The 72089-nt window shown below is 36.9% G+C and overlaps 2 protein-coding genes across 2 annotated transcripts in view; one reads left to right on the top strand and one right to left on the bottom strand.

Moving 5' to 3' along the window:
• Positions 1-7486: 7486 nt before the first annotated feature.
• Positions 7487-49284, top strand: LOC145672873 (regucalcin-like). The gene is made up of 6 exons (XM_081742051.1): positions 7487-7728; positions 12435-12610; positions 25504-25716; positions 29270-29482; positions 36277-36389; positions 48948-49284. The coding sequence occupies exons 1-6, from the start codon at positions 7634-7636 to the stop codon at positions 49182-49184; spliced, it is 1047 nt and encodes a 348-aa protein (XP_081598177.1). The 5' UTR covers positions 7487-7633; the 3' UTR covers positions 49185-49284.
• Positions 49285-62783: 13499 nt separating this feature from the next.
• LOC145672876 (regucalcin-like) overlaps positions 62784-72089 on the bottom strand; it is an 18353-nt gene continuing 9047 nt past the window's right edge. The window contains exons 3-6 of the mRNA XM_081742055.1: positions 71790-71996; positions 69860-70051; positions 67668-67783; positions 62784-63382 (exon numbers count right to left, since the gene is read on the bottom strand). Coding sequence (XP_081598181.1) covers positions 63164-63382; positions 67668-67783; positions 69860-70051; positions 71790-71996 — 734 coding nt within the window. The 3' untranslated portion in view covers positions 62784-63163. The remainder of the gene's footprint in view (positions 63383-67667; positions 67784-69859; positions 70052-71789; positions 71997-72089) is intronic.

A 72089-nucleotide genomic window follows, 5' to 3' on the forward strand; every position in this document is an offset into this window, starting at 1 on the left:
GAGTGAACATTTATCGAATTGTCATCGGTTACTCGAAAGCGTTCGAGTATTTGAAATTATCGAAGTTTCGGGTATTATCGAAATTTCAACTACTATCGAAGTTTCGGATACTATCGAAAGCTCGAGTATTATCAAAGTTTCGGCTATCGAGTTTGTGGGAAGAAGCTTTTTTTTTTTTTTTCACTTCATCTCAAGAGAGGCAAGTTTTAAAATGAACACCCTGCATATATGTACACCTATGATAACCACGTTTGCATTGTTTCTTCTAAACACTTCGATAATACTGAACCTTTCAAAATATTCAAACGACTCCATAAATTGCGATCATACTGAGATCTTTCAGTATTTGCTTATTTCAAACAATACGAGACTCACGAACAATTTAAGTGTCTCAAGCTCGTCGAATGTTTCTAACATTTCGAATGTCTCGAATACTTTGAGTGCCTTGAAAACTTCGAGTGTCTCGAACATTTCGAGAGTCTCGATCAGTTTGAGTGTCTACAACATTTCGAGAGTCTCGATCAGTTCGAATGTCTCGAACACCTCGAGAGTCTCGATCACTTCGAGTGTCTCGAACACCTCGAGAGTCTCAAACATTTCGAGAGTTGGAAAGTTCGATAATTCGATAAAATTAAAATTCTTTATCGACGAAACGGTTTTGAAATTTTATCGAATTATTATCGATTACTCGATTATCGGAACAGCCCTATTGTAGTCTCCTTCACCCCTCCCTCTCTTTCTTCATGCTACTAAAGCAAACCAAAAATATAGGCGGGTTGCGCGCGCACCTTACAGCTCACTGTTGTCAACTCTCCCTTGTCATGTGCCACCTCCTTCCCCTCCTGTAGCACGAGTAAGCAGACGACAGCCGTTTACCTAGCCACAGCTCAAAGCCTGCGTTCTGCCGTAACCAATCTTCAACACGCGCGCGAAACATGAAACCTTGACAGTGACTGTGCATGACAAATGTAAATGTGGCAAATGCGTAGGTTGCTAATTGGCTGTTGCTCTTTCCACCCACTTTTTGTTGCGCGCGCAACCCGCCTATATTTTTGGCGTTTGCTTTAATTATTCATAATTATAATTGAAATATTAATTTGTATTATTTACTGAGAAACATTGTTTTATCACCATAAGTGTTGTTTCTGACTATTCAACAAGTGCCTTTACGTCGACACAGAAAATATTAACAGACATTTTTTTTTTTCTGTTTTCAACAATTTAAGAAAGACTACAAGGTCCGTCCTTATGATTTTAAAAATAATTCATTCCATGTCCTTCTTTCTATCAAAATCGGTTACGAAAATCTTACTTCAACAAGTCTTTACATTTTCATTTTCATTAAGAAAATTAATTATTTTTTCAGCCATAGTTCGTGATTTTATTACAGTTTACATTTCACGTGGAACGCCCCACAGCGTGTTCAGGAACATGATTTGAAGGCTACGCATGTGTGAAGCCATAAACAGTGTCTTTTGTAGAACCTACAGAAATTCCGCGACTTTCCAATCACCCTGTATCCTGTAATGGTCAAATTTCGGAAATCTGCATTTGTGTAGCAAATTTATTTCACAAATTACAGTGATAAAAAATTGACTTTACACACAATTTAATGCTCTGCCTCAAATACTTAACCATCAAGAGTTGAAATTGCTTTAAAGCAGTTCGTTAATTCTTTTCCCGTTTTATGGCGTGTCAATAACAGGGTTGCCAACTTTCCAAAGGAAAAAAATTGGGACGCATTTGTTACCTAAGAAGCGAAGAAAAGAAACTAACTTTAGATTTTCTTAAAAACGGTTCACGAGATTTTGTGCATACTTCATAAATAGCGTAAGTCACTTCTTTTATTTATTAGGGTAGTCCCTACTTTTCTACTTTCGAGTTTTTTTTTTTTTTTTTTTCGTTTCACCCGCTAAAATGATTCCATATCAGACCAAAGTAAGTTATGAGAAAAATGAACTCAATTGAAAATATTAATTGGTGTTACAAGCAACCTCAGTACTCAATAGAGATGGGCACGAGCGAGTTTTCTTTGAGCTCGACTCGACTCGAAACAGACATCTTTGAGCTCGACTCGAGAATTCGGCTCGAAAAATTTCATCGAGTCGAGTCCCTACAAAATGAGCCAAATCGAGCTAAATCCTGTGTGTAGTTTCAAGTACTCTCTTTAAGTATCCTATAATACTGAGACAATATAATTATCAATGATACTACTATTACTACTACAAATTATTATTATAACACCATATATAACTATGAAAGATAGGGATTTGTATCGAAATATAAAAAGTGGTTGACTACCGATCTCATAGTCGAGAAGTCGTCAACAAGCTAAGACACCGTTCACGAGGTTCTGGGTTTGAGTTCTACAGGAGCAAGTATTTGGGCTCAAGCCAAAAATTCTTAGAAGTTATATGGCTCCGGCCAAACATGTTCAAAACTGCTCGGCACGTGTTTAAGGTTGTCAGTCAACGGCTCGAGAGACTCGGCTCACAGTTCATTCACTATCGAGCCGAACCGAACCGAGAAGTAAGCCGAGCCAACAGTTCACCCAACCGAGCTGGGCTCGAGTCGATAGCTCACCTGAACCAAGTCGGTGGCTCGTCCCATCCGAACCGGCTTGAGCCATCGGCTCAATTTTGAGCCGAGCCGGTTGACATTACTACTCGGCTTGGGCTAAAAAATTCGACCCTGTAGGTCTCAGCCTTGATGGTAAGAACTACACCATATACCATGATGGTAAGAACTACACCATATACCTTGATGGTAAGAACTATACCATATACCTTGATGGTAAGAACTATACCATATACCATGATGGTAAGAACTACACCATATACCTTGATGGTAAGAACTACACCATATACCTTGATGGTAAGAACTACACCATATACCTTGATGGTAAGAACTACACAGTTGGTGCTCAACACACTACACATTTGAGGCTGTCTCGTTATGAAAATCTATTATCGTCTCATTATCGAGACGAGACGAGATGCGAGGAGTGTTATCTCTCGTGAGCAAAAATAAAAGTATTCCACATTACTGCTTACATTTCTCATGGTTTTTGCTTTCCAGTCTAATCACTCATGATTTCAAAACGAGCTAAACGAGCGACCCATTTATCAAACGCGACTCAACTCAAAACAGTAGCTCGGCTCGGCACTCGACTCAAGAAAATTACCTTTGACTTGACTAAAAACTCGATTCGAATTATACTCGTGTTTCTAGTCGACTTTTTTTTTTTTTTTTTTTTTTTAAAGATTTTCTTAGGAACATTTTTTTCGTATTTCGTAACTAAATGTTTCAATAATACTAGCCATATAACATGATTAATTTAAGAACTGGGAGTGAAAAAGTTTAGTGCGATGGTCCCTATTTTTTCCACTTACAAATGTGTGATTTTTATTTATATAAAAAGAAGTAGACAGTTAATAATATTTATGAGAAGTTCCAGGGGCCAAAAAAGGATGTGAACTAAACACGGGCTAAAATCGACCAATGCGAGACACGGAACATTCGAAGACATAATCGGGAACGTCTGCAGAAAATCGATACAGTTGGCAACCCTACTCACCAAACATTTTACATTCACAATAGCTATTATTTAGGCCGTGAACGTACTTGTGAGGTGATTCAGATATAAAATGTACTTTTATGAGGATCAACTATTAACACAGAATGAAAATGATTCAGTGGCAGGCATTTCTTTCTGTAGAAGAATATATAGAGCATAATTCTAGGTCAGCAAGTGGGTTCGTTTCACATTCCGAAGCTATGGTAGGCTTCTAAACTAAGCAAATTCAATGCAGAAACCGGAAGTAGTACATATTTACCTTCCGGTTGGAATAAAGGGATATAGTCAGAGATAGAACTTATTCTACGAACGCTGAATCTAACAACGCCACATACGGGTAATTTAAATATTTATGGACCTTCATTCTGTATATCCGGAATTCAATCAAACTCTATTATAACACTTGGACACATAATTGCTTTTGATTTCTTTAGATATATCAGACACGAATATGGTCATATGCAAAACAAATTGGATCAAGTATTGTTTCTCTGACACATGTTACCCACCCACCATATTGGATTCAAATTTCGATTTTTCAAATGGAAATAAGTGCAAGTTATACATCAAATTCATGTACAATTTTCTAGGAAATCCATTGATGTAATCAGTTTTACCGTAGCTGGTACCGTTTGCAAGGTATTGCGTGTTAAATGCAGGCCCGACGAGAGGGTGGGGGAGCCGGGGCTTTTCCCGGGGGCCCGGACTGCTGAGGGGTCCGAAGAATACAGAAAGTTTTATAATCCTTATACTAAAGAGAATATTGCTACACATTATTTCCGTATTTTTCAAAACATGTTTACCTAGATATCGTTTAATGTTTATTTATTTATTATGTCTGATTGTTAGTTTATTTATTCTTTCTTTATCCTTTTGCCATATGTGTGCACAAAATCATAAGATGTGCTACACCAGCGAATTTCCGAGAAAATTCTACTTGAGTTTGATGTATCACTTCCACTTATTTCCATTTGATAAACCGAAAGTTGAATCTAATATGGCTGGTCCAAGATGATGGATAGGATGGGTAACATGTGTCAGAGAAACAGTATTTGATCCAATTTGTTTTGCGTATGCCTACATTCATGTTCAGTTACATCTAAATAAACTAAAAGCAATTTTGTGTCCGAGCGCTGTAGTAGTGTATGAGCCGGATATATGAAGGTCCATAAATATGCAAATTACCAGTATGGGCCACTAAAATTAGTACAATACACATTAGGCCGCGGAGAACTTTCCATTTGAATCAATTTTACTCGAATCTCGAGGGGACACTTCCCGAATGTACTTTGTAATACAGAAACAGTTTTTGAGTATCTCTTAGAATTAATTGTTTCTATATATGAGTCAACATTGACACCGCAAGTTACACTATTTTTAGTACTTCCGGTTGCAGTAAATATAAAGGAGATACGATGAAATCTACTTTCGGGATCCTGGATCCATATCAAATATTAATTTCTGGCAAGATCAGTTTCATGGAATTACCGTACAGCATTAATTTTTAGGTTTACATAAAAAGATAGTTTTCTCAGGTTTTTCGAAAAGTGCACATGGGAATTTACATTCAGTTACATCATATTCTTCAGTTGAATGAGATATATCAACTGTCATGTGTCATCTTTGAACGGTTTATGGTTATCCGCGAACATTGTAAAATTATGTTCCGTCTTATGCAGAGTCGTTTTGACGTACGATTAGCGTCATATTAAACGCTTGACTACTGCAGGAAATATACGTTAGTCGAACTCTTTAGTATGGTATGTCCACAAGGTTTTTCAAAGAAAGAAATAGAAGGTCCCTATTTCGTGGCTAAGCGGTTAGCGTACGTGCCCTTGGCCTGAAAGACCCGGATTCGATTCCTGGCGGGAGCTCATGGTTTGGATCCAAGGTTAAGTAGTAGGTCCATGTCTCATACAGCCTCGCTACGAAAGGGACGCAAAACTCACAATCAAATCAAGAAACAAATGGCTGATGGGTGTGTCTTCAATAAAAGGGTGTGTCTTCTGCAGGGCCGGCCCTAGGCAATTTGCCGCCCCGTGCAATGCCATCATTTACCGCCCCCTATTTCTCCAGAAACAACAAATGTTAAAAGCCACGATTTTAAGCATGCTACTCCATCATGAACAACGAAGGGGAGAGAAACGGCAATCGCACTCGGAAAGGCCATCTCGTTGTGTCTGTTTTCTTTTTTTTAGATAATAATCTATTATGGTAGGGAAAGATAAAACAAACACATCTGCAGAGAAAAGATGGTAATCCTGTTTATAAAATTCAATATCGAGTTTCAATCTCAATATATCAGTTTGCAATTCCAGAGTAACTAGTTATTTTATATTTATTTCTTGATTTTCCTTCTACATCTGTTAAAAGACTCTTTAAAAAACTTGTTTCGACTTTCAATAATAAGGAATTTGTTTGTGACAAAGACAAGACTAGTTTTCGTATTAAAACTGATAACAACCTAAAGGGAATAGGTGTTGTCTACTGTTCGAGAAATGAGTTCTTGTATTTGACAACAATCAAGCACTTTATGCTGGGATTTGTTTGTCCATTTGCTTTAGCACTGTCCATGTAACCTTATAATGTGTCCTAAACATGATTTATGAATGCAGTATTCAAATAAAAGGTCAGCTTAGTAAATGTGACTACCATCATCATCATCATGAGGTCTGTTTCCAGCAAGAAATATTTATTTTAAATAATATAGCTATGGGAGATTTTGCCCTCTGGAAACTTGCTGCCCATGGAAATGCACGTGTTGCACATATGGTAGAGCCGGCCCTGGTATTCTGTAATAGAACTTGCATCTAGAATATGATGAAGGATTTTTATATTTCTAGGCTTTCGGCATCTATGGCCATTTAGCCCGTCACGTTTTGAGGGCGACGTCCCTTGGCGAGCACACTATCCGGGGAAAGGGAAGGAAGAAAGGATTGGGGAAGGAAGGAAGCTGCCTGGGACCTATAAGTTAGGTACCACCCCGGCATTTGCCTCGTATGAATGAGGAAAACCTCATTCAAGGTGGCTGGACTGAGAAAGCATTTACACTTTTTCGACCGTGTCCCCATCGGGAATCGAACCCGGGATCGCTCGCTCGGAAGGCGAGGGCGTTAGCGACCATCTAGAACAGCGTTTCCCAACCGGTGTGCCGTGAATGGGCCGCTGGTGTGCCGCGAGAAGTCGAAACAAAATTATTAGTTTTATAGCAATCAAATTGTAAAACGTAGGGGAAAATGTATATTTGTATATGGACCTCTACTATGAATCTACAATTTTAAGTTTCATACCGGGTTACTTACTGTTCTGTACATTTATAATGTTGAAAAAGTATTTATTGTCATTGTTATGACTATTATTGCTTCTTTATTGTTGCAGACTATTTCGTAACTTGAAAATTTAAAATATCATTCGATCCTTTCGACAAATTTCCTACATTTGTGTTTTAAAAGTAATTAAATGAGATTTGTTTGTTCGTTCGTTATTTAGTGATTACCTTCTTAGTAAAAGGTTGGATACAGTTTTTTAAAAAGAAAACGCATTTTTTTTTAAAAACTTGAGTTTAATATTTCATTACAATTGTATTCTATTTTTAAATTAGAACGAAAAATAAGCATAATGATTTATTACAGGGAAAAACCAGTGTTCGAGCTGTCTTCTCTGTGAGAAGATTAATAATCACAGAAAAAATACCACTGTGTTTTATATTGACAAATAATATCTATAAGTGTGCCGCGCGCATCCAAGTAACACCCGTAGTGTGCCGCAAGTTGAAAAAGGTTGGGAAGCGCTGATCTAGAATATGGAAGTATCTTACCGCGCAATATGAGAGTTCTTTCCCAAACAACACAAAGTCTTCAGGTGGAAGGAAAAATACACAGTTGGAGAGAGAACATGCTATGGATAGGATTAACCTTATTTTAGTACCAGGAAACAGATCCGTAATACGACTGCTGCTACAGCGTTATTTTGCAAAAGCAACTACAGTATTCCAAGAGGCGAAGTCACGTGCGCTACTCGTTATCTGCGTAGCAAGTCTCGAACTGCAATCGGCGGATGGCTGCGCAGTTGTGTCTCCGAAGGACGGCCAGTTGCAGTGGGTTGATTTCACGGTCGAGCGGTGACCCTTGGGAAACACTTTGCGAAATACGGTAAGTTCTTTTATTAATAGAATATAAATGTTATACATGAAATAAGATGTTTTCGCGAATAAAATTATTTTAATTTTAATCAGAGGAAACTTGTAAAAAGACAGAATTTAAGAGTTTCGCGCGGATAGAATGTTATGTATATGCGCATGCCCCATGGCTAGCACGATCGCTGTCGGATCGTGTGTTCGTTGGGAAAGTGAAAACTCGCGACGGACACACATCGTACAAAAAGAGGGTGGGGGAGGAGCCAAAATTGATCAACGCCAAGCGAACAGCCGCTGTCATGTGGTTTGGCCTTGCCCATTGGCTAACGCGTCCGCTTTTGGTGCACGGGGTCCTGGATTCAGCTTCCGGTGAGAGAGACTTACAATTTAAAGCCACATTGTCACGTTACAAGAACTTATAGCTGTCATTAAAAAAAAAAAAAATCTTGAAACCCTACTATATTTCACCATGTACACATAGTCTTGAAAGGGTCATAAAACATTTTTTTCCATCTTGCAAAGAGTCGAACAGTGTCCAACTTTCTGGGACGTCTTGCTTGCTACCTACTATCGCCCTCCCGCTGACATAAAGGAAAAACCAGTTTCGCCGCTTCCTAAACAACGGATTCTTTTGGACAGGGAGGAGGAGTGCGCCAAAATACACGCTTTTAATGAGGAGGTTAATTGTTTGTCCACTAAAGTGCGGTGCTGCAATGGTGGTGATACCTTTCTTGTTTACAAGAAGTTGTAAAATCTAAACAGTAGAATGAATAAATCGGGCAGTGAGGTCTTTTTTATGACAGCTACAAGATTCATGTAAAATGGAAACGTGGTCTAAGCGCATTGTAAAGTGTAGGTCCTCGACTCATCTAGTTGAGGTGGGAAAAAGGATGCTAAGCTTTTAACAAATTAGAACAATTTTAAGCTGATGATTATGGGACGAAACCCATCATGGATTCGACTCTCACTGCACTAATAATTTCAAAACACATTTCCCCCGGGGGAGAGGAACCTCAGTATACGGGGGTGAAAAATAAGGCAAAAATACTGGTGATCCACGTTGAAAACAATCTAATATAACGATTGCACGGTAACTTCGTAGTTCCGTGGGATAAATCCTCTGGTTACACCCTTAAATCATCACAGGTTAAGAGCATCAACATTTCAACTGAGATCAAACCAGGGAGCCCACGTACCAGAAGTGAACGCTCTACCACTGAGCCCCAGATTCTACTGTAGTTTGATAGTAGGTGGAAGATGGCAAAAAGCAATGGAGAACACAGAACATTTTAATATCAGGGCACAAAATTTCCGGTCGCCATTGCCAACTAGAAATTTATAGCTGACGACCCGTGTTCAGTAGGGACTGTTTCTGCCTACACTCACAGGGCTGCGCAGTTTCTGTTTTCGATGAAAATAATTATCACTGAGTGGAAGAAAACACGGAATGTGAAGTCTTCACAACGGACATGAAGATAAAGTTTTAACACCGTTGTAATTGATACAACTCAACACGTATATGAATTATCCAATTCAAAATTGATTGTCCTGAATCAAAGTCTGGATTTGAAATTTTATGCCCTGATCTCTTTCTTTGTCAAACCAAAAGCCGGGGAGGGGGTTACCTCTCATCATTTGTACATGAGAGGTACTGGCGACCAACATTTTTGGGTTGGCGAGTGCGTCTGACTTTGAAATTTTGTCCCCTGTTAATATTGAAAAGTAATTCCCTTTGTTATATGTTGGTGGGGACATACTACAAAGTCAGAGTTAGTGTTGTTCAAGAGACAAGAAATTTCTGGTGTCGAAAACGAGAAAAGAAGTGAATTTTTAAATTTGAGGCGAGATGGGAATAGAGATGCAAGGGCTCAGAAGAAAATGACTATTGATTTTTTTAAAACGTTTTTGCTTGAGAAATTTGGGGATCTTTTTTTGAAGATTTCAATTTTAATGCAGAAACAACAGTACGTTTCACCTTTCTTTTCCTATTATAACACGTAAATCATGTAATTACTGCATTCTGAAAATAAAAATGAGAAGTTCAGCCTATCATTGATAGGAAAGAAAAGTACAAATTGGTGGTCGCAATGCGTTTTTTTCTTTTTTTTTAGTTCGAATGAATTGAATGTATGAACGATAAGAAATTTTTAATGAAAATTTAAGTGTTTCCAACACGTGTTTGAAAACGTAGTAGTTAGAGGTACAAAATTAGTTACATTTTTTTGGAGGTAAAGACGCGTTTTAGTAAGAAGTTACGCGCGGTACAAATGTATTTGTCTGTTTAGCTATTTACATAACACTTACTTACGACGTTAAATTCGAGCGGCAGAAGGTTCAAACACTATTTCCAAATTTCCTATTGCAAAAATATTAACGCGACATAATACTGAGAAAAAATCTGGAAGTAATGAACTAGGTTAGGTTAGGATTTAGACTTCTGGGCTTTCAGCATATAAGGCCATTTAGCCCTTCACGTTTGAGGGATGACGTCCCTCGGCGAGCACACAATCCGGGGAAAGGGAAGGAAGAAAGCGGCCTGGAACCTATAAGTTAGGTACCACCCCGGCATTTGCCTGGTGTGAATGAGAAAAACCCAAGGAAATCTCATTCAGGGTGGCTGTCCTGAAAAAGCGTTTTACACCTTTTCGACCAAGTGTTCCCACCGGGAATCGAACCCGGGACCGGCAAATAATGAACTAATGTCTACCCAAGATGGTCATTTATTGGTTTAATTTTCTAAAAGTGAACTTAGATTTTAATAGAAGCTCCCAATCTCAAAATACTGTAAAACGCTTTCCAAACGGACAACGAATTGTAAGTAAAATTCTGTACCACAAAGCCAAAATGGATTTGTATTTGTTTATTGGTTTACGATACCTTTTTCTTGTCTACCAGTTTAAATTCAGACAACCCGTACAACATGTATCACAAAAACAATATATATCTTTGAGGAACTTAATGTAGTGGTTAGGCAACCAACATAACCCTTTTGATATATTGGATTGCATAACTTACACTTTGCTGGCTACCAGTGAAATGCCAGTTCGAAAACAAATAAAGATACCTCGCTCTGGACTAAACATAAGATTAAGAACTAATGAATGCTTAAATGCACTTTTTAAAAAATGTGGAATCCAGTACAGGAGAACAAAGATGGTATTTTAATAAGAAAAGCATCAGAAATTAAAAAAAAAAAAAAATCTTCATGTTTTCTTTAAAGAAACTAAGTTTTTATTGAAAAGAACATCCTCAAAACGCCAACATTTTTGTATCTTTACCACAAACATTACGATTCTCATCTCGTTTTCGATACGACCATGGAGACGAGACTACAAGTTTGATGCGCGACTAGTTCACCCAAATTTTAGATCTCAAACAGTATTTTCGTGTTACATGATTCATAGCATAAATGTTATAAATTAATAAAGTGGATGCATATATAAACACAATGAAGAGCATTTATCAACATTTAACGATATGCAAATACAGAATATACCTCAATTACATAAATATGATTTACATATCTCACACTTCGTGGAACCTCTCATGACACTGAAGGATTCTGATAACTTTTACAGAAAATTAAAAAAATATATATCAAAACAAAAAGAGAAAGAAATCTTCAAGATTGAAGACGAGAGGAGAAAACCTTATTTCTCGTCTCGCCTCGTCTCGTCGACAAAACTAGAGAGCATTGAAAATTTGAACAGATTACTGTGGTTCCAATTTCATCTTAAATTTTAGGCTAACGTCTCATATAACCTCAAAGCAGTGGCGGCCGGTGGATTGTGGTTTCGGGTGTTGCTGAACGAACGATCGGAGACAGAAGATATAAAGTGCACTCATTGACTGATCAGCATAACTTTAGATGCAAATGCTATGTGACATAAATTAACTAAAACAAAATTCTGTTTTTAAAAAATACAAAATGCAGAACATTTTATCCGATTAATCACCTTATTTAATTAGTAAGTTCATTCTTCTCTCTTTGATTGGAGCAAATCTGCCTAATACATGCTGGTTGAACTCTAGTATTCTTATTGTCAGGTCCTTTTAAATGGAAAGCATAACCAATGGTGATAACCTTTCTTGGGACACTTTCAATTTTGTAATTGTGCAATCACTTTTTTAATTGTCATTATATTGATTTGCTTCAGTATAGTCCCGTAATTTAAAAAAATATGAATGCATAAAAACAAATTCCATTTGTTACTTCCTAGTGAAATAAAATTCAGAAATCTTATTTAGCGCGAGAAACCTTCTCATTCACTGGAAACCGTGCTATGTTGCAGAAGCACTGCAACGATAAGAGCCTTTAACTTCTGAGATAGGAGAAAGGAGACTTTACATTCGCTCCAATTGCCGCGCTGAAGGAATTTGGTCGTTGTATGCTCGCTGCAACGCAATATAAATTATAGACTCTGTGACGGATTATTTTTCGCTTTTTAAAACGGATTAACGAAACGGACAGTTACAGAAGTAAAAAAAAGTTCTTTAAAGTATATATGGGAGTATTAGAAAGTATTTTTTCTGTTCTTTACTACTATTGCTAATAATATTTTTTTCTTGAAATATTTTGGTCATTGCGCACCAGTGCAACACTAACATTGGCCGCCACTGCCTGAAAGGAACATAAATTCCAATCTAACCAATCTAGAGATCGCCACTGGCCTGCATGTTACAGTTTAATCTTCAAAATCATGTGGTTCTGTTTCTTTGCAGAGATACATCCGAGATGACCTCTCCACAAGTTGAACCTGTCACTAGCAAACCAGCGATTCTTGGCGAGGGACCACACTGGGACGAGGCTACTCAATCACTGTATTTCGTGGATATCACAGGACAAACAGTAAATCGATACGACCCTGCGACGAAGAGGCACACGAGCTCAAAAATCGGTAAGGGACTGTGAAGTCAAGTTGTTTGCCATGTATTCTAGATGTCAAACGTTGTTTTCTATGAATGAAACTTAAATTAATGTTAAACGAAAAATTGTAAGGAAGTGTTAGAATTAGGTTTAATGCTAACAATATTGTCATGTAAAGCAGGTCTGGGCAAGTTGGAACAGAGGATGGGGCAATCACAGAGTGATTACTAGCACCGATTGCTTTAACAAACATTTTCAGAATAATTGAATAGCCATATGCAATGGACAGACTCGTTTATTGTATACTAACCTCACAATAATATAAAAAAATGTGACGATATTATTGTTAACAGAGCCTAGTAAGGTGATATCACATACGGTGATAAAAATTACCCGGAAAATTTTCCGATTCATAAAAACATACTACACTTATTCCTACATCGTTGTTTAGCCGTGATGTAAGGTGGGAAATTATCTTCTATATTTTACCGGGAAAATTTTCCGTTCTAAGTAAACACCAGTGATCAAGCAACAAGTCCTCAGTAATCATAAAATTGATTGAATTCATGCATAGAAATGTTAAAAAGTGAAAGATCGTTTAAAGAATCTGTAAATGTTCATGACTCATACAATTTTCAGTACTATGTAGGAACAAGTGAAACAATTTTTCATAAATGGAAAAATTCTCTGTCCTGTATGGAAAAATTGAAAAACTTTTCATGAGTCGGAAAACTTTCATCATTTTGAAGCAAAAAGTAAAACAAGTTTTTGTGAACAGAAAGTTTTATTGCTCTTAGAAACAAGTGAAAGAAATTTTCATAGATCGGAAAATTTCCATTGCGATGTAGAAACAGGTGGAAAAACTTTTCATAAGCCGGACAATTTTGGATATTGTGTATAGTGATGTTAGGTAGAAAATTTTCCACTATATTTAAGTGCACATTGAGCTATAAAATTCAATTCCTGTAGAGGAAAGTTAGACAGCAACAAATTATAATTTTCCAATTAGCTTACGGAAACCATGAAAATATTTCGATTCATGAAAAATTGTTTCACTTGTTCCTACATAGTACTGAAAATTGTCTGAGCCATGAAAATTTTCAGATTCTTTAAACGATCTTTCACTTTTTAACATTTCTATGCATGAATTCAATCAATTATTTGATTACTGAGGAATTGTTACTTGATTACTGATATTTTTTTTTAGAACGGAAATTTTTCCGGAAAAATATAGCGGAAAATTTTCCACCTCACATCATTAATCACACAGTACACTATACGATATCACACAAAGAAGCAACGCAAACAAACAGATATACTTATTTACATACGCGAGAAAACAAAATGAACGGCAAACAAAAGGTTATCTTGATCTTCGAACTGAACACGTTGGGCCTTATGCAGAGACGTACTGACGCGTGATTAGTGCCATACTAAAGAGTTCGGCTAACACATGTTTCCTGCAGTAGTCAGGTCTTTAGTATGACGCTAATCATGCTTCAAAAGGACTCTGCATAAGGTCCGTTAGCTTTACTTACGGCGAGGATTGAAGCACGAAACCGAGTGGAACGAGTGGTGGTGAAGAAAAATATTAGTTTCTGTGTTATTTCTTAAGCGTTGCCAAATCGAGAGAGTGTTGGAAAATTTTTAAATTCAGTTTAAAGATGGGCTGCCACGTTAGAAGAACTTGTAGCTGTCATATATATATATATATATATATATATATATATATATATATATATATATATATATATATATATAAAAACTTGACACCCTACCATGTTTCACCGTGTACACATAGTATTGAAAGGGTCATAAAACATTTTTTTCCATCTTGCAAGAAGTTGAACAGTGTGCAACATTCTGGAATGTCTTGCTTGCTACCTGCTATCGCCCTCCCGCTGACATAAAGGAAAAACCAGTTTCGCCGCTTCCGAAACAACGGATTCTTTTGGACAGGGAGGGGGAGTGCGCCAAAATACACGTTTTTAATGAGGAGATTCACTGTTTGTCCACTAGAGTGCAGTGCTGCATGCGTGGTGATACCTTTCTTGCTTACAAGAAGTTGTAAAATCTAAACAGTAGATAGAAAGATCGGGTAGCGAGGTCTTTTTTATGACAGCTACAAGATTCATGTAAAGTGGAAACGTACCATAAGAGATATCAATAACAGGTCAAAGGAGCTACGTGAAAGGGCTTTATGGTCCAGGGAGTGGCTGTCGGACATGGTTGATTGTAAAGAAACAAATAGAAGAAATTGAATATCTTACCTAGTTTTAAATGGGCTTTTATTTCCACAGGTCAAGTGTGGAAATGACTTATTTTATTGAAATAAAATAAAATAAAATCTTTTAGTTTAACGCCCCATGATTATGCCTGTTAGGCTAAGGGAGACGAATCATTTAGACACCTGAATGATGATGGAAGCATTAGTGGAATGAAATCTCTTTAAGTTTTACGTCCCACGTTTATGTTGGCTAGGCTGAAGGAGACGGTGATGATGACAAATGAGTGAAAGTGGGAGAAAACTGGAGAATCCCGAGAAAACTCACGCACATGGTGTTTGTCCACGCAGAGCTCACTTTGTGCGAACTGGGGTGGAAGCAAGGACCACCAAGTACTCAATGCACTAGAGGTCAACGTTCTATCACTGAACCACCGCGGCCCCCAAAATTGGTGGAATGAGAATTGGGAGGAACCTACCCGGGAAAACCCATGGACACGATGTTGTCCACCACAAACTTGCTTGGCCGGAGATCGAACCCGGAACACCACATGCCAGAGGTAAGCACTCTACCACTGAGCCACCGTGCCACCCATACTTATTTTATTAACGAACTTAAAAAGTTCGTTACTGAATTCTCTATGTCTGTTTGTCTGTCCGTCTGTCTGTTATTTGCGATTTTTTTTAATTTTGAGCCCTCCATTTGATACAGCATCAAAAACTATCTGAGAAAGTGATTAAATTTTTCGCTTCACTCTTACCGTTCCAAAGTGGCCAAACAATGGCCGATTCCCGGAGATTTAAGGAGTCATATCTCGGGAACCGTGAGTTATGGAGAGATGATATTGACGTTGATCAATACCTATTCAATTTTGAGACCTCCATTCGATAGAGCATCAAAAACTATCTGAGAAAGTGATAAACTTTTTCGCGTCACTCTTACCGTTCCAAAGTGGCAAACAATGGCCGATTCCCGGAGATTTAAGGAGTCATATCTTGGGAACCGTGAGTTATGGAGACATGATATTGGCGTTGATCAATACCTATTCAATTTTGAGCCCTCCATTCGACAGAGCATCAAAAACTATCTGAGAAAGTGATGGAATTTTTCGCTTCACTCTTACCGTTCCAAAGTGGCCAAACAATGGCCGATTCCCGGAGATTTAAGGAGTCATATCTCGGGAACCGTGAGTTATGGAGAGATGATATTGGCGTTGATCAATATCTATTCAATTTTGAGACCTCCATTCGATAGAGCATCAAAAACTATCTGAGAAAGTGATAAACTTTTTCGCGTCACTCTTACCTTTCCAAAGTGGCCAAACAATGGCCGATTCCCGGAGATTTAAGGAGTCATATCTCGGGAATTGTAAGTCATAGAGAGATCATACTGGTGTTGTTCATTACCCAAGAGGATGGTGAACATTTTGGTACCAAATAGTAACCGATGGCCAGTGGCCAATTGGTCACTGGTTTGGTCAATTGCCAGTTTCCCAGTGGCCACCAATTAATATCAGTACGAAAATGTTTACCTCCCTCTTAGGTATTGACTAACACCAATATAATCTCTCTATGACTTACTGTTCTCGTGATATTGGTCCAAAAATGGCCAATTTCTAGATATTTAACTAGCCATAGCTTGGGAACCATAAGTTATAGAGAGATGATATTATTGATGTTGACCAATACCTAAGAGGACGGTAAATATTTTGGTACCAAATAGTAACCGGTGGCCACTGGCTAACTGACCACCGTTCCCCAGATGTTGGCCAAAAAGTTCAAATTTCTAAATATTTAAGCAGCCATATCTCGAGAACTGTAAGTCATAGAGAGATGATATTTTGCGAGAAAGAGAAGATGATGTGGATGAAAAAGATTTACTTTTACATGTAGGAACAATCACAGTTCCTTCCCGCTCCATCTCTCCATTATTTTAAGTTTGTTCTGGCAATGCTCTTGAAGCATTCTCAACTAGTTTATTCTTATTTTAAACAAGTATTTTTTTCTGTTGATTGGTTTGACGCATCTTTTCATTTTTCCCTATTCTGATACAAAGTGTTCATCTCGTTGTAGTGTTTATTATTATTATTATTATTATTATTATTATTATTATTATTATTATTATTATTATTATTATTATTATTATTATTATTATTATTTGGTCCCTATACTTGAATTGCGACCTCCTTCTGAATATTTCCCCCATCTTACATTCCTCTATAACCTCCGGTTTATCCGTTAAAACGACGGATGTATTGGTATTTTAACTCTTTTAATCGTAATTTTATGAGCACCTTGTATATTCTACTCATTTGCGTTTAGCATTATATCCCCTTTCTTAAGAGTTTTCAACCTTCAGAGTATTTACAACTGGGTTGGTTGGTGTAATGGACATTTAACATTCCTTTTGAGTACCAAGGCCATCTGAAACGGATTTACAACTGGGGAAAATAACATTATAAATACCACCATGTTTGTGGAAAAATTTTTGTTGCTTTACACAGCATGTAAATATTATTCAAAGCTAAGAGACTTACATAAGAACTTTGTCACACGAGATATAAAACGTGAACCTCTTGTCAACATTAAGCTTACTTGTAGATACACTTATCAGCATTTTTATTACATGTTTATGATCGCATGACAAACAGTTTAATCTCTAATTTGTTAAGAGTTTCCGACTCATACTCTGTTATGTAACAAGAGAACGCGTACTTGCAGGGCTCTTCAGCCCCTGGAAAACGACTATACTTGGTGGGATCGGTTCATTTGTTAGGATGAGCGGTACTCGCTGCTGTACTCGGTTCTTACACATAGTTTCTTTTTATGAAGATTTAACCTGTAAAGGAAGAGAGATACAAATATAAATATAATTATTATCACGAATCACGGTGGCTCAGAGATCATACGGGTATGGCAGGGGTGCCCACAAAGGGGGCTATGACGCAAACTGCGTCATTGAAATATTGGGGGGGGGATAAAATCTATATAAATATGTTTGAGGCGGTGTAAAAATTAATTGAAAACATTTTTTCATGGAAGAACACCTACGGATAGACAATTGGGGGGTGCGTCATGGATATAAGCGTGGGTAAGCACCACTGGGTATGGTGCGTCAATGATACAGTGCTTAGGGGAGAATGGGGGAATGGCGATCATCTAAGAAAAATCATTATAATCTAGCTCCTAAAGCACGTAAAGTTTCCGCAATAAGTCGACCCTATAGGTAATTCTGTCTAGTTTATTGTGACCAATTTCAAAATGCATCTCTTATTTCATTGCCAAGCTAAAAACAAAAATATGAACATACTTAATTGACCGTTATTTCCCACACTCTCAGGGATTTTCCCATGCTTTACATGTGGAATAAAAACTTCAACACGATTAACATTTCAAATTTATTCATTGACTTTAGAAGAGTTGGGTATCTACAGGGACAGATAATAAACCGCTGTTTCGTGTAAAGAAGATTTCAGAAACTACTTATTCATTGAAGTTACATATATTTTTCGTCAACACCTTAATATATTTGAAATATAAATCTATTGGTATTGGTAAAAAAATTATCAAATGAATATATACGTCTCGATCCAGTGGAAGTTCCTTGTTCAACTTTATAATCTCTGGCCTCTGAGTTAGATTACACTTGATGAGCTTTTTTGGGGGGGGGGGTTGACTGTCAAGACTTATTTATTATCATTTATTTTAATGTCGGGGAGCCCCGGTTACTGACTGTCATTACCCCATCCGTTTGACCGGGGCTATCCAAAATGTATGTTTTGAGTAAAACACGGTCAACACCAACATACAAACAAATGAATGCATTAATTTATAGATTGCTTTAGAACTATATAAGCATAGTGTCTACCAAAAAAGTCACTTAATAAAAATACCAAATGAAATAGTACTTACAGTGCCGAATATTTTGCCTAATATTACATCAAACGCAGCGAAAACTACAACACACCTTCATTTAATATCTATCACCCCTGAGCTCCTTCGTGGCTAAGCAGTTAGCGTACGTGCCTTTGGCGCGGCAGATCCGGGTTCGATACCCGGCGGGAGCTCATGTGGTTTGGATTCCACGTTAATCAGTAGGTCCGCGTCTCATATAGCCTCGCTGCTGAACGGGACGTAAAACTAACAATCAATCAATCAAACCTATTACTCCTATAATGGCGTCGCTCTCAAAATTACTTTATTTGACAGCTGATAGTAAGGCGCTATCATCTGCTTCTATTTATGACAAGTTTTTCACGCCATATAGAACTGACCGGGGCTACCCCTCTCTCCCCTATCTGGTGTGTGGGGTCCCTGGTTCGATCCCCGACCAAGTAAGATTGTGGTGGACAACATTATGTCCGTAAGTTTACTCGGGGTAATTCCACATTCTCATTCCACCAATTCTTAAAATCATCATTCACTTTCTTTATTCATAGTCTCCTTTAGCCTAAAGGGCATAAGCACGAGATGTTAAACTGAAAGATTTCATTTCATTTCAATGTTTCTTTACGTTTTTCATTCTGAAAGTGGAACCTCTTCCAACAGTATTAAGACCAGTAGCGGTTTTTGACGGACATCACATTGGTAAAAATAAATCGTGTTAAGGTTAAGGTTAAATGTTAAAGGTTAAGAGTACAAGTTAAGGTTTTTTTTTTTTTTTAAAAAAAAAAACCTTAAATATGTTCCAAAACTTGTATCCTCTCCCCGCTGGTCTAGTGGCTAGTGTGCGCATGTTGAGTACACGGAGCTCCGGGTTCGATTCCGCATGGGAGAAAATTAAGATTTGAATGTATTGTGATGACTCGGATTTCACTTTAAACCTTAGGTCTTAGATAGCCTTGGTTCTGAGAGGAATGCTAACCTCCAGCTAACTTAAATTATTTTGTGTTAATCACGCAAGGCTGATCAGAAAATGCTATTGGAAATTGACAACTCTGCCCATTTACACAGAAATACAGAATTAATCGAAGTGCGGGGTTGCTCTGGCTCAGTGGTAGAGCATTTACCTCTGGTGCATTGGTTCCTTGGTTCGATCCCAGCCCCCGCCAAGTGAACTTTGTGGTAAATAAACACCGTGTGTGTGGGTTTTCTCGGGGTTCTCCCACTTTCTTCATTCCACCATTACATTCATTTCTTATAATCACCGTCTCCTTTAGCCTATTTTTTCATTTTAAATTGAAGTGCATTTAGATGGAGAAACTATTAATTCATAGTGTATGGGTTGGTGGTTTGCAGATGGGCTACTTCTCTGCCGTGTCGTGACAAAACGCTGTAACTTTGGCGGAGAAGTTTTGCGAAAATGAGCCGTAAGCTTTTCATCCGAAAATGTGATCTGTATCGTGTAGAACCAGTGTAACTAGGCAATAACGGTCAACCAATCAATTTACACCAAATTTAATCACACAACATGCATTTACGTAACATTACATGTAACCACGTGTTTCCAAAGTCAAGATACACTGGTTCTACACGATACAGATCACATTTTCTGATGAAAACTTTACGGCTCTTTTTCGCAAAACTGCTCCGCCAAAGTTACAGCGTTTTGGCAGTTCTAGAACTGTAATCGGCTTAAATATTATGGAATTTTCTAAACTTCAGAATTTTATTGAATGACGTATAATCTAGTGTCCACAAATCTTTAGAGATATCAAGAGTAGTACTTTGAAGCGCGGTCTCTCAGGCGTTTGCTCTAGGGATGGCCTTTTTCGAAAAATCTATTTTTCGATTTTCGGAAATTTCATTTTTCGTTTTTCGCTTTTTTGAAAAATTTTTCGATTTTCGTTTTTTCGAAAAAAATTTCGTTTTTCGTTTTTCGAAAAAATTTTCATTTTTCGTTTTATCAAAAAAAATTTCGTTTTTCGTTTTCCGAAAAATTTTTCGTTTTTCTTTTTCCGAAATATTTTTCGTTTTTCGAAAAATTTTTCGTTTTCGAAAAATTATTTTTCGAAAAAATGTGGCCATCCCTAGTTTGCTCGATTCGCACTGTTGTAAAAGGCCGCCACTGCTTTCAAGAGTCAGTTTAGTGTACATTTGCTTATTTTTCACTTCACTAATGCAGACATTGGTGTCAAATTCGAATGTAGCGTCACTGTGCTAGGCTTGCATTCCAAACTCTTCAAACGAATTTTTACTAAAGAATCTGACACTGGAAGCATGTGGCTCTCTAGGATTTTTCAAAAACATGACAAAACTGTAACTATAGTTCAAGTACAGCAAAATGCATTGAAAGACCATTTGTTCTTCTCCAATACAAGAAAAATCTTTGTTTTACGTCCCACTGTTATGCCGGTTAGGCTAAAGGAGACGGTGATTATGAGAAATGAATTAAATGGTGGAACGAAGAAAGTGGGAAGAAATGGAGAATTGCGAGAAAAACCCCACACACGGTGTTTGTCCACCACAAAGCCCACTTGGCGCTAGCTGGGATCGAACCAAGAACTCCATGCATCAGAGATAAACGCTCTACCACTGAACCACAGTGGCCCTCTTCTCCAATACAAGAATATCGTATATTTTACTTTTCTGGTTTGTTCGTGTTATTCATAGTTTGAAACAAATTGGGCTGCAGTTCAATAATATCTCAACTCCTGGCAATGTAAGATTTGATTCTCTGTTTACTCTGAAGTTTTCCGATAGTGGCTTACAAGATAAAAAGAAAAATATTTTTTCCCAGTCTTTAAATAAAGTTACAAATAAAACACAGTTCTGATCAGAGCAGAGTGAAATATATTAAAAACTAACAATGTGTTACAGTTTCAAGGACCTAACGTCATCAGACACAAAAACATTGTAAGTAGCCCATAGTTTTTAATATATTTCATTCTGCTCTGGTCAGAACTGTGTTTTATTTGTTACTCTACTTATTCAGAGCCATGGAGTTTGTTCATTAAATAAACTTCCAAGATATGACGTATTTCACGTGCTAATTACATTAGATTTTAATATTATTCTAACATATATCCATATCTGTGAATAATAAACAACCCAGACAGCTGGAAAAGCTTTTTAAATATATGATTAAGGTTATTATGACAAGGATATAAACTTGCTTTCAAGATTGTCATGATAAGTCTGTATCAAGATTCAAGGAAACTAGTTACCGTACGGGAAGCTTATCGCAGAGTGTCACGTAGGATTAAATCAAACTTGTGATCTCAAGCTTATTTAAATTTGCCACCACACGCTTACTTACAGCTTGCCGTTTCAAATTCATTTCATGCTTGTCGTCTCGAGCTTACAATTTCTCATTTCAAGCTTGCTTCATGCTTCACATGTCTTACTTATTTCAAGTTTGATATTACTGTAGCTTATATTCAGTACTAATCTCATACGAGTGATTGATTTATAAGAGCATATCCGGTTGGAATCATGATAACAGATTTTGAGGGAGATGGCTGAAACACTGTTCAACAACATATTTTTTTTCTGGTACTTGGAAATATGTATCTTGTGTAATTTGGTGTACTGAATCTGGATATGACATCAGAAATTGGATGTGAGGAATAGTTGCTGGGCTATGGCAATAAATATCGAACGTCAACAAGGCGTCTCGGAAGACCGGTCTACCTTTGTTCGTTTGTCTGTCTCCCACGCAACAGGACGCACTTTTCAGACTTCTAACTTAAAATTTGAGGGTAGTCTCGAGAGACACACGAAATTTGTTGTGTAGATTTTTGCGGTGATCTTACGGAAAATTGCAAAAAGGCGTCCAGTTGTCCTCCAGGTACAAAGCAGAACTTCTAACATCAGGGCTGCAGGAACGCAATCTACTGCAATCAGGTAGAGACATAACTAGCGTCAGACATAGACAACGAGCATTTCTTCAATTTTTCACCTTCGGTGAACAATTGTCCTTCTCCATCGACATAAACAGTTTAATGGCAGCTCTATCCATACACTGCGACCCAAAGGACTGGCAACTCTTCATCGATGTATGCAAGATTATTACAAATTAAGTGATTTTCCATAATGGCAATACTCTTCCTTCAATTTCAGTTGCATATGTTTCGAAGGGGAAAGAATCATATGATCTTTTACAGTATGTTACTTTTCATCCAATGTAATATTCATAAATCGAAGATTTGTTGTGACTTAAAAGTTGTTGCAATTATTTCGGGAATGCAACAAGTTAACATCAAATATGCTTTCTTTCCTTATGAATGGAATAGTCGCCAACGAGATGCCCATTTGATACGAAAGGAATGGCCTGAAAGGAAGTGGACAGTTGGAGGAAAACATGTGCAGCGCCAAAATCTAGTTGCTCACGAAGATGTCCTCATTGCTCCACTTTACATTAAATTAGGACTGTTTAAGCAGTTGATAAAGACGATGGATAAAAGTGGAAAGGGTTTTGAATATCTGTTCTCCAAACTTCCCAAGTCATTGTCCAGCGAAAATAAAGAAAGGAGTGTTTGTGGGTCCACAACTCTATGAAGTAATACGTGATCCTTTGTTCAAAGCCAGATTAAGGGACAAAGAAAAACGTGCATAGATTGGTTTCAAGAACGTTACATGCAACTTCCTGGGCAAGAAACGAGCACACAATTACAGACACTTACAAACACAAATGATCAACGCGTATCAATCCTTAGGGTGCAACATGTCCGTGAAAGTACACTTTATTCACTCTCATCTCAATTACTTCCCAGTTAATTGCAGTGACCTTTTCGAATGAACATGAGGAGACGTTCCATAAGGTCATACAAACATTATGCAGGGAAGTGGGTGCCTTCACTTCTGGCTGACTATTGCTGTACTGCAAACATACCACACACAAACGACTATTATAAGTTACTTCCTGAATTAAAGTGAGTTATTTTCACTTTGAAATCAGCAAACAACATGTTTGCATTGTTTTCATGGTGATTATATGTGTTTATAGTGCTTTGTGTATTAATTTAATATGCAATAACTCAATTGTATTTTGTACTACCAGATGTAATATAACTTCTACTACAGTAATGATAGTAAAACATATATCAGAAAATATTTCCCTGACAGAGCAAAACAAATTGCAGATTCGCATTTCGGAGGTCCGTTGACAAAAATCAGCTATTGCAACCTCAGAAAAAAAAAGTTGAATTTTGCCGGACAGTAAAATCAGCTTAAATATAGAACAGACTATGGAGATTCTACATTCAAAAAAGAAATTGTTCTAAAATGCATGCAACATAGTAAAAAAATCACGAAACATGAACATAAAGTCAATGGAAAATCAATGAAAGAAAAAGAAGTCGTCCACATATCTCAAAAACTATAATAAGGAGATGGCTAATTGAAAGCTTATTACAAAGACATAATAAAGAGCTTAAAAACGATGTATAGCACGGAAGGTAAATATGGATAGAACATTGCCAGAAGTCAAGTTGTTTGAGTAAAAACAATAATAATGATAAAGTATATGTATCTCCTTCGAATTACTCAGGGTGCCCCTTTCGGAGGTGAGACACAAGCTCCCCATCCTTGGTGTCACTCAAGGGAAAGTGTTGCTACTTTGTATATGTGTGGTGCTATTATCGGCAATATTAAGAATAGGATAGATAGGTGCAAATGACCTTCTGATGAATATAGATGATTATTGATATTTTTACAATTTACAAGCCTATATCTCTTTACGTGTTTGAAAGTATCTCACATTTGGATTTGGAATATCCAGACTCGATTAACACGCAATGTGATTTGACCTGATCACGTGACACACAAGTATGATTCTTATGGCAAACAGGATAAACCCTTTAGCATGAAATATCGATTACGTTACTTAGAAATTAAACTCAAACCTCCTTCCTCTCCCCCTAAAGAAAAACAGATTACACAGCCAGTTAAAGCGAACAATACATGTTGAGAAAGTGTCTATATGACTTTGATTTCCATAAACGAATATACGAGGGTTGATCCAGAAACAAGGTTTTAAAAGAGCTCTAGCCGCACGGAAAGGTGCGAGGCGAAATCCGACAACACCGTTGTGCGTGGCTGTTCCCCACTCTCGATTCCGCACGGCCGTGCTCCGTTGCGTCGCTCAGTCTTGTCGTCCGAGATGGAGGTGCCCATTGTTGCTCCCGCCAAGTGCGAGATTCGTCCTGTAACTCGCTTTTTGTACGCCAAAGGGACTCCCCCCGCGGATATTCATCGTCAGTTGACAGAGCTGTATGGCGTCAAGTGTACGTCCGTTCAACACTTCCGATAGTGGTCCAGGGAGTTTAGTGCCAGTAGGAAGGACGTTCACGATGAAGAACGGAGCGGAAGACCGTCAATTTCGGAGGTGCCCCACCCACCATACAATCTGGATCTCATGCCTAGCGATTATCACTTGTTCCCGAAGTTAAAGGAACACTTAATTGGCTAATGCTTTTGGAGTTACGATAAAATCTAAGACGAGGTGAAACGCTTCCTCAATGTGTTGGAGGTGGGGTTCTAGGTCATTGGAATGCAAAAATTGGAGCACCGTCTACAAAAATGCGTAAAAAACATGGCGATTTTGTCGAAAAATAGAGCAAAGTGTCTTCTTTCTGACGATGAACATTGCTATGAGAGTAAACAATGTTGTCTATTTGTAAAATTAATGGGAACCTTATTTCTGGATCAATCCTCGTAAATATAGACCGAGCAAATCTACATTTTATTTTGTATTTGTTTCAAATTTGAAGTAATCGTGAAATAACTAAGTGTTCATTGCATTTTTTCTTTTGTTGCAGATGGAGGCAAGGTGTCGATAATCATCCCTGTTCAAGGTCAGAAAGAGAAATACATAATCAGCCGAGGTCGTGATCTTGTGTTGATGTCCTGGGACGGAGAGGATAACACAGCCGTTGTGGAGGAGACGATTGTGTCTGTGGACCAAGAGAGCGAGAAGCAAGAGAACAGAATTAATGATGGGAAGGCTGACCCAAGTGGACGCTTGTGGACAGGTTATTGACATTCTTAATGATTTATAGTAGTTATATGCTTAATGATAACAATCAGAGGAACGGACACGTTAGAAACATAAAGAGGAAAGGGAACTCAATGGCGAAAATTAAAATACACAATAATTGATGAAAGGAAATAGCATGTAGAGGGTTTTTTTTTTCCGCTGCAACAATTCATGACTTATCCTCCCAAAATTCTTCTACTGATACGTCCCTCTTCTTAAAACGTACTATACGAGGGTATTTTCAAGAGTTTCCGAGCTGTCATTGATATAAGCCATTCATAACATACAGTGCCATCTATGGAAGAAATAATGTATTAGTTTCCTTGCTCTGCGTTGAGCTCACATTCTGCATGACATAGAAAGGTTATCTAATGAATTAAGTGTTGTATCCAACAGTTAGTATTATAGGGAGCTAGCTTGTTTACCACCGGGGACTGAGGTAGAGGGGAGAGAAAATTTCATCATTTTTTTCTGAATGACTCTTGCGACATTCCCTTACCCTCCTTCTATATGCCAGTGTTGCCAGGGGTAGAAAATTTGTCACATGAATGTCATTCTGAAGAGTTAGTGTGAGTTGGTTATTTGTTGTGTGTTGTTGTGGTTGCGGTTTTGTTGCTTATTAATCATTTGACAATGGCTTCACAGCGTAAGAGAGGGCAAACTATACATAGCGAAGTTAGAGAAGTAATGCTAGACCGCTCCGCCACGCGGGTGGTTATAAAATATAGAAGGTAAGTAACATGCAAAATGTAACCAAATACGCTAACTGCTTATGCAGATTTGTAAATTACGAGTTTTAAAAAAATCTTTCGACAGGAATTGCATAATTTGCATAAACTCTTTGAATTAAGTGAGTATTAGGTGATTTTTTTGACAACGCACTGGCAACCCTGACCAGGACCGTCGAGCGACCGTTTCTTGCTGACGGAGTGGGGCACCTGTTAATCAAATCTGAATTCCTCAGTCTCGCATTAAAGCCAGCTCCCTATAATACATTATAGTCCGCGTCACTCGAATTGGCGTGTGGCATCAGCCAATAAGCTCGCAGTGCGCTGTTACTAAACCTTCAGGGAGAAATCTAATCATTCATAATTGTCCACAAATACGAACAAAATCAATTAGGAATGATTAGATTCCTCCCTGAAGGTTTAGTAATATAGCACTGAGAGCTTATTGGCTGATGCCACACACTAATTCAAGTGACGCGGACTTTAGGAAAGTTTCCTTCTTTCAGTTTGAAGCGAAAAAGCTTTTTATTTTTATTGGGGTAACTTACCTCCCAAGCCGCCTCTGTCTCTACCTCAACTTTTTCATGTTTCGACACAGATATTATCTCGTTATGAGGCTTTAATAATTTCCATCTTTTTCATGACATCTACCGCCTCTACCATAGTCACAGGCCGAACAAGTCCCTAGTTTATGGATAGATTTTCGCAAGTTTCCCTCGAGTTTTCTTCATTGGGAAGTTTCTGGAAATACTCCTTCCATCTTTTGTTTATCTTCTTTTCACTTGTCAGAACCTCGTTATTTTCATTCTTGATGCATCACATATGCGAAATATCTTTCTTTTCCCTCTCTCTTACCTTCAACAGCTTGTATATAACTTTTTCCCTCTTTTGTTTCCAGGTTGCTGTACAACACATCTTAAGCCTTCAGGGCTAATTGCCGTCTTGGCATTCTTCTTTGCTTCCTTCTAATTCTTCACGTCTTGTCGTTTTTTTCTTTCGTTCCATTTTCTCCTTCACAGCTACTTGAACTTCTTTATTCCACCAGCACGTTTCTTTCTCAATCAGGCCTCTTCCTTTTGTTTCTCCCACAACTTTTCTTTGCTGTTTCCCTGAATGATACTGGTACATGGTCCATTCCTTTTCCACATGCCCCTCTTCTCCCTTCATTTGCAGTCCCGAACTTTGTTTCGAATCTTTTCAATACTTATCCCCTCTAGCTTCCACCAGTTGTTCGAACAGAAACACTTTGTCGGGTTTTCCCCCTTATTTTTTTTTAATGTAGGTATCGACTACTATGAGGCGGTGTTGCTTCGTTGTTCACCTGATATTATTTTGTAGTCCTTTGCATCATGTAAGTTTTGTATCCTCCATAAACTGAAGTCGATATGAGACCTTGCGGTGGCACTCATATCTAATAAGATGTTCTCCTTATAGAAATATTCAGGACATCAAGATTGTATGCTTCCGCCATTTATAGTGTGTTCTTACCTTCCTCAATTCTGTTTTCCAGTCCATTTCCTCCTTGTATTCTTTCTTATCCTGATCTTGATCGTCCTACAATTTAGATGTCCTGCTAGCCCCTATAGCCCCCCCTTGGATCCGCGCCTGCTGCACAGTACTATCTACCTCCCTTGAAAATTCTTGCTTGTCTCCTCATCACACCACTTTGTGGGGTATAGACGCTAATTTTATTCAAGGTTTTCTTTATCCTAAACACAAGCTTCACTGCCATAATTCTCTCGATTACACTTTTCACATTTAGTAATTTCTTAGTCACATTCTTACCCAAAACAATTCCACGCTACTTTTTCTGTTGTTCCCCATGTATATAAGCTTTTCTGGATGCATGCTATGCTTATTCTTATTCTTCACAGCATCTCCTATAACTCATAGCTCCTACCTGTCAAAGTTCCAACGTTCCATGTTCCTACTCTGATCTTCTGCTGTTTTTGTACCTTCTTTAGCACCTTCCGTCCATTGTAAAGGGATAGCCCTTGCTCACTTTTTATGGCCTTAAGAGGCCTTATCACTGCGAAATTAAAATACCGCTAATTTTACAGTAATTCCGTGATATCTTCAAATAGATAAAAGATAATCGAAATGTGGAACAAGAGCGCCCTAGACAATATTATTTTGCATGAGGTACTGTTATCACGAGTCACCTAGTAGCTTATCGTTTGCAGCCATTTAGAAAGGCTAAAATAAATACCGGGTTTCTAAATGGCTGGAAATCGAAAGTAGATAAGTGAGTGGTGATAACGGTATCTCATGTAAAATTATTGTCTACGGAGGTCTTGTACCACTTTTTGATTATCTTTTATCTATTTGAAGATATCACAGAATTACTGTAAAATTAGCGGTATTTTAATTTCGCTGTGATGGGGCCTCTTAAGGCGATCTGTCCCCCCTAACCTTTCTGTCACTCACATTCTTTGCTCAATCCATATTTGATTTGGCAATTGATTCTACAATCGGCTGCCAACCTGGCGTTAACCCTCAATGTGGAGGACCAGGATTATCTGTCGAGGCTTTATCCTCTAGTAAATAGGTTAACATATGGATAAGAAAGTAAAATATCGTAAGAATCATCCCAGTAAATAAATTGTCAATTTATTGTGGTGAAACTTAACGAATTTTACTTTGGGAGTAATATGACTACCTACTAACAAACTCGTAAATGACATCTTTATTTAATTAAAAATCAAATCCTTGTTGCTAGATAAGAGCATCTCGTTGAAGGTGTGTATGGTATGTAACATTGTTTTTATTATGAATGTGTAAGAAGGAATCTTTTATTAATTGTGAACATTATGTTTGCAGGGACCATGGTGAATGACGATAATGGTATTCCTTCCAATGGTAATGGCTCTCTGTACAGTTTGACTCCCCCGAGAACAGTGGAGACCCATCTCAGTGGCATCACCATCTCCAACGGCTTGGCCTGGAGTCTTGGAAAGGGCCTCATGTACTATATTGACTCTCCCACACGCCGAGTCGACATGTTTGATATTAATATGGAGAAGGGGACGATAAGTAAGAATCATCTATAAATTTTGGTTCAGAGTTATTGAGTGTTATGGGCATTCCCAGAAGGAGAGAGACAAGGGGTACTTTTGCACCTCTGATTCAACGAAAAAATCATTACGTATTTATATTTTAAAATTTGTAATATTTGGAAAATGCTTTATTGCTCAATGTAATACCACGTGGCTAAGCTGTTAACATAACCGGGTTCGATTCCCAGCGGGAGCTCAAGTTCGGATTCCACGTTAATCAGTAGGTCTACGTCTTATATACGGTGAACGGTGCGTTAAATTCAAAACCAACAACCAACTCAATGTAAGACCAGTACACAAAAGCACGAATATAGTCTTAACAGTGTGTTCAATAGATTTATCGATTTTTTGATTACATGTTCCAAATGTATCCCCAATTTCCGGCGCAGTAAATTTAAAGAAACCAATCTCTAAAGAAGCACAGAAAAGATAAGTATAGAATGACCTGTGGACTACAAAGAATTTCATTAATTAAGGGAAGATTTAAACACCTATGGTCATATCACGTCAGGAAACACGTAACGTTTTTTAAAAATATAAATCTTAATATAGTAGATGTGTTAAATGTTCATTTCTCCATATTTTTGTGAAAGAAGGTTAGAATCCGGAACCACGTTCCTTTGTGTACGCCACGAGAGTGACACGTAGGAATCATAGCAATCGAAGTGACCGGTGGAAGTAGAGGAAATAAAGATTTTGATGCGCTGTAACAAACAGAAATGAAGTTAGAGAAGATGTTCAAAGTAGTAGATGAATGGCGGAAATGTATTTTATAACAAAGGTGCCGTTGTAAAAGGGAATCCGTTTGTTTCATTTAAATGAAATGAAAACTTTTAAACGGAAAATACATACAAGAATCACGATTCAGTTTTATAACGAACATTGTACTCCACACTCTTGACAATAACTTCTTTTATTGCTCATCTTAAAGGTTGGCACTTTTGAGATTTGCTGTAGATGTGAGTGCATTGAAAAGTAATTGTTTTGAATGATTAATAGCACAAAGAAATTATTGGCAACTATTAGGCCTACGTTTTCTAATACTTCAATTAGTAACAACATGACAACTACTAAACAAGGAGCCAAGCTTTTGAGTAGGGGGCCTAGCTCCTTTTAACTTGGCTCAACCGGTTTATTTAGTTACAAAAAATTTCAATGACAATTTTCATCTTCATCAACAACAATTTCCTTTATTTAAAACATTTACTGTTTCAATTAGATCTCTTGGCATTTGGTACCATTCTTAAAGAAACAAAAGCACAATTACCTCAATGGATGTGTTAGCTTTCCACGTTGGTAGTGGCTAGTGCCTGTGCCTTCTGTACACGTAGTCGCGAATTCAGTTACTGATGGTAGAGCCAGAAAATAATTTCACCATCAACCACTTTCGTTATCCATACGTCTCCTTTTGTCTAAACGACATAATCGGGGGACATTAAAATGAAATGACATTTCTCCGTCGAGGAACTTCCGACTTCCTTAATCGTTAAAGCTGGTCTACAGTTTAACATCATATGTTCAGAAAGCAGTGTTTTTTAGCATAATAAAAGTAATTAAGTTTTCTATCAAAAACAATGAAAGCAAACAATGATTTCCCAAAATGTTGTGTTATAAACACCACATTTAGCACTGCTATGAATCATACATATGGATATGCTGAAACGGGTTCTTAAAGCTTGAGAAGCTTTCTAAAATTGAGGATAGGTTAATGTTAAAATTTCCTTTTTTAAATCGTAAAATAAATAAATAAATAAATAGATAACTAAATAAATAATAGAATACAAATTTTATCCATACATAAATAGATTGGTAGGAATCAATAAAATAGTAATAATAATAATTTATTTATTTATTGATGAAAGTGGCACTACAGCCAAAGCCTTGAACTTGTAAAATAAAAGATACACAAATAAACAAGCTATGAAAAATATATTATACAAAATTTAGAAACGTGCAAGAAGCAACAAGAACAATTTATGAAACACATAAGTTAACGTAAATTTTAGCAACACAATATACTGTACTTGCATAAAATTGTCCAAAAAATAAAAAGATTTTTTACTAATACTTGACATACTGATTTTAATTATAAGAATTGTTTACAATAAAAATTATTTATTCTGTACTCGTTATTGAGAAAAATAACATGCATCTGCAAACTTGAATTCATCACTTCGAAAATAAGAAAAAGATACATGAATAAAGAAATCATAGAAAATATATTTCACAAATATTGAAAACATGCAATAACATAAAATAGTAATTAGTACAATACAAAATCTATCTAGAAATTGACAACATAATATACTATAAATACACAGAATTACCCCAGAAAAAGAAAGATGTTATATTGACTAATAACACTCTTGACATATTGAGTTTTACTTTGAGGAAATTGTTTATTAAAAATATCAAATATTGATTTTTTTTGTTTACCGTTTGAATACTTTTATACTTTGAAGTACCAATTAAATTATCACTACAACAAAAATTTGGAAGATCTGAGAAATATAAGACAAAGTTCTGATGTACAAGACATAAATAAGATCGATCTTACCATGAATTATATTGTGACTAAATTTGGTGTTATAGGAGGCACACATATAGCTATGTTTTATTTAAAATTTTTGTTAATTTCACCCGAAATTTTTGCATAATATTAGAATAAATTTACATATCTATAGGTTAATTAAGAATATATATGTAATGTTAGGTTAATTAGTATATAAAATAGGTGAATTAAACATTTTTATTTGGAATATAAAAATATATGTAGGAAAGAAAACTTAACTTGGAAAGGCTCCACTGAGTTTAAAAAAAAAAAAAGAAGAAGAAGAAGAAGAAAATGTTCCGTAGCAGTTAAAAGCTGCGTACATGCACTCAGGATTGCTATCTAAGGTTAAAGAAGAATTGTGGTATGAGAGAAATTTTATCTAGGTCATATATTTAAATCATACTTCTAACTTAGTTAGGTAGAAGTGAGCAGAGTTGCTAACGTTGCTGCAGATAGTGGCCTGGCGACATAGATCCTATCCCATTACCTTTGTATATTTCTGCTCAGAAATTTTAGCAAGTGGGTTAGAATTCTTGGGAACAATAAGGTGTTACTTTTTCGTAAAGTGACCATTTTTGACACTAGAAACTTCGAAAGCGTCAGTTGGATCCCGCCAGAAAACTATCCTATATTTTTTTTTCTTCAAAGCGCGGTTTCGACAAGGAAGAGCTTCTGCTCTTCCTCCGAGTGGGTTTTCCCCCCATTGAAAATTATGAATGCAGTCATATCCTAGCATTATTACATATTTAGAATTGTAGAAATGTAAGATAAGATGTAATTTTGGTCAGAAAAGATTTTTCGTTGTTACCTTAACTTTAAAACAAAAGCTTATTACTTTACTGTGCTTGGTGTTGACATTGCTGTAATTGAAACGACAGCGATACGCAGTACCGTGAATGTCATAGCAGCCGATATGTGTATATTTATTGATTATTAATTCTAAATGGAATGTCACTGCTGGAATCCTATGTAAATATAATCAGAGGAATATTAGGTACAATGTAATATAGAATATATTGTTGATTCATGATAATTATTGTGAAAAAAAAATTAAAAACCATGAACAAATGAGTGTGTGGAGGTTGCGAGAGATCACCGCTAGAGTACTCTGGCGATGTAAACAAACGCACATGGACTGGTTCGGCAAGGAAGATTGTTTACAAAGAAAATGTACAGTGACGCCGGGGAAAACAATACGAAAACAAGTATTCAACATTTGAATAACAAAGTGTATGATACACCGTTTTAAAGCTTAGTATTTCCTCTATCGAGTGGTCAAACTCAAAACAGATGACAAGCAATAATAATCTAAGAATAAATGAAAGATTACATGAAAGTGTACTACCCAGACATTTTGGCGACAAAACCATTAGGGTCCGCGAAAAGGGACTATACATTGAATTTTGGGTAGGTCAGGAGCGAGCCTTTGAAAATCGTGTTGTTTCCTCTGAAAGAAAACAGTTTGACAGGGAAGGAGCAAGTTAGTTGGTAGTAAGACGCGATTTACAGAGGTCATCCTCTGTGACAGTTAGTGCAAGACTCATCGTGACAATGGTCTGTTTTGTGAGATAGGCACATTTTAAATAGCTGAATTGCGACGTTACTCGAGATTGAATTTTTTTTCTTGCTTCCGTCTCGATCTGAAATATCAACTCTAGTAAGTCTTTCTCAGAACTTTACGTCATCTCAGAACTTAACTGTGCTTTATGGGAAACACATGTTGCGAGACGAGATGTTAAAAAAAAAGGAGAGTTAGAATATTTTTTTTATATATAGATGCAGAGACTGAGTTTTGAATCTGCAGCTAGGACAATGAATACTAGCGTATAACTCTCGTATGTAGTTTGCCGTGTGATATATATATATAAAATTCGAAAGATAAAATTTAAAGTGCGTCATATGTGGCCAGTGTAGTGAGAACTTTGAAACTGGACCGTAGAATCAGTACATTTTCAGACTTTTGAGGCAATACAGATGATAATTATCCAGTGACACTGCATGAACCAGATGTCTTCAAATGGATCCAGAGATACTAAGAGAGAGACACCAGTGCAGCGGACAAACAACCAGAGCAGCCCCCAGTAGCAGCAATTGTTATCATCTAAGAGGTTCCAGGATGCCGAGCGAACTTCAGTGAGAAGAGAGAGGACGGAAGGAAGAAGACAATGAAGAACGCATCAAAACTATACGTGCACGAACTATGAACAGAAATGTATAATGGCCAAATTTTCATAAAAAAATAATAATTATTTTTTTTATCGACCGGTCACTTCGATTTAATATTCGTGTAAATATAAAATAATTTTTTTATATGTGTGTGTGAATATCAGTGTTGAAAATCTGTATGATTTCTGTGGAGGAGAGGAGTGTTTTTTTTATTTTTATCAACATTAAAAATTCGACAAAATAACATGGAAGTCTTTCTTGTACGGATTCCAGACATCAATTAAGGTATGTGGGAAATTTCGCATATGTTTTTTCTTTTACAGCATGGCAAGAACATGTACAGAGATGGGTGTATGGTTGTGATCTGACCATTTCAATGGAGCATCTGAGCTGAAGTAAAGCCACTGATTACCTGAGTTAAAGAGTATTTTGTATATTTCAAATCACTTATTTTTTTTTAAAAAAAAAAGCTCTACCGAATATTTTTTATATCTTTAATCTTTTAAGTAATCACAAGTAATTCATATAATTCATTTACATAACTTATAATTAAAAACTTCTTGGGATTGTCCATTCAGGGCACTCCACCATTGTGGTGCAAATATTTAAGTATTTTAATTTTGAAATCTGGCTATGCCCAACACGTTCACTTTAGCCCACTACAGTGTCCTGTAAATTTCGTCTTTCAACAAATGAAGTTCCACAAGAATAACACCATTAACTAAGGTATAAACTGTAATTTTAAACCAAAGTTAACCCAGAAACGAGATTTCTGTGGCGTGGGAGATCGAGAACAAATTCCTATTCCATATCAAAGCAGCACACTCTAAGTGGGATCTAAAATAAACACAACATAGAGCTTTACAGGTTAAAATATCTTTTAAAGTCTCTTGCAATCCATTTAATATAATTCGAGTTCTTTCTGGCTTTGACGAAATATTATCAACATATTCATTAAATAGTATCTTACTATCTATATCCATAACAATACCAAGATATTTGATAATTGAAACTATTTCAAGTTTATGATTTTTATTTTTGTAATGATAAACTGATACATTGGTTTTTCGAATATAATACTGTTTAACTTGAATAATAATAATAATAATAATAATAATAATAATAATAATAATAATAATAATAATAATAATAATAATAATAATAATAATAATAATTCTACCCCAAATTTTATTCATGTAATTTTGAAACTCTGGAACGAATTAAAGCTTAAGTTTAGAGGTGCCCATCCAGTTTCAAATCCACAAAAAACAGTTAAAACATTAAAAATTGTTAGGTTAGTCTAGGTTAGGTTAGGTTAGGTTAGGTTACCCGGTAAGACGTTAGTTAAACTAGAACAGTGACTGGAACCAGTTATCATAGAAGCTTTAATTATCACTTTATCTGTGATTCTCATAAAAATTTCATCGATTCACTTCATTATTCTTATATAATTCTGTACCTAGGTAAAACTCAATGCAGAAATATTGCATTCAACGCACCGATTCGCCATCCTATACGACGACCATGCTGCTGAATCATCGAAACTTTCCTTGTCTTGCAAATAGTGCCCACTTCTACATATCTTTTTCCGTATTAAACATAAATCTCCTGCCAAATTTACACACCTAAACATAATATAAGAACTCAAAATCATCATTTCTACCCCATTTCTCCTGTAAATTTTCCTAATTTTTATAAAAAACGGAGGGGTAACTGTAAATTTAACCCCGAATTAGCATTATAGAAGCACTAGCACTATTATTAGCAAGAAATATTTTGCTGTTCACCTATTTTGCTGTCAGGAAATTTGAGATTGCTTAGGAAAAAATTTGCATAATAAAAACTACTTCACTTCCATAAAATTATGCAGATTTGAAGAACTGATGATGAAGTTTTTGTCTGTTTTCTTTTAAAATCTTTTGGAACAATTTCGTCCATTTCCTCAACAAACCGAACACTCATAGTAACTGTGTAGCTTACTGTAGATATGACATAATGATTTATTCTTATTTATATCTTTCTAAATATTTACTTTTGTTTTGCTGTTGCAGGCAACCGCCGAACTGCCTTCGATTTGAAAGCGAATAATGTAGAGGGATTTCCAGATGGGATGACCATCGACAACGAAGGAAATCTGTGGGTCGCCACATTCGGAGGGAGCCAAGTGAGTGCTTTCTAATTTATCACTTATTTTCTGAATCTACCAGGATTGAGAAAACTTTTCTTTTACCTTTTCTTAGTTATTATTGTGATGGGAATGTTCCTTTCGACTTTATCACTACTTCTGAACCAAACATCTGTATAGCCAGCTAAACTCTGCCCGGTAACGCATTCGAGTCCGGAAAACTTTCGTACTCGGATATTGAAGCGATGTGATAAACGTAGCATTCGTAGTACCTTTGGGAACAAATTATAGAACGATTGAACTTGTCAGTCGTAAAACACAAGTTCTTATGACCAATTTATTGTTAATTGATCTTTTGAAATATACAATCCTTTCGAACACTTAGAATTAGGGTGACCAGATTCTGACAAGCGAAAAGGACACAGATATATGATAGTTTACTGCGTCTTCAGTACGCATGTCCTTATCTCATTTAACGTTAACCTTAAGCTAATAATTCGTTTTTGTTAAAAAGGAAAGTACTGAACAAAAGTACTCCAGGAATTCAACACAACTACAAATGCTTTGATGAATGACAGTGTTTTGTTTTTATGAACGTACAGTGAAACTTAGAATAGGGCTAAATATTTTTTTGTAAAAAATCGATTTTCGAAACGTGGGCTTATTTTAAGGAATAAGCAAAAATTTAGACCGGCACGAGGGAACTTCTACTTAACTTGGTTAGCATCAGTGTCATAAATTGAAAAAGAAACCTTTAAACCCTTCTCACTAAAAACAATGTATTGCAAACACTTTTTGTTGATTGTTATCCTTTCCTAATCTCTTGAGGAACGTTTAAAAAAAACACAGTGGCTCATCATTCAGGAAAAGAATGCCTGTGAATCACAGGCATTCTTTTTCTGAATGATGAACGTGATTCAAAATGTCAATAAAGAATGAAATATTAAAATATTGCAAACAAGTTAACTATGGACATTTTCAGAAAAGAAGGACATTTCTTGATTTTCTAGTCGTCTTCGCAGCACACAGGACAGCTCTTTGAAAAACAGTACTGTACTGCCAAAATCAGTATAGAATATTTCACAGAACTTAAATCAAAATTACATTTTCATACGTTGAATTAGTGAAAAGTCCTGAGAGCCACAGTGAATGGCTTGCATGCCATCATGTACGAGCTTTAGTCTGCAACAAATGATGAATATCAGGAGCCAGCAGCATTCGTAAATTCAGCAATAAAAACTTCATTTTAGCACTTTCACCGGCTGGCAGCTTCATCAGATGAAAAATTTTCATCCTTGTGGTGAATTTCGGATAAAATCCAGATTTTTTAAATAGTACTCTAGACATCTTAAAACATATTTAATTGTTGTGTTTGGTGAGGTAAATGCTCCATCCTGTATATCTATCGATCTATATGTATGTATGTATGTATGTATCTATCTATCTACCTATCTGTCTGTCTATTTGTCTGTCTATCTAGATCCGCGGATCCAGGATATGATCAAGGGAGGGGCTAAACCATAGTTTGCGCTTTATCCACTGTAAAGAAAGTAGGATTGAAGCCCATTTTATCCAGTGTATACCTGAGCGTCAAGGGTGGGGGCTATAGCCCCTATATCCCTCCCCTGGGGTCCGCGCCTATATATATATGTATATTCGTACTGGGTGCCTAAAATAATCCCGATGATGGAAATAGCAAAAGGAGATCTCGAAAGAAGCAAAAAATGTCTCGTAAACATAAAATAATTATCCTTTTTAAAAGTTTTGTTTTGTTTGGTTCACGTTTCTAATGTTTACTTGAGAAATACTTGTTGAATGAGGAAAGACTGAATACATGGAAGACGATTCCTCTCCACTGTGGCTATTAGATTCCATTGCATCTCACAACATTGTTCCATGTTCACTGCACTCCGTGAAAACATGATTTCAATTCATAAGATTTTTGAAAGCTCTTGATGAACTTGATCTTCAGAAACTAGACGTTATCTGATAAATAGCTTTAAGTAAATAATGAATCTACTAAACAAAGTAAGCTGAAACATGAGCCTAGACAGTGTGTAAAGACAGAATTACAGATTGTAGGAAATGCTCCAAGAAATTATTCATACAGAAACAAAATTTGTGTGCGCAAGTCCATTATTAAACTTCCAAACTATGCTATACATAAGCGTCGGAAGTCTTACAGAACGGCTTTGTCCGTCCGTCCGTTTGTCGATAGATGTCACAGCAAAAAGGTAAGAGATATCGAGAAGCAGTTTTCTGCAATCGATTTAGCGTCCCAGGAATATATTCCATCTTCTACGTTAACTTTCTATTCAAACCGGAAGTTCTTCAAATATGCCATTTCCGGTACTTAGGATAACGTAACATGACTATTCACAGTACTCTACCTAAACCGGAAGTGGTTCAAATGTATTATTATTTCCATTTCAGGTTGCCAAGAATAGGTTTCATCTTTTCTGATAACCCTCTATTCAAATCGGAAGTGGTTCAAATTAATAATTTCCGGTTTTAACATCTATCGTCATAGAACAAAAATGGTAATAGATAGCGACAAAGAGTTTTCTGTAATCTATTCGGGGTCTGAAGAGAACGTATCATCTCAACTCGCAACTTCTACCGAAACTGAAAGTGGTTTGAATTCATTACTACGTCCGGCTTGAATACTGATTTTTATAGAACGAAAACGGTAAATAATATCGATATGCTACTTTTTTTTTTTCAATCTATTCAGCTTTCCAAGATTAGGTTCCATTTTTTCCTGTTAACCTTCTATTTAATGCAAAAGTGATTCAAATTAACCACTTTTGTTTTTAACATTTTATTAGAATTAAAACGGTATTAGAACTAAAATGGTATTAGAACTAACTAAAATGGTATTAGATAACAAGAAATAGTTTTCTGCGATCGATTCAGGGTGTCAATAGAACATCTCATCATACCCCGCAACACTACTTAAAACCGGAAGTGGCTGAAATTTACTAGTACTTCCGGTTTCAATACTGAATTTCGTAGAGCAAAACAGTAAGTGAGATTGAGATGCTGTTTTTTACAGTCGATTTGGCTCCCCAAGCATAGGTCCTATTTGCTCCTTTAACCCTTTATTCAAACTGGAAGCGGTTCAAATTAACGATTTCCGGTTTCAACCTTTATCGCCATGGGCAAGATCAGTGAGGGACAACAATGAATGGCTTTTTATATACTCCGATTCTTATTAATCTACTGCAACCAATAGTTGTAGATATATTACAAGATCGAGTATTAAATCCCTATAGTGTGGAAATCTACACTTGTTTAGATATTACATTCATATGGTCAGTGTTGCCAAACTTGGTACAATTGTACCAAATTCAGCCCTTTTTGTCATTCAGCGGCCCGTTGGTACCACGTTGGCATTTTCAGCCCCTTTTGTAAAAAAATTGGTACAATTCTACCCAATTCAGCACCATTTAACAAACACTTGTCATATCTGCAAAAGTGTCAGTGTGATGTTATATGTTTTCTGTTTCTGTATGTGTATTATGTGTATGTGTGTTGCACTAGTTAGAAATAATCGATACAATTGTGACTTAAAATTATTAATAATGTGTTGTGATGTCTTTCAGGGAAGGTTCTAGGACTCGGGACCGCTTTTACATTTTTTACAAATGTCAGTTTACTTACCTTATATTTTTCTTACAGTCTATTATCCTCCTTCGGTCGTAAAATAAGGTGCAATAATTTATATTTTAATATTTTATTATAACGTACTGTTTACATACAAACTCGGAGATGATTTTTTTTTTTTTCGTTTTATATATTTTTCATATATGACCATAATATCGTTTTGGTTTATGGGTCACTTTGAAATAGAGGCGCGTTTGGTTTCCTTACAATACATACCGAAGATTATAACTTGTTTTCCCTTTTAATTTAATGCCTCTGTTGGATTACCTACGTGCAAGAAAAGTTTCATCTACTTTCAAGGTTGTTCGGGGTCCTTCTATTTGGATTAAAAAGTAATTTTTAAAAAGAGCATTTTCTTGATTTGGATTCTTGGAAGAGGGGGGGGGGAAGTGTTCTATAATTTTACCTCTTTTAGTTTCGTGTTATAGAGCCGTATATCACACTGGTATAACACTCCAGAGCTAGAACTGTGGCAACACTGTATATGGGTATAAATTGTATACCGTATTCTCGCGTGTATAAGCCGCACTTTTTTCACGAAAAAGCAAACGAAAATGTAGAGAGCGGCTTATACACGCGAATGATTTAAAATGGCTTAAAGATAATTACGGTATTATTTTTTGGCGTTTGTTGTACGGTATTTACCGTACATCACAAGAAACACATATAGAAAACAAATCCACAAGGCTACAATCAGACGAAACAACAAATCAACACAGGAACAAACACGTTAACTCAAATACCGCTATTGTTGATTTGAATCAACAATTACCGGTAAATGAACAAAAGATTCCTCTGCGATAATCGCGCACTCAAGAGTTTTTTCTACGAGAAGGCAGTCTGTCTCGTGTGCTGCACGTATACGTTACGAAGAGCGTGCCTTGTGGATTTCTTCTAAGGAAGATGTCCAAACGACTTAGCTACGATGCACATTTTAAATTGCAAGTTATCAGATTCTCTGAGGAAAACGGGAACCGAGCTGTTGCACGTCATTTTCACGTGAATGAATCCAACGTGCGACGTTGGAAAAAGCAGAAGAATGAACTTCAATCAACAAGGGGCAAGAGGAAGGCGTTTCGTGGAAAAGCAGCTAAGTATCTACAATTGGAAAAAAATGTTTGATCTTACGTTAACGAGAAAAGAAGTTCAGGTTATGCTGTTACAGTTGATATGATACGCTTTCAAGCTCTTGAAGAGGGTCGTCGGTTGGGAGTAAGCCACGATTTTCGAGCAAGTGCTGGATGGTGTGCACGTTTCATGCGTCGGAATGGCTTGTCACTGCGTCGTAGGACAACAGTTGCTCAACGTCTTCCAGCAGACTTTGACGATGAAATTTTGAAGTTTCAGAGATTCATTATCCGTAAGCGACAAGCCAATGGGTATGCGCTCTCCTAAATCGGTAATTCTGATCAAACACCCATTTACTGGGACATGCCTATGTCTACTACAGTTGCGCCAAGAGACTCGCGCACCGTAAGAATAAAGACTATAGGTGGTGAGAAGCAGGGATGTGCCGTTATGCTGGCTGTTCTGGCAGATGAAAAAAAAATACCACCCTACGTTGTCTTGAAGCGAAAGACTGTACCAAAAGACATACCGCCGGGTATTTTTGTGTGTGCTCAGGAAAAAGGATGGGTGGAAGAGAATCTGGTGTTGGACTGGCTACGAATGGTGTGGAACAGAAGACCTGGGGTTTGCTGAAACCTAAGAGCTTCTTAGTTTGGGATAGTTTCCGAGCTCACGTGACTCCTCGTGTGAAGCGAACATTAAGAGTGTAAAACTGACATAGCTATTGTTCCTGGGGGCCTTACTTCCATGCTTCATCACCTTGATGTTACTGTTAATCGCTCCTTTAAAAATTCATTCAGGAGACTTTGCAATGATTGGATGATTGCAGGAAACCATGACCGTACACCCGAAGGTAAGATCAAACGTCCGACTGTGCGGCTTGTGTGTGATTGGATTCTGGCAGCCTGGGAATGTGTTAAACCTGAAACGATCGTCAAAGGATTTTTGAAATGTGGAATATCCAATGCTCTGGACGGCTCCCAGAATGATACGCTATGGTATATCAGCGATAGTAATCGTGATGCCTCTGATGCAGGTACTGATAGTGCAAGCAACCTCTCTACTGGTAGTGACAGTGAATAACATTACAACTATACATTTTGAGCAACCTCTCTAGTGGTAGTGACAGTGTGATTTTATTTTAGAATAAAATAGTCTTAGCGTGTGATAAGTACGTACACGTGATTTTATTTTAGCTGTAGCTTTCTAGACATTCTACCCGCGGCTTATCCTTGAGATTTTTTTAAACGTATGTAAAGGTAAATTTTAAGGGTGCGGCTTATACATTAGTGCGGCTTACACACGCGAGAATACGGTATATAAAAGATAAGACCAAATTGAGACAGTTCATTCAACAGAAAGTAATAAATTCGCAGCTATTTGCATCTTGTTGAGCATTTCAGAGTAGCACAGTGGATATATTAATCAGCATTGTTGCATTAATGTACTTGGAAAGCTCGGACAGGATTTTGTAATAATGTACTCGAAAACGTTACAACGTTTTGATTTGTCGGATTCCTCCCCTTCCCCCCGTGAAAGTGATATGAAGAAATATTTCATTTCATTTCAAACACGAGAGAAAAATTCGGCCCGAGCCTAATCCAGCTCGAATGTACCGATGCCCGGCCCAGCCTGAGCCCGAAAAGATTTGGAGATTTTCGGCCCGAGCCCGGCCCTGCCCGATAAGTTTTAAAAGTTTCATTTTGTAACATTTTTCACGGCCACACTTCTTCAATGTTTGCCTTTATTCTAATTATCGTTTAACGAAAGACAATAATTATTAAAGAATTGCAATTAATCGGCCCCAGCCCGGCCCAACCTGAAGAGAAATCAGTGTCGGCCCGGCCCAAAGAAATAACAGAGTCGGCCCGACCAAGCCCGGCCCGTGCAGGTCTCTAGTTTAATCACCGCCAATTTAACATAGAATGTCTGTGTGGTGCTGCACGCATGCGTGTCAATGCTGAAAATGTAAAACCGAACATCAGTTTTGTGACCTATAAATATATCTCGTGATTCTGTAAATATATTTACATGATTTAATTTTTACAAAATATGTTTCATCTTCTATTATTAGGTTAATGCGAATGAAATGTCTGCTTTGATATTTGGTGGAAAACTCACCTCAGCAACACAACACAAGGACAAACTAAAGATTTATGTCTACCATCACAAACTCAATACAGTCCGGAAAATCGATTGGGGTATCCACTTAGGGTTGGGGTGTCCTATAGAAGTGTACCATGAACACACAATTGCAAATGATTTTCTTTACGAACAGAAAGTTAAGATATTCTGCACAGCAAGCTCAACAAAGACATTAACAGGGATACGGACAAAATCTCGCGGCCGAAACATCGCCGTCCAAAACCTCACGTTGCCAAAACCTTTCCGCCCAAAATCTCGCTTGGCCAAAAATTTGCGGAATGAAACCTTTCCTTAAAATTTACCCAATTAGTTTCTTAATATGGAATTCCATATTACAAATAATAATAATAATAATAATAATAATAATAATAATAATAATAATAATAATAATAATAATAATATAATATACAAAACATCGTGTGTAGGGGCTTTCTTGGGGCATTCCCGTTTTTTCCACTTTCTTCACTCCACCATTTCCTTTATCCTGATCATCTCCGTCTCCTTTAACCTACAGGACATAATCGAGGGACGTAAAACTCATATTATTTCATACTTTCATAAATATTATTCGATTTTGTTAGAATTTCCTAAGATCACCGTCAAAGTGAAATAAAAACCATCCCAGGCTCAAACTCCATTTATATTGAAAATTTGATGGAAGCAGGTTGGGTGGTTCAAGAGTTATTGAGTCACAAACGCAGCCAATTTATTTCTTATGTATTTCTATATGTTTCCCCCTTTCCCTCCGCTTTCCCGTCAAAGTAAAATGATTAAAAAAAAAAAAAAACATCCCAGGTGGTAACCTGATCTGTCTGGCAAAGTCGATTGAGATTATTCTCTTGCTTCAAGAGTTAAAATATTAAATAAATACGAGGAAATTGAACTTCCAAAGAATAGTTCCCATCTCCGCACGTTATTCGCTGCTGAGTTTCGCATTTGTGTTCGCTGAACACGAAAGAATAGGAACAGTGCAGTGTCTTCAGCTTTAATATCAATCTCTTAGTTAGCAAGTCCATCCCAGTTTCCATTGTAAAATGAAATTCATTTAAGAGAAAATAGTAATTTTTAATAATAATACTTGTAAATTCCACATTTATGACTTACATGTTAGATCATTGCCTCTCAACGTGGACCATGACACCTTCCTCAGGGAGTTCTTTCCAAAGGGGGCGCTGGAACTAAAGGAGCGATTGGGGGCGATACAGTATTTATGTTTGAGTTTCCATGACCTGCTACCAGGCCCGTCGCCAGCCCAAAAATGTAGGGGGGGGGGGGCGATCCAACATATTACTATAGTTCATCACCATATTTTAGTTTCTTTGCAAGCCAACCGTGAAACTTTTAGGGGGCCAGTAAAAATTTAGAGTGACCCGGACGCCTCTAGTCCCCCGTGGATACGGGTCCGTGCTCCTACTTTTATTTCTCATATTATTGTACTAATAACCCATTATGCATTTACAAATTATCAAATCTTTAGTCTTTTTAAATAATAATAATAATAATAATAATAATAATAATAATAATAATAATAATAATAATAATAATAATAATAATAATAATAATAATAATAATAATAATAATAATAATAATCCACTCTGTGTGTAGGTCCATTCATCATATAGCCTCCCTGCTGAAAGGAACGCTAAACTAAAAATCAAACCAAGGGGTGGATGGATCTGGCTAAAGCTACGGGAGTAACAATAGCATTAAGGAAGGTTGAGAACCATAGAAAAATAATACATTTCTTTTAAATAATAACAATATAAGTTATATAAAAGGAGCAAAAGGAATCACGTGTGATTCTGTTGGTCAGGCTGCCACCCAGCTGCTACTCCCAGGCGCTGTCCCACTACTGCTCGACACGGGGGCTTTTGGCTGCTCGGTTTCCCGCCTGGCCCGGTTCACCCCTCCTTAGCCAACCTGGTCACCTTGAGCTCCCCCAAGGTACCCATATTGATGCCGAGCTTAGTGCGGACGCCTAGTCAACGTGGCCCACTGGACAACAGGACTCCCAACCTCAAATCAACCGATGATTCCGGCTTCCAAGTAGCTGGATTACAGGAGCACGCCACGACTCCCAGCCAGGAACTTTTCTCCAAAGAACTGGTCTGGTTTATACATGTGCGAATATCAAACGCCGGAATTTTTTCAAAATCGTTTCTATCATTCTTGGAAGAGTAATAAACATGTCATCAACACATGTCTATTAAAAATACCACACAAATAAGTTTGGGAGTAAATAAATAAATAAATAAAACAAAAAGTGTAAAAATTGATAAGCAAAGCAGCACTTCGTTATTTAGACGCAAAAGGCAGTGGACGTAGTTTGCCACATCGCTAACAGATGGCAGAGATGTAAGCAAAACGTCGTTATTCATCGAGTTCAGAGACTGTAGTACGATAATGCTTACGTATGACAATGGTAATTTTCGTCGATTCTGTACAGATGTTTTCAAGTAATTTGCATGACAAATAACAAGTCAGTGATGTAATTGTGCCAGTATGTCAATATATTAAATGTGAAAAGTCATATTACTCGTAAATATTTTAAAATAAACTTTGCTATTTTGAAGTAAGTAGTTCCGAAGTGCACAACGTTCAATTTTTTCTCTCGTGGTTGTTTGAATTGCACTGTGAGTTGAGGTTTTAGTCAACTTATTGGAGTGTATTTGTTTGCGGCGATTAGGGGGAGGCAAAGGGGGCAATTGCCCCCACTTTTTTGAAGTGACACGCTAATGTATATAGATTAATTTCGAAATGTAAAGTTTTTGTATGTATTATTGATTCATAGAAAAAATTATGACCCTTACCGGTGATTGACTACGTATTTTTGTCTTGCTATGGACTTAAGCTGCAGGAATTCATTTTAATTTTCATAGAAAATGGCCGAAAAATAACCTATCGAAGCGCAATAATTCCATCGTCTTTCACTTCCCCTTACAAGGAAGGGTTCGATATGTTAATCACCCGCTTTGAAACTAATTGAGATGAAATTTCGCTAAAAAGGAAAAGTCTTTCACAAGTTATTCTTTAATTACACAAAAATTGACAGTTCCTGAAATGTTTTTTCTTCTTTCTAATAGTAAGGAATATTGATTAAAAAGAGAGTAATAAGAAACAACATCTACTTTTCCATTGTTTTGCAGTTTAATATACGAGTGAAGTGGTGTGTACGGCTCAACAGGTTTTAGGATTATTTTGTATAACTGGAGTGTGGAGTGGTAATAAGTATTGTTGAGTTTTGATGTATTCCAAGAAAGTGAAAACTGCATCTAATGGCAACGAACATGTTTCGGGAAACTGCAAAAGCAAATATTTCTTTAAATGTTGTAGCATATGCTTGTAATATTTAATGTCTTTCTTTTTCGAAGGGTAATAACACATTTATTAGTATGTGTGGAATTAAAAATGTAAGTTGTTCATTAATCCACAATTTCAATTCAACTTTTCCAAAACAAGCCTCATTATTCATTACTAGGATTAATGTTATCCTTTCTATTTATTTGTTTAGTAAATTTGTTATTAAATAATCTGATCACAGTTTTTCAGATAGAATTTTAAAATGTTCTTGAGCAAGGAGTCAAATCTCTTTAAAAATCTCTTGTTCTTGTCAATTTACTTAATAAAATATGAAATACGATATAATTAAGATATTTTAACTGAAAAAGATAGTATCCTATTAGTTATACAATCCTGCGTCAAACAAAGTGTTAGCATGAAGCAGGGAAACTAACATTGATACACAAATATTCAGATCATGTCTTGCCCCCCCCCCCACACTTTTAACGTCCAATCGCCGCCACCATATATATAAAGATACATCAGTATTCAGTAATGCTATACATATCTTTTAGACACTTTTGAAATGAAATCTTTTAGTTTAACGTGCCACGTTTTGGGTCTATGCCTTTTAGGCTAAGGGAGACGATGATTAAAGAAAGAAATGATGATGGAAGAATTAGTAGAATGAAAATGTAGAAGGAAACGGAAGTACTCCGAGAACACTATGTTGTCCACCACAGATTTACTTGGCCGGGAACCGAACCAAGGACTCCACACACCAGAGGTAAGCGTTCTACCATTGACCCTCTGTGCCCCTTTTAGGAACTTCTGAACACGTACTTATACATACGATATTACAATAATTGTAATCAGAAACGTACACAGTAATTTTATTTTGGGGATCCAAATTCAATGTAAGAATAAATTATATTAAATTTTGTAAAATTGCCCAATTACATTTAGACTAAATTTACAGAAAAGTAGAGATTTCGCGGCGGAGGAGTCCGCCGCTGTCGCAAAATAACTTACACTAGTTGTTGCGGGCAAGTCTTTATCTTTCTGTATAGTCAGTTACTTTACTTATTTAATCCGGTCTTCTTCTACTGCTTTCGTGACCCTGCGTGGCGTAGTCATTAACGCTTTCGCTTTTAGTGCGAGCGGTTCCGGGTTGGATTCCCGGTGAGGGCACTTGGTCAAAGAAGTGTTAAAGCTTTTTCACGCCAGTCATCCTGAATAAGGTTTTCCTGGGTTTTCCTCATTCATACAAGACAAATGCCGGGATGATAGCTAACATACAGATTCCAGACTGCTTCCTTCTTTTCCTTTCGTCGGATACTGAGATCGGCGAGGGACGGTCATCCCTCGTACATGACGGGCTAACATGGCTATAGATACCGAAAGCACAGAAATCTAATTCCTAATCCTAATCTTGTACAGCTTGCTTCTGTCCTGTGTCAGATGCTATAATCCTGTGATGTTAATATTAATCCGTCCGTCCGTCCGTTACTACACATGACAACTCTTGAACGAAAGAGAATTTTTGAATTCCGTTTTATTACAGTAGACAGTTATCTCGATCCAGACCAACTTCGTTACTTTATTCAACCCGTTAACATTTTCATAGGTAACGGTGAGTTTAACGGTAGCTTTCCATATCCCATTTTCTCTTATTAGAAGAAAGGAAGTAGAAGTTAAACATCTTGCCGTTAGATGATAGCAAACATTCTCCAGCTACTGACATCTACTGGACGAAATTGAAACCTAGTGAGTGATCCTTTTTACTATCTACCAGAGTGACTTTAACCATACTATCAATAACTCATTTTCTATTATTGAAACAAAGGTAGTAGAAGTTACATATCTCGCTGCTAGGTGGCAGCAGACATCCTGCAGCGACTGAGATATACCGGACGAAATTGAAATTTCAAGTGCTTGATCTTTACTCTTTACCAGAGATTATTATTTCTTTTATATAAGGGTAGAATGCTAAGTATTTATATTTGTCTTCTCCAAACTGCAAACTACTATTACTTATAGTAACGCACAAGGGCGCCGATCCTGGGAGGCCTCAGTGGGCCCGGGTCCCCCAAAGCTCATGTTAGCCCCCGCATTTTATCTATGGATAAACAATATTTGGTATAATTTAAATTAAATTTGTCTTAAAATCCTCATATATGCCTTCTGCATCTGAATGTCCCCCCCCCCCAAAGTTAGAGAGAAATCGGCGTTCTTGGTAACGCACATATTATAGAGGCGCCAGTAAGGGAAGGTCTCTGACGTTGCCACTATTCACATGTCAAGGTTTTTTCGGTGCATCTATAATGGCAATCTCTAAGAAACTTCAGGGACCATCTCCTGATGGCTCCTTTATAGCCTACTTGTAAAATAAAATATCTTTTCGTATTTAATGTGTTTTGTTTTATCATTTTGAATTAGGTTATCCGCATCGACCCTGCGAAAGGTAAACTCCTGTCGAAGGTGCCCTTGCCGACTGCTCATGTGACCTCAGTGGCCTTTGGAGGGAAAAACTTGGATGAGCTCTACGTGACGACGGCACAACATCTGCTCAGCAAGGAACAGTTGAAGGAACAACCGTTGGCGGGAATCACTTTCAGGATAACAGGACTCGGAGTCAAAGGAGTGCCTGGTCAACCAGTCAGTTACCAAAGCTAAACAACTAAAAAAAAAAATCATTCTGAGTACAAAACAAATTTTTGTTATATAAATAGAACAAAGAACTGTGCTTCACGACAATTGTAATCAATAAAGAAATTCCTTCCTTCATAATAAGAGTCTTATCTTTGAGCCTCACTTTTAAACCACTGATAAAATTTGATTAATCATCTTATCTTCAAACTTGAGCTTCTTCTGAAATAATTTTACCATCAGATGAACAGAATCATGGATACAATGATTGGTTCCTTGCTGAGGGTTTTCAGCTCGAAGATTATATGAGGCGTGAACGTAGAGTTTAAGGTAGGATCTAAACCACATGTTCTCCTACTCAAAATCGAACCTACGTCTTGCGCACTGAAGATGATAACACCATTTAGCCGCAAAGAAGCAGTGATCAATGATTCCATGTTGTGCCATACATCTTTCCTGCCAAGTCCTGATAGCTTTCGCGATAGTTGGGCAACTGACGTTTCTGCATCCAGAGCTTCACTACAAGAGTTACCGAGGTTCCCCAAAACAGAGATAGCCCTATAGCATGATTTCCTTTTTAGAAGTTTATAAGTATCGCCTTAAGAGAAAGCAATGCTTTATTAGGGATGGGCACGAGTCGAGCTAAAACTCGACTAGACTCGAAACTCGAAGTGAAGTCGAGTCAAAGGTAATTTTCTCGAGTCAAGTTCCGAGCCGAATCACTGTTTTGAGGTCGAGTTTGAAAAATAGCTCCCTCGTTTAGCTCGTTTTAACTCGTTGGGTTGAAATCATTGCCTGATTTGACTGGAAAGCGAAAGCTATGAGAAATGTAAGCAGTAACGTGGAATATTTTTAGTGTTGCTCACAAAGTGAGACACTGCTCGCATTTCGCCTCGTCTCGATTAACAAGACAACAATGGATTTTTATAACGAGACAGCCTCAAATGTCCTGAACACTAACAAGTATGTACTGTAGTTCTAACCACCAAGGCTGAGACCTGCACGGTCAAAGTTTTGAGCCGAAGCAGACGCCCAACCAGTGTAGGGATGTTAACCGGAACAGCTCGAGCCGGCTTGGTTGAGATGAGGCACCGACTCGGCTCAGGTGAGCCATCGTCTCGAGCCAGCTCGGTTGGGGTGAACCATCAGCTCGGTTTGTTGCGGCTCGTGTCGGTTTGAGTGGGTGAGCTGTTGGCTCGGGTCGATAGGAAATGAGCTGTGAGCCGAGCTGTTGACAACCCTAAACCCGGACCAAGCAGTTTTGAACATGTGTGGTCGGCGCTCTCTAACTTTTAACGATTTTTGGTTCGAGCCCGGATACTTGCTGCTCCGGAACTCAAACCCAGAACCTCGTGAACGATGTCCTTGTCTCGTAGCCTTCACGATTACCGAGGTCAGCAGTCAACTAATTTTTAGTATTCAGATAGAAACCACCTATCTTTCATGTTTCTACACAGTGTTGTTATATTATTATTATTATTATTATTATTATTATTATTATTATTATTAATAATAATAATAATAATAATAATAATAATAATAATAATGTTATAGTAATAGTAGTACCTTGATAATAATTATATTGTTTATGTATGATACTTGAAGAAAGTACTTGAAACAACACACAGCATTTGCCTCGTTTTGGCTCGACTCGACTCGAAATTCCAGTTGAGTTGGAGGTAAATTTTCGAGCCGAGCTCAAAAATGTCTGTTTCGAGTCGAGTCGAGTTTCAATGAAAACTAGCTCGAACTCGCTTGTGCCCATCCCTATGTTTTATATAAAGCAGACTCTTGCAGACAACCTAGCATGTAGTACATGGCGTTTCAAAAGTCCCTTACCACCTTTTTTAAAATACGTACAGATGTATTTATATAGAACTTAATGTAGGAAATATGCAATAGGGCTAAGGGCACACCTTTTGGATGATGGTTCGCTTACGGCCGCCATCTTGAGTGGCATTATCTTGAATTTATTTTTTTTTATTTCAAACAATAGGTAGGTCATGTGACATATGACCTTAGTCTAGAATTTGCTCAGGATATCAAATACGAAATCAGATTTAATGTATCTTTATTTGTGAGAAGTTATTTCTCTTTATTTGGTGATTATATTATTATTATTATTATTATTATTATTATTATTATTATTATTATTATTATTATTATTATTATTATTATTATTATTATTATTATTATTACTTTGCAACTGATAAACCATGCCGTTAACAACTGAGGAACGCATCCAGATCGTCAAACTCTGGGGTGAGTGAAGTGCTCGTGCAGTAGAAGCCGATTTCAATCAGTGTCATCCACAACGTTACCCTGTGTCACATGTGGACCACATTGTGTAACAGATAAGCATCAATTGTCGTTGTCCATAACTTCTCACCACATAAAGATACTTGAAATCTGATTTCAGGCTTGACATCCTGAGTAAATTCTAGCTTAAGGTCATGTATCACACGACCCACCTATCGTTTGAAATAAAAAGAAATGAAATTCAAGATGGCAGCCGTCCACGAAACATCATCCAAAAGATGTGCCCCTAGCCCTATTGTATATTTCCTACATCAAGTTCAATATAAATACATCCATATGGTTTAAAAGGAGTGGTAAAGGACTTTTGAATCACCCTGTATATAATCAACAACTTAAATTTTCGACTCCGATATGGTGCAATTTTTGTCTGAGCCAATGCCAGGATGGGTTAGGAATTTAGGTTATCTTTCGATTAAATTAACTACAGGATGAATCAAAATAAATTTCGAAAAACTTATTTGTTGCTGGCTCAATCCACCGCAGCGAAGGCTGCAGCAATAAAACCTCAGAATTGGAAAATTTAATCTCTTCATTCTGTGTTAGGCACTTGGTTGTAGAACTCAGTTTTATCTATTATATAAAAGAGAACGTACAAAATCCTTTGTTCCCTCATCACGCTAATACGGCTGAACCGATTTCTTTCATTTTTGGGGGGTTATTAGGATTTGGACCCTAGATGGTTTTTATCATATCACTTTAATTTTTAATTAACAATGTCTTGAGATAATTGACCATTCAGGTGTCCACAAATCCTTTGTTATTAGTTCATCATAGGTAAAAATAAACGTATTTATATGCAACCCGCATGACCGTTAACTCGGCGGGTTAACATAAATGACAGGCGATATACAGCGGAAAATAGCTTGAATCTTCTGTTTAAAATTTTTTAATTGATTTGCTTATTTTTACAGACACTTTTACAATATGCCAGCACCGGGATGACCGCAGCGAAGCGGGGCGGGTTAACATAAATGACAGGCGATATAATGTTAAGATTTACTGCAATCTTCTATGGTTTTTATCATATCACTTGAAAGCGAAAAAGTAAAAATTATCTAAGTAACAAAGTTTATTGCGTTCCGGGGTGACCGCAGCGAAGCGGGGTGAACGCTGCTAGTATTGAATAAAAATGTACGAATAAATGTAGAGATATTTACGTTAAGAATATGGTCGCTTGCTGTATACTAGGGAAGTTATACATTTACTGTTAGTTTTACGAAACATCGTTGAAACTAACATGGCATTCATGGGCGGCGATTGGGGGGGCAAAGGGGGGCAGTTGCCCCCCCCCACTTTTTTGAAATTACCTATTGATGTATATAGTTTCATTTGGAAATATAAAGTTTTGTAAGTATTATTGGTTCATAGAATAAAAATGGTGCCATAAAATATTTGTCGTTCTATGAGTACGTATTGGTTGTCTTCCCGTGGAATTGAAGCTACAGGAATTGCGCTTGAACTGCCACTAAAAATGGCCCAAAAATTAACTTATTGGAGCGCCACAATTCGAGTGTACTTTCATTTCTTCTTGCAATTGCTCGATATGTTAGTCAGCCCCTCTGGAACTAATTGAGATAACATTTCGCAAGAAAAGAAGTCCTTCACAAGTTATTCTTTAATTGCACAAAAATCGACAGTTCCTAAAATGTATTTTCTTCTTTCTAATAATAAGGAATATTTTGATTTGATTTTTTTGTTAACATCCTGTTCAGCAGCAAAGTTATATGAGACGTGGACTTAATAATCAACGTGGAGTCCGAACCACGTAAGCCCCCCCCCGGGAATCGAGCCCGGGTCTCCCACGTCAAAGGCGCGTACGCTTACCGCTTAGCCACGAAGGAGCTCAGTAAGGAATATTAATTTTGCAGTGTAATATACGAGTTTAGGGGTGTACATATACAGTTTTGTATATACAATTAAATTCAGTGAATTCAGCATAATTCTAGGTTTTAGGATTATTTTGTATAACTGAAATGTGGACTGACTCTAAGTATTGCTGAGTTTTGATATATTCCAAGAAAGTGAAAACTGTACTTAATGGCAGCGAACATGTTTCGGGAAGCTGTAAAAGTATTTCTTTAAATATCGTAGCATATGCTTGTAGTATTCACTGTCATTATAAGAGTAATAACACATATAATAGCATTCGTGGAATTAAAAATATAAGTTGTTCATTAATTTCCAGTTTTAATATAACTTTTGCAAAATTTAAAATTTTATAATAACTATGGAGGACGATCGTGACTCTTCTAATGATACCAGTAATCCTTTCACTGGTATTAGTGATGATATCAATAAAGACTGCAGGGCCATTAATGCAGATTTCTCGCATGTAAGCAACGCATCAGGATCAAAATTCAACCAAAGAAATCAAACCCAAAATGATACCACATTAAACATGAGCATTGATTTTTCAAACAAGCCTAACGAGACTACCTGTAAGCTTTGCAACAAATTATGTGTTAGTTTAAAAGGCCTAGCAATTCACAATAGCAGGTGCCATTATGATATCAATAAAACCAAATCATGCTCGCTTTCACGGAAGTCGCAATCATCCATTGATAATGTCGATCACCCAAGAAAAACTTTGATCTCCAAATGCAATAAGCTTCTAACAAGATTAAAGTCTTCTATTCCAATGTTGCGCAGAGTACCTCGAGGGGCTAGAGCTACAGTGGCAGACTCTCTGTGTGAGGTATTGCAACAGATTGTACGTACAAATGACTCAGAAGCTTGGATGGATCTCTTCTTTTTTCCTTACGTTACACTGTGCGTGCCATCAAAAGCTGACAAAGTGAATAATTTAACATCATGGGTTAAACAAAGAGTGCGATGTTGGTCTGATTCTCGTTGCGAAGCCCTTCCTAACCACAGTAAAAAATCCTTCAAAGCTCGACGACCAGTAAATTCCACTTTTAACATTAAGAATGTCGAGAACAAATTAGTAGATGGTGATGTCCGCAACGCAGTACGGCTTCTCATCTCAGAAGATACTATAGCTTCTCCGAATGGATCTGTATTAGAAGCATTAAAAGAGAAACACCCGGCTCATAGCCACCCTTTTGAACCTCCCGATCTCATTGAGCCCAGTATGAGCCCCGTGCCTAGAGTATCAGCTGACGAGTTTACGAAGGCACTTAAATCATTTCCTTCCGGGTCATCAGGAGGTATGGACAGTCTCCGTCCTTCAATATTAAAGGACCTCCTACTCTCCCAAGACTGCAAAGCTAAAGAACACCTGACTAACGCCATCTGTGATTTTCTCCACTTGATTATTTCGGGTGATGTGCCCATGGAAATTAGACCTATTTTCTTTGGAGCATCACTAATAGCTTTGAGGAAGAAAAGTGGCGGCATTCGTCCCATCGCAGTAGGCAATGTGTGGAGGAGATTGTCAGCCAAAATAATTTGCCATAGAATTAGAGAACCTCTAACACTTTTTCTATCCCCACACCAACTGGGAGTTTGCGTCTCACATGGAGCAGAAGCAGCAGTCCACGCTGCTCGTATGTACTACTCTTTTCCACACCATCAGGAGAAAGTGTTTCTGAAGATAGACTTTAGAAACGCATTCAACGAGCTGAATCGTGATTCTATGCTCATACAGGTAAAAAACAATTTTCCATTTATTTATCGATACGTACATCAGTGCTACTCGCAACCGAGCAACTTATACTTAGGAGATGAAATAATCCTCTCTCAGCGTGGCGTACAACAAGGCGACCCTCTTGGCCCTGGTTTGTTCGCACTAACTTTACAATCCATCGTTAATAGTATCAATACAGAACTGAACATATGGTATTTGGATGACGGGACTATAGCTGGAGACAAGGATACAGTACTAGAGACATTAGAAATGATCCGTAGACGGGCTAAGGAGATCGGATTGCAAATGAATTTCTCCAAATGTGAGGTCAGCTTTCTCGGAGTTTCCAATGAGCAGTCTAATAATCTCTTCAAGCTGTTTGACGAAGCCGCGCCTGGGATTCAAAGAATTTCGACAGATGACGCCAGCTTATTAGGAGCAGCATTATCTAATGAGGCAAGACGAACAATATTAAAAGACAAAATTTCTAAATTAGAATTCTTCTTTACACGTCTTTCCTTGATTTCAGCTCACTCTGCCTTTTACCTACTACGTGCCTCATTGTCCATGCCAAGGCTGCTATACTTTCTTCGCTGTGCTCCTTCTTGGCGGGATGCTGATCTACTGGAATGCTATGACAACACCTTGAAAACCGGTCTAGAATCTATCCTGAATTGTTCACTCAACAATAACTCTTGGCTGCAGGCGTCCCTTCCTGTTAACCACGGAGGTCTCGGCATTCGTCGCGCCATGGATCTGGCTATTTCATCCTTTCTGTCTTCATTCTATGGCGCTAAGCCATTGATCGAGACCATTCTCCAACAAGATCTTAGCCTAGTATCGGATTCGGATGTCAACGATAGCATTGGTAAGTGGTCATCTATAGTGGGATCAGATCCCCCTGACCTTGATAAGAGAGGACTACAATCCTCTTGGGACGATCCTCTTATAAATCATCACTTTTCAGCTCTGCTTCAGTCGTCCGATAACCCAGAAGATAAGGCCAGACTTCTAGCTACATCATCTCCAGAAGCAGGCGCTTGGCTCCATGCTATCCCGTCACCTTCTTTAGGATTACATCTTCCCAATGACAGTTTTCGAATTGCCAGTGCACTGCGTTTGGGAGCAGATGTTTGCGAGCAACACAGATGTCCTGCCTGTAGAAGTGTCGTAGACAAGAAGGGCCTTCATGGACTCTCCTGTGCCAATAGTGCGGGCAGACATTCACGCCACTCCAGCGTCAATGACATTATCATGAGGGCACTAATTTCAGCAGGAGTTCCTTCTATATGTGAACCGTTGGGATGCAGTCGTGCAGACGGCAAGAGGCCAGATGGTATGACTCTAATACCGTGGAAAAAAGGAAAAGCACTTCTATGGGATTTTACTTGTTCCGACACCTTCGCCCCTTCAAATATACATTCTTCCTCAGCACAAGCTGGCAACGTGGCTGCTCGCCGGGAAACAGAAAAGCGCAGGAAATATAGCAATTTACTCGACAAATATCATTTTGTCGCTATAGCTGTCGAATCGGGTGGTTCATGGGGTCCCGAAGGCCTTAACTTTATAAAAGAAGTTGGTCATCGCATTCGTTTATCGTCAGGAGATGCTAGAGCAACCTCGTTTCTACTGCAACGCATCAGCATGGCAGTACAAAGAGGGAACGTTGCATCAGTTTTGGGAACGCTACCCTCTGGTAAGGAACTGGAGGAGATCTTTTGTTTGTAATCTCGGCGAAGGTTTGAGGATGCTGTTGTGAGGCTTATCACAATAACGTGTATTAGTGAATAATTATATTTTAATAATCTGTAAAATGTAAATTGTGCACTGTTCAAGGAATGTAATATTTTGTAGTTTTGCCAGCGGACTTAATGCAAAGTGGGATCTTATTGTTGTCTAATTTCTAATTCTAATTAACTTTGAATGTTACAAATTTGAACGAGGCCGTCGGTTTTAACAATATTTCATTGTTAAATTTAAAATAATAGTTTTGTTTTGTTGATCTCTAGATAATTTTAAAAAGATGACAGGATTATATCACGGAAGATCTGAAATTTATTTGTAAGGAATTTTATACTTTATTGAGAGTGAAAAAGCACTTCTTAATGCAATTTCCTGTAGTTGAAGTATAAGTTTAAAGACTTTTGCAAAATAAGCCTCATTATTCATTACTATGATTATTTGATTAATATTATCCTTTCTGTTTATTTGTTTTTCAAATTTTTTATTAAATAGGCCCCTAATCTGATCACACAATTTTACAGACCTTATTCATGAGCAAGGAATCAAATCTCTTCTTAAACCTTCGTTATTTAAGAGTACAAAGCTAGTATCTACTTGCGATGCTCTTGCCAATTTACTTAATAAAATATGAAATACGTTATACGATATTTTAACTGAAAAAAGTATCCTATTAGTTATACAACCTTTCGTCAAACAGTGTTACAAGCAACCAGGAAAACTAACACTGATATCAAATATTCAGATCATGTCTTCCCCCCCCCCCACTTTTAACGTCTAACCGCCGCCACTGATGGCATTAATAATTATTTAATGTTTTGCTAAGAGAATACTGTTTTACTTGTTGTCTTAGTTAATGCTGGAATTATCCAGTTTGCTTAGCAAGTGAAAGTTTTATTAAAAAGTTACTTCACAACCCAGTTCTTTAATGAATGCTAAAAATCGGCTACTAATGTGATTTTCCACTTTTGTGCAGAGAACCGTATCACAGTAAGGCTAATTGATTGCAATTTTTAATCATTGCAATTGCAATCAATTCATTGCAATTTTGAAGGCTAAAAGAAAGAATACGGAAATTCGTTGGTGCTTTTCTTGTGTTGACTTATACCAGAACCATTTATGTTAACTTTCAATTGTACACTTAACATCAATCAGAGTCAGAAATAAGGTCAATTAAAAAAAGAAAAGAAGACGAAAACTCGTTGTTTCGACCCGAAAATACTGTTCACTACTTGCTTAAATATACATCCAATATCTTCTAATGACTTTACTAATATATGCTGTTCAGTTCTTCAAACAAGGAAACTTTCTGAAGATCTTGAACATGAAAAAATAGGTCCAAAATAAAATTAACCACTAATCCAGGAAACTACTGTCACATCTCTATCCTAATTTTCTTTTTCAAAATTTTTGTAAAAGTTACACATAAAACAATAATGTCATTTTTGTAAAATAAATATGATCCTCATATTTTAGAAGCTTATAAATCAATTAATTGTGCCGCAACTTGTTCTAAGCGATGTATTGTAATTTCTTTGCATATTTCAGGAGAAAATAAAAGTAAAAAAAAAAAAAAGAAAAGAAAAGAAAAGAAAAGAAAGAAAGAAAGAAAATACCATACATGTGGTTCCCCTGGAACTCTAAAATACCTTAGAAACCTTACACAGATATTTCCATCTGGAAACAAGAGAATCTAGGACAGAAGTCCGGCCCTCCCAATCATTAGTTATCGCTATGATCATAGAAGTATACATGCATGTTAAGTTACTCTGTGTTGTGGCTATAATTTTTATCTGAACCAAAAACAATAGTTTTGACTCCTTGAAGTCAGTTTTTTTTTTTTTTCGTTTTCTATCTACTTTAATGAGTCTGTAACTGACGCGATCAATGTAAAATAAATGCAAAAAGGGCCAAAAGTGGCTTAGTATGGACTTAGTATCATCTTGCATTGACTCGTGCCACAATTTGAGAGAAGTTAACATTTGCAGGATGGGCCGGTCGAGAAAATCCATTGCCACAGGATTGCATCGGATCATCTCTGAACAAAAAGGACTCGCTTGTTCGGAAATTTCTCTCATTGATGGGATACAAAATCAACCATCTCTTGTTTGATGAAAAGACGATCTGGACAAAAACGGGATTTAAAAGTTTTTGTCAGAAAAAACTAACAAACATGAACGTAGCGTTGTTTATACTAATAATGTGTTCAAGTTTAAACCTCTGGGAACAGTGAACATTGTATCCTAAATTAATGAGGCATGAGCATCGGTGCATTCCCATATTTTTTTTTTTTTTTTTTTTTTAAGCGATGTTCAAAATATTTATGAAGTTGAAAAACAATTTTGTGGAGGATCAGTGGAGCAGAGTATCTTCAACATTGGGAGGCGGGCAAATTTGAGGCTTATTCCGGGAAGGGGGGGGGGGAGGAGACTCATATTACGGTAGATGAATCTGATTTCTGAGGTGAACCTGTTCTATATTATACAGCAAGGGACATCAATTTTATCTCTTTCCTTTCTGGCAGTCGGACACAAATTATCACATTTCTCCCCCCAAAAAATACATTTAAAATCAGATTATTGGGGGGACAGTCCCCACAATTCCTAGATTGAGGGGGACATATTCCGCTCACCCCATCTGGGGATTAATGCCAGTGGTCAAGAGACATGCTTGTTGATAAGTACATACTAAAAAGGATAATAAACATCTTGAAATTTTGCGGCGTCCATGGAGTAGCCTGGAAGAGCGCTGATCAAACAGGAAGATTTATTAATCGGGGAGCGGGTATTTTTAGTTTCCTAATCTTCAAATTTAGCTAATGAGTACTCGATGGTCATTTGAGTAACGTTACCGTGACCAAAAATACATCCAAAACAATTCAAAATGAACTGTTAGACATAATACCATTTATATAGTATATTTAAATGAAATTGGTGGAGAGATAGCTTTAGAAATATGTCAACACCTTAATTCTTTATAATATTGGGCTTCTCAGTTAAGTAAAAACATCGATCCACCTGCTATCTCGAACACCAGGGAATGGGAGGAAATTTGATTTTTGTCAGGGAAAAGTCGGGAGAAATTATTGAAAAGTTCCTTAATATCTGGGAATAATTGATAACTTTTTAATGTTGGGGGGAAGTAGTCGTTCTCTGATAATGAAGGCAACTTTCAAGTAATATGGTTATTTGCGATTTAGAGATCAGTTAACACAACAATATAGAATAATAGATTACAGATGCATCAAATTATATCAAGATGTGTTGTACGTGATTTTGTGGTTAGGTTCTTAACTCTGAAATCGGTTCAGCTACAGTATTTGAATCCTTATGCTACCACTGCTCCAGCAAAAATTTGACAACCGATAGGCTTAATTGAAATCGAAAAGTTCAACAGAGTGTTCGAATATTAGCTCAACCCGAACTTTTGGAGTATCAGAACGTTTGAACGTGGAAATGAAATTCTCACCAGGGAAGGCTTGTCATTGTAGATGTTCTTGAGGTAGAAACCCTGGGTTTGGCGGAAGGGGGGGGGGTACTCGCGATTAACAAAATCATACAGTGAAGATTTATATATATATATAAAATGTGAGCGATCAGAAATTAAAGGCACTTATGTTTTTTTTGGGGGGACAAATAACTAACTAACTCTATGGCCTATGGAACCCAGAGGCTCAATGCGCGTTCACAAAAGCTCTCCACTGACTTCTATCCTTGACAACTGGATCCAGTTTCTACTTTGTATTCCTATTTCTGTGGGATCCATCTTCCCACTTGCGCCTAGGTCTTCCTAATGGTCGCTTTCCGATTGAATTTCCTGTTAAAACTTTGAAAGCGTTCCTACTTTCTTCAATTCTTGCTACTTGACCTGCCCACCTGAATATTTTAGACTTGATGACCCTAACAATGTTTGGTAAACCGTATAAATGATGTAGTTCTCGTTATGAAGTTTCCGCCATTCCATTCTCGTTCCTATTGGTCCGAATATTCCGTCTCAGGATCTTGTTCTCAAATACTTCCAATCTACGTTCTTCCCTCAGAGTAAGCGACCATCTTTCGCAATCATACAGAACAACAGACATGATTATCGTTTTATATATTTTAAGCTTCAAATCCTCGACAGAATTCGCGGCAACAAGATTTTGAACTGAATAATGACTAACACGAATTCCCTACTTTTAGTCAACATTTATTTCTTCCTGAATACGATTTTCGTCTGTTAATATTGATCCTAGATATTGAAAGTATCCACTTTATCAAAAGTATTATTCGATATTTTAACACGTCCATAATTTGCCGTATTACGATCCCGACGAACTTCCATGTATTTAGTTTTCTCTGCAATCTACTTCTAAACCCATGTCCCTGCAAGCATTTAATAAGACCTCTGCATTTCTTTCTATTGTTCTCTATTATTCCCTATTAAATTTACATCATCAGCATATGCCATAACCTGGTGAATACCGTTCAACTCTAGGCCCTGGTTGCTATCTTTGATTTTCCCTATAGCGTGTTTCCAAGACAGTTGAATAATAATGGCGACAACGCATCTCCTTGTTTCACTCCATTCTCGACATGAAAACTCGTGGACAAAAATTTTCCTACCCGGATTTTACTTTGGGGTTCATTTAAACATATCTAATTAATCTAACTAGCTTTTTCGGTATTCCAAATTCAATAGGAATGTTGCACAATGTTTCTCTCATAACTTAGTCGTACGCCCTTTTCTAAAATCAATAAATAGTTGATGTACAGGGGTATTGTATTCCCACTTCTTTTCGAGAATGGTAAATATCTGATCGATAGTTGATCGATTTCGTCTAAATCCGCACTGATAATCTCCATAATTTCATCTGCGTATTGGGTCAATCTTGCTAATAGAATGTTTGAGAGGATTTTATAGGACGTTGAAATCAATTACATTCCCATTGTTTGAGATTTTACGCACATCTTGTACAAGTAGGAAAGAGATTAGGAATTATATTCTATGACCACTTTAGCTCGTCACATATGAGAGATGTTGCCCCTTGGCGCTCACACTACCCGGAAAGTGGCGAAGTAAGAAAGGAATCTGGAAGGAAGTAAACAGCCTAGATTTTCTTATATCAGGTACATTCCGATATTATGTAGTGGAAATGAGGAAAACCCAGGAAAAACGTCTCTCAGGATGGCTTGATTGAAAAGTTTTTTACAATTTTCTGAACAAGTGCCCCCACCAGGGAATCGAATCAGCAAGTGGTTGTACCAAAAGAGAGATCATTAGCGACTACATTCGACAAACCAGACGGAAGAGAGCAATCATTCTTATTGACTTAAGTGAAGACAATACGGCTATTAGCACCGTTGACACAGTCAGTAATATTATTCTTTAGATATTAGATAGTTTTTTGTGACAGCCTTTTGTTGCGAAGAGTATTTCAATTTGGGTCCTAGTTGCCAGAGACGGATATAGAAAATAAAACGGGGGGGGGGGGGGGTTGCAACTAGAACCCAGACTATGATAGGTATATCATGAGTTTACTATAAACTTTCAAAAATATATAAGTAATAGCTTGAATTTTTTGTCACTCAAAAAACTGGGGCCTAAAACCTCCCCGGCCCCGGGCTAGATCCGACTCTGTTAGTTGTTATAATGGATGAAAAAAATCATTACATATTAGGTATTAGTTTAAGAAAATTATATTTCACATCGACAAATCATACAATATTTTTCCGAAAAAGAAATAGTTTGTGAAGATTGATCCAATTTCATTACGTTACAATATTGTGTGATTACACAAATATCTTCATATATTTCGCCATTTACAAATCTTCACAATTTTTAGAATAGATCATATAATTAATTTGATACAGTGCTCAGTGCAGTTTCACACAATCATAATGAAATACTTCTTTCCAAACGGATTGCTTATCTTAGTGTCTAGTAGTATTAATGCAAGATATTTTATTTATGTTGTTTCTCCCTAAATAAGTACTAAACTGTTTTTTTATTAAATATAATTTAATAATATATGAACAGACGATAGCAAGAACTGATAAGAAACTGGCCAAAACAGGCATTTTTCCTGGGAACTTCGAACTATATTTATTAATCTAAGACGTTTCAAGATTGGTCAGTGTTCGGTCATTTACTTTCTCGAATGTATAACGACATATTTCTTTTTCTTCTTCTTTTTTTTAATTAAGTGAAATCAACATTTTGTACTTGTCCAGGATTTGTTGTAAAGTATTCAAATATAAGTTTCTCTTATGTGTGATTATATTTTGGTTTTGTATTACGCCTATTTATTATTTTTCTATACTCTAAGATTTTGACTTATTAATGTGCTGGCCGGAAGTAACTATTTTGAATGTAGCGCTGTCTAAACATTATAGTTGAATGTTTGACCTGGATAGCCCTTGACACCAAGACCTGTGACACGGAAAACAGCTCCAGCCTTTTCCGAGTAATGATTCAAGTGAGCTGTGGTCACGTAGAGTTCGTCCAAGTTGGGTCCTCCGAATGCTACAGATGTTACTTCTTCGGCAGGAATGTCAATTGTTCTCAGCAATTGTCCGGTCCTTCCGTCAACGTTCAGCACCTATAGAAGAAGAAGAAAAAATAATGTATAGAAGTGAACCCACAGAATACTTGACAAATCAAGAGATGGCGCTGTAAACACAAAGTATTGGGGAGCTTTGCTCTCAGTTTTTATTCAATTTTTACTATTTACATTTCAATATTTTTGACGGCAAGTCTTTACTTTAGGCAAGGCAGTGACAGAAACCGATTCATCTGAACTGGTGTCCGCAGTCACAGTTACAGTTCCCACGAACGAAAGAAAGAAAACAACGTGCCCTGCGGGGCTCTAACCTGCCTTCACTCGCTAACGCTCGCTCGGCAATACTACGGAATCGCCCTGCAACGACATCTAGTGAGAAAATATAAAAACTGCATCCATGTGAATTAGAAACAGTAAGGAACCAGTAACAACCTGTGAATAATAGTAAGAGTGACATGATATCACCGCCTTCCCCAAAGTAAAGAGATACCTTTTTGACAATTCTGTTATTTGCTACAATTTTAATATACTGTTCTTGAATTTCAATACGTACATGCGCCGCTTATCCTTTCTTATTACATTAACAGTGTGAAAAGCAATTATAATAAAACAGGCTAATTCGGCCATTTTGGCACGAGCCATCTTAATACATAATCTTATTTCAAACAATTTTCATTTAAAACATTAGTGAAGCAGTCCACAGGGCTCTAAGGCTGGGACTTCCTTTATATAAATCTCCCGTAAGGGAGGTAACTGGAACTGGAACAGATTACTTATATATAGATGAAATAATTCTGACAACATCTCTGAATTTAATATTATGGCTGCTGATTGAATACCATAAGAAGAAAGAATTATAGTTTTTCTAGTGTTTTTCATTTTTCAAAATTTTATGTTCCCATTAAAGTCAATGACAAGCAATTGACTTACAAAAGTAATTCTCCAAAAACATTTAATGCTGTAGGCAGTAACACCAGTTGGTAATTATACGGGCAGACGATTCTACCAAATTTTGACCATGAGGAGCTCCATTAATACTTGTAGATTGATTTCAGGAGAGCTCAGTAAATAGGTATGGTATATACCTACAGTGTGGACATATGACATAAAAACCACAGTGCATAAAAGACGAACCAGCTTACGCTAGGTGGCTACTAGAAAGCACGAATTCTATCTAACCGATTTAGGGCAGCAACGATAGCGAGAAGGTGCGTTCGTAGAGTGCAGGCTTCAGTGACGGAGGGTATACGCATATACAATACTTTCGCTATTACTCAAACTTCATTTCAATATAGTGTGCACTGACAGAATTACTTATATTCACATTCTCGTTCCTTCACACAAAAAAAAAGTTTCACATCGTATTTTACCTATATATTTTTTGTTTAGTACAACGGTCTGCTTGAATGAACCCATTTTATAATTAAAATGATTGAAAATACACACCAAAGAGGAGGGATGTCATTGATATTGGTTTACACCTTAGCTGTACCTTTGCATGAAGTAAGGACTAAATTTTATGTTTACAAGATTAAGGTTATTTCTGTGGAAAGATTAGAAAGAACTCTATAGTAAATCGCACTAGTACTATTGGTAATTTTGAGTAATTACATTAATGTTAACATTGTTTCTTTCACAAAGTTATTCCCTAAATGTGTGTAATACACTGGAAAGCATGAAGATACAAGTAAATAGCCTACAACATAGAACCACGATCAACGTGCATCAAATTGCACGTGAAACATTGCTGATTACAACAGTGTTGCAGAATCCACATTATCAAAACTCTCTGTAATTCTCTCGTCACTTTCCAAACATTTTAGTTTCGAATGTGACCTGGTGAAAGAGCCATGAAGTGTAATAAATGTTAAAAAGTGAACACGGGAGATCAAACGTAATGGATATGCTAAAGTAAGTTTAGTTTCATAGCAGCTTCATTTTCAACATTACCTTTTACATGATATTGATTCACAGGCTTTATACATTTTTATATAACTTTATAGGTGGGCCGCGGTGGCTCAGTGGTACAGCGTTCATCTCTGGTGCATAGGGTCCTTGGTTCGATCCCAGCTTGCGCCAAGTGGGCTTTGTGGTGGACAAATAGCGTGTGCGTGGGTTCTCCCGTTTCCTCCCACTTTTTCATTTCACTCATTTCTCAGTATCACCGTCTCCTTTAGCCTACCTGGTATAATCGTGGGAGTAAAACTTAAATATTTCATTTCATTTTCATAACTTTATAGTTATTATTTATTTATTTATTTATTTATTTATTTTGCTGTTTAGTATTAATATTATATCCTAGCAGTTGTTTGCATTAATTACAGTATGGTTTGTTCGGAAAGATACAAAATATAGGAATAAACAATAGAAAACACTACTTAGGTAAAGTGTACGTATTAAATGACAAGAATTCTCGTAACACAGTATTTGTAGACCCAGTAAATATTAAGCAAATTGTTCAAACAAATGTTAGAGTCCTTGGAATAGTGATAGTAGGTTTCCTTAAGAAAATTTCCCTCGGCTGGCACAAAAGTTTCCCCTTTTTTAAATGAAATTTTCCCTACTTTGTTGAGTGTCCACAGAAGTTTTGTGTCAACCACATTTCTTTTATTTATTTGCTTTTTGCTTATATTTTTAGTTTTATCTTCACTTTTTTAAACAGAAAAATACATACGATAATGGGTGCAAATTATTCTACTTGGAACACACACACACACTTTTGGTATCGTATTGGTTAATTTCTGAAGAACAAAGAAGAAAGAAGCATTTATATTGGCCGGACAGTCAGTGCCATAATTTCCCCAGATTTTCACGTTTTATTGAAAGAACCCCATTTTCCCTTTTTGTTAAATTTTCACACAAAATTTCCCTAGATTAGTGGAATTTCCCTGAAACTACGAACACTGCCTTCTAATAACTTTGAAATAATGTTAATGGTATATACAATTAAAGTAGGTTATGTAATTTCCTTTAATTGTTTTGTTGTCATTATCAAATATAAAGAGAAAATTAATTAGAATGAAGACATATTTGAAAATAATGTGTTCGGAAGAGAATTTAGAAATCCATATCTGATTCCATCGGTGGAAATTATTTTTAACCGCCAATCAAAGGGTAGGAAATAAATGGTGAAAGAACAGCATCTACATTCGTTCACTTCTTACATTCATCAAAATCTTTTTCGGCAATTTGATTAATCATGATACAAAATGAAAACTTTCCATTTTCTTTGACTTTCCAATTATATCCTTTCGGTTTCTGAAAGACTTGAACCTTAATTATTGTGTGCATTAAGGACAACTATTTTCTATCCAATTGACATTTATCGGCAGTGGTTTATTTAGGGGGGTGTCTTCCGGGCTTAAGCCCCCCCGAAATCTTACTTAGTATAGTAAAGTAAATGAAATATCTTGCAGAATTTTCACATTTCCACGTAAAGCCCCCCCCCCCCCCGAAAGTTAGCAAAGCCCCTCCCGAAACAAAATCGTAAATACGTCACTGTTTATCGGTAATAAACACAATACAAAACCACATGGTAAACTCTGATCGGGACCGGCCCATGCAATGGCATCCTTCTCAAGAAAAAACAAATCTTAGAAGCCACGATTTTAAGTATGTTACCCCATGATGAACAATGTAGGGAAGGGAAAGTGCACTCGAAAGAGGGAAAGGAAATTTTTTTTATTTATTTTCTTCTACATCTGTTATTTTTTAAAAATGAACTTATTTCCACCTTCAATGATAAGGAACTTATTTTTGTGACAAAGACAAGACTAGTTTTCATATCAAAATTATGATAACTAACTAAATGGAACAAGTGTTCGCTACTATTCGAGAATTAAGTTCTTGTATTTCAGAACAATCAAGCAATTCATGCTGGTATTTCTTTCACCAGTTGCCTTACCACTGTCCATGTGATCTTAAACTAATGCGACCTAAACATGATTTATGAATGTAGTATTCAAATAGAAGGTCAGCTTAGTAAATTTAACTACCATAATCATGAAGTCTGTTTCCAACAAGAAATACTTATTTTGAATAATATTGTTATGACAGATTTTGCCGCCCGTTACAAATGCGCCTGTTCCACATATGGCAGAGCCGCCTTTGACTCTGATAACAAATAGAAATGTCGCATTATCTTTACTTCTTTCAGTTTCACAACTCAGTGGTTTCTTGAAATTCAGTAACCTGTCTGATAGTTGTACTGATAAAATAAATAGAGTGTAAGTCATCTTGCACTAGTTTTCATTCAACCTTCACTCCTTCAGTTTACTAAGTTATTTAATATATATGTATAAGAAATTTTTAAATAAGTACTTACTTTTGAGTATCCAAAGGTTGCGACCCAGAGATTGCCTTCTGTATCAATAGTCATTCCATCGGGATCAATGCCGTAGATACCATTGGCCTGAAGATCAAAGAACGTTCTTCGATTGCCTTGAGAGGAAAAGATAATACAAATACGACACATTATTAATTAATTAAATAATTCACACAACAGTCTACTGTCTTCGACATCCCAAAAATATTTATATAAGATAAACTTTTCATTGCTTCCTACAATCCAATTGAAAGGATATCTGATATAGATTTTTTTTTTTTTTTTTTTATGTCGGAGACAGTATGTAAGACTAACCTTAAGAATATCCTCTCTGAGTCTCCAGTATGGAGAATGAATGTATCTCATTCTCCATATAGGAGACTCACAGAAAATGTTTGTTCCTGTCTTTTTTTGCAGTAAAATGTACTACTGTTACGATGTTTTGCTTGAGGAGGCATGGAATTGGACCTTCCAAGTAAGATAAGGACAGTCAATTTTACTACGTAATACTAATTCATGTAAAAATATATTGTCTGTATGATTCATATTTTGAAAACAGATGAATTTTTCTATAAGTTAGTAATTTCAAAAGCCTCGAGGCTTTTGTCACCGTTTTTTGAATAATATCCATGTCCCTGTCCAATAGACTACAATATTCCACACGAAACGTTTTATGACTTATTTTCTTGTTCAAAACCCCACAAAATAGATCTTTTCCCTCGTAAATACTCCTTTCGTCATCCTATTTTTACTTTTATTTCACGTTCGCATTTTATGTCCTCATTAATACTATTATCCAGGTATTGAAAATTAGTGACCTCTTCTACTTTCCCCCGTCATTGCTTTTGTCTCCGTAGCGTTTATTTTCATCCCATATTCTTCGTTGCTTTTGCTCAAATTGTCTAAGTAATTTTCATCTGAAATTCCGCAACAAGTGTTATATCATCTGCAAACTATATGCCTCTAATCCTTCCTCTTCAACCGAAATACCATCTATTTTTCTCTAGTGTCTCTTCTGGATATATATTAAATATCGTTGGCGAGCGGCAACATCGTCGAACTCCCTTTTAATTGTTGTACAGGCTGCCGCATAACTAAGTATGTGATGTTTCCAAGACTGGGGTAAAGAAAGTAGCAACATAACTTGAACATAAAATTAAACATAAACATCACCCTCATATCTTTCTTAACAAGAATTTTAATCTGTTCTCCATGGCATGGTTCATTAATGCACTATTTAAATCGATACATGTTTGGAGACGAAGAACAACGTTGTCACAAGCAGCTTGACAGACACGTACTGTTACCTTGTGGAACTCTTCTGTGGTAGCTTCCCCTAGTTCGGCCAAATTGCGTATGTCATGTTGATACGCTTTGTTCTTTAAAACGCCCCAGAAGAAAATGTCAGATGGTTGAAATCGGGAGATCGATATAGCCACTCTACAGAATACAAACGCACACGCTGTCCAGAGACAACCTTTCCGCCATTCTGTCTGACATACACTAACAGTCCTAAGCCCAGTAACCATTACCCCCACTCTCAGGCTACGCAGTGTTGCCATATCGAAACTTTTTATCCAGAATTACAAATAATCTTATATAGTTAGTCAAACATGGTATGGACCACCCTGCAGGCCCCCAACTAGAGGGGGGCTGGCTCCCCTAAAGTTTTCATGCCTCTCCCAGACCTCAATACAAAATGCCACCATTAATGCAATATATATATATATATATATATATATATATATATATATATATATATATATATATATATATATATATATTTGTAAGAGAATTTTTAATGACTTTCCCCCCTAACTTATTCATGGGCCCCCCAAGCCTCTGTGGCTGATTTCGGGAATGCCACCCTGTACTCTCTTCTGTCATTTCTTCCCTTATTCTAGTAGTTCATTGATTCATGAAAACCCATTGGATTAAAATATATTAAATTTTACACTAATTATAATACGTTCAGCATTTATAAAAAAGGATAAGGAATAAAGTATTTCTTTCTTTTACTTTTGGAGGCTTTCCTGCATTCCTAATTGTTATAAATGTGACTGAAAGTGAATCATGAATGAATCACATAATGTTAAGTCATAACTCATGCTTCAAACCTAACCTCACAACCCACTTTACCGATGGTTCATTTGTCCTGTAGACAGTATTTTCTTGACAATTACAGTACTTACTGATGTTTCCTGCTTTGATATCAAAGTCAAAGACGTCAACCCTCTTAGTTCCGCTGTCGATGTAATACATAAGAGTGTCGTCTGCGTTCCATGCAAGACCGTTGGAGGTGGACACTTGAGTCACCTGTGTTCTTAGAGGTTCATTCTGAGCAATGCTGTAGAAAGCTCCATCTTGCCAGTTGCCCATGGTGCCTGGAATATAACAAATCAACTACTTATATAAGGGAAAAGTCATGACCCTACAAGTAGGTTGAGTTTATTTTAAGTTTAACGTCCCTTTTAGCAGCGAGGCTATATGAGACATGGACCTACTGATTAACATGGAATCCAAACCATATGAGCTCCCATCCCCTATAAATAGGGTAACTCAGACTAATTTAATTACATATGAAAACTATAAGGCTTCAGTTTTGAACCACCGCTGTTAAACTTCTTCATGAATGATCTATCAAATGCATATCTATTGGAAAAATCAATGAAAAATTTGACAGATTAACGTTAAAAATTAAGGTAATGAAAAGATAACTGATTAAACTAACAAATTACTTCAGAAAATCACGGTTAAAATTAAAATTAACTTGAAGATTAAAATTGAAAATGAAATTTTGAATATTATGAAATAAGAATTATCTTGAGTTCTGAAAAATCATCTAGAATTTAATGAATAAAATTAAGGGCTTAGGAAAATAATCGATTATTACATAAAATAACTGTTTCCAAATAAAACATAATCTACATATATAAAAATGACAGTCCCTATGGCTATCACAATAACTCTTGAACCACCCGACCGATCTCGATCACATTTTCAACGTATATGAGGTTCGGGCATGGGGTACTTTTTATCACTTCAATTTGACGGTGCAATTCAGAGGAGGGGTGTGTGTATATATATAAATGATCGAAAATGACCGATATTAATGTCAAATCTATAGTTTTCGGGATCGCTGAGATGAAGAGTGACTCTTGGATTCTTAAATCCAAAGTCACCTCTTAATGTCCAGAATGAAACGTATTCTCCCCCTGCGAAGAACTGGTATTGTGCTAGTAATTAATAAAAACAAGACCAAAAAGTTACAAAACTGAGAAAACATCAATGTAAATTATTTACTTTAAATATATGTACGTCGAGGACACATTTTATTATCATATATCTATGAGAAAGCTTCAAAATTTGCATGAAGTTCCGTAAATCCAGCAGGGACCGAATTCACTGAACCCGTTGTGATTGTTCTCTGCCTCCTACATACCAGCACAGATCTTAGCGCTTCACTCTATTTTCTCCTCTCTCGCCTGCCACACGAAAGTAAAGAACGGATTCTATCAGTCAAAGGAAAAGTGTGACTGTATTGTACGTAAGAGAAGGCGTTTAAACGGTGGTTCTGTGAGACAGCCGAACGCTAGAAAAGCAAGCAAGCCAGTACATGAATAGGCAGTAGCATAACCATCGTGAATTATGCTATGTTGCCAAATCTCTAATTAAGAATAATGAGGATTTGGAAACTCCATATAAAAACAACTAAAGCTTTAGTTCGGTCATTCATCATTCCTATATAGGAATAAATGTTCATATTTTCTTTTTCAATCATTATTTTGGTTCGTATTAATCGGGAGGGGACATGACTTTGTGACTACATTTGATCGTAGTTATTTTCAAAATTAACACCGTGTTGCTTCTGATCATATAATGTAAGTACCATGTCAATAACGCTGCAACGACAATAATCTCAAAAGATTTTCCCGGGGGGAATTTATAATACAAGGAGTTGGGACTAGTACTGCGAAAGTGTTGGTAGTTTATGTTGAGCACAATCGTAGACACTTCCTGCGAAGAGTTTCTTCCTCCAGGCCACCACTGAAAATAATAATAATAATCACTGCATATGTATAATACTTATACCACTCATACCATATGTAATATGAAACTTACCAGCCCAGAGGCGTCCACTTCGGTCTGCTTTCCCATCGTTGAATCTGTTCTGTGGTTTGTTTTGCTCAACGGTTGCAATGACGTTGGTGCTGGCAGCACTGTTGTTTCTTCCATCCCAAGTGAGAATTGCAAGAGTGCGACCAAGTCCAATCACGAACTTATTGCTTTGACCAGTCACAGGAACAACCAAAGTCACAGGACCATCGTCTAACAGAGTAAAAGACCAAAGTTATGAGCAACAGTTACTTTTCTAAAACAATGTTTGTACTTACACTTAGGTGCAAAAATGCTCTATCTAAG

The sequence above is a fragment of the Thermobia domestica genome, chromosome 16 (assembly GCF_964235325.1).
Source record: "Thermobia domestica chromosome 16, izTheDome1.hap1.1, whole genome shotgun sequence".
NCBI classification, from domain to species: Eukaryota; Metazoa; Arthropoda; class Insecta; order Zygentoma; family Lepismatidae; genus Thermobia; species Thermobia domestica.

What these genes read in the sequence shown, in the direction of transcription:
- LOC145672873 (XM_081742051.1), top strand. Translation starts at nt 7,634, where the DNA reads ATGGCTGCGCAGTTGTGTCTCCGAAGGACGGCCAGTTGCAGTGGGTTG. An exon ending in GCACACGAGCTCAAAAATCG is followed by an intron (nt 12,611 to 25,503) that starts GTAAGGGACTGT and finishes CTTTTGTTGCAG; the next exon opens with ATGGAGGCAAGGTGTCGATA. An exon ending in AAGTGGACGCTTGTGGACAG is followed by an intron (nt 25,717 to 29,269) that starts GTTATTGACATT and finishes TTATGTTTGCAG; the next exon opens with GGACCATGGTGAATGACGAT.